Genomic DNA, 72,089 nt, shown 5'->3' on the forward strand with positions numbered 1-72,089 from the left:
TATCTGGTATAGCCCTATAATTCACCACTGGTAATGCTCTATAGAAATTGGGGTTATGTAGTACAGCAACCACGGGTGGTTGAGCATCCCTCAGGGCTTGAGGCGGAATTAACGCACCCACAAGACGGTTAAGGGTTGCCTGCAGCCCTTGCATAGTCAACTGACTCTCCCAGTAAAAAGCTTTCATTCTTTGTGAAAGATAATGAATCCCTGAATCACTGTCCACAATATTTTGGTCCATACCTTCGTTTTTTGCCATCGGCTTGAGGAGAGTTATCGCTCTGATACCAATTGACGCAGGGATGAACGTAATAATGTCGATCACTGTCTTCCTCAGGAGGGATAACTACTTCGAATCCACTAAGCTTCTCTGAACTCCTCACAAAGACTTCTAGAATCCACAAGGAAAAATAGAAACTAGAAATAATTATAGAAAATCGAAATAAATTTGTTGAATATTGATAGCTGAAATAAACGAGTCTACAACCCTTTAAATAGGGATATCAAGACTTGGAATAAGTTTAGGAATTAATCTATAACTAAAACTCCCTTAAATTTGTAACTTACTATAAATAGTAAATTTTCTATTTGTAGTAAGGGCCTATCTGTTAATGCTAAAATTTTCTACTTAACGCGGAATTTGAAAAATATTCCATGTTTAGTGGTGTTTGTTAATGCATAAGAAGGAAAGTGCTCCACGATTTTATGTTGAAAATTTTCCATGATGGAAGTCTAACTTAATGGGGAATGGATAATGCGCTCCGTGATTATTATTTTGTTAATCCAAAATTATCCTTTGCTAGAGAGATTTTCTCCTTTGCATTATACACATCCCGACTTTTAACATGGGGCACTTTTCTAAGCCCACCATGATGTATGTGTTTCATCCATTCCATTCATCCATTTTTAAAGATCATTTTAAGGCTTGATACCAAAAATGAGAGGAACATAAATCTCAAGTGGACCACACCACAAGAAAACAATAGTGATTGGATATCCACCGTTAAAATTCTCCCAAGGCCCAATGTACCATTTATTTGACATCTAATTTGTTGATTAGGTCATATAGACCAAGATGAATGGAAAAAACAAAGATCAGCTTAATCCAAAACTTTTATGGCCCCCAAAAAGTTTTTAACGGTCCACGTTCATTCGACACGGTTTTCCTGTAATGTGGTCCACTTGAGATTGAGATATACCTCATTTTTGGTCTCATACCATAAAATGATCTAGAAACATAAATGAACGGCATGGATGAAATACATACATCATGGTGGGGCCCACATAGCACCGATGGTTGGTGGCAGGGGAGTAGCCAATCTGTTTCCGCGTCTGGTTGAGTAGTGAGACTCACTACTAAAGTGACGTCACCAAGTTATGTGGGCCCCATCATGATGTATGTTTTGTATCCACGTCGTCCACCCATTTGGAAATATAAGTTTGGGTAAAGATCTAAAGAATGAGTCAAATTCGAAGCTCGGGTGGACCTCACCCAAGAAAACAGTGGGGAGAGTGACACCCACCATTAAAAACTTAAATAGGCCCAAAAGTTTTTGATCAAGCTATATTTGTTTTTTCCCTTCTTTCATGTCTGTGTTAACTTGTGAACAGGCTATATTTCAAATAAAAATCATGGTGAGCCTTAGGAAGGTTTCAACGGTAGGCATCAATCTCCCTACTATTTGTTGTGATGAGGTCAACTACATATTTGGATTTGCCTCATTATTTAACTCATGCCCTAAAATTAAATCTCCAAATAGATGAACGGTGTAGATAAAGCACGTACATCATAGTGGGCCAACAAAACTTGGTGATGTGACTTCGGTAGCAAATCTCGCTATTCAAACTGTCAGTAGCTAATCCACATCCAAGTAGAATGACGATGGGCTGGTGTACCTCACATTAGCTATATAGCTATTGTATTGACGTCAACAAGTTGTGTGGGTTACATCACGAGGTATGTGTTATATCTAAACCGTCCATCCATTTGGTGAGCTCGTATTAAGGCTTGAGATGAAAAATAAGACATATCGAACTATCAACTGGACCACAGTGCAAAACACAGCGGGGGATTGAGTGTCTACCATTGAAACCCTTAAGTGAGCACCGTTGAAGCATTTTTATAGCCATAAAAGTTTTGTATCCAGTTATATTTTAGGTATTTTCACTTCATCAATTGGGAATGACCTTATAAACGATTTGGATAGCATATAAACATCAAGGTGAGCCTTATTTGAAGGTTTTGTTACTACTAGTACTCAACCCTACACAACACACGGTGACAATCTTCTCGCTAAGAGGAATTGAGGGCCTTATGAATAATGATATTTTAGTTTATTTGAATTAAATATAATGATTTTATTTTCATTTAATAAAAAATAATTTCTTTATAATGTAAAACATTTCCAAATAGGAGACGGGGGGCAAATGTGTCAAATTAACATATTTTAGACATTTAAGATGTTTGTTAACAAATAGATTGTTTCAAATTCAGTACTTAATTTTCAGACTTCAGCCATAATTATCAAACAAGTTTTTTGACTTCAAATTTCAGATTCAGGCTTTAAATTTCAGATTCAAGCTTCAGACTTCAGATTCAGTCTTTAGACTTTAGTTTTAACAAACGGGGCCTAAGTGTCCTATGTGGCTTAACCATGTTATTCTCCTAATTTTTCTAAACACTTTTCATGTTGGACAACTCCTAAAGCCAAACGGATGAAGAGTTATAATCAAATTAAAACTTACTATTTATAGTAAAAATGGAATTAAGCATGGAATTTGATCGTCGATATGATGGATTCTCGCAAATTCGGCATGGGTAACCCGGAATAGCTAGATTGGTTGGCTAAAGTAGCTCATCCTACCCCAAAATCATATATGATACTTAGAGTAACTCATTCCGGTTTACGAGATATGCCGGTTTTAAGGTTCTGACAGTCTCGATGACTTCTGCCTCCAACATGAAAGTGTTCGTGACCTGCTCTAAATCAGTTCCCCGCACTTCGAAAGAACTCGTCCTTGAGTTCTCGTGCTACTTCAGTTCTTGATACTCAATTTGGACCATAATAATAACCAGATCAAAAGTTATGATAAATTTAGGGTCTTCATTCTTTTAGCCTAACCATGTCAGGAATGTTTTCTACATCGGTATCATCTTTAGCTTTCATATAATGTTGCCATGTATGATGTATGTTAGTTTATTAGCCATCAGATCTGGCGTAGTCAGGTCATGTGTAAACACTAGCGTCAGATCCGTGGTCCCACTATGATGTTTACATGTAACCTTAATCTTTGTGGAGCCCATCTTTCTGTATGTGTTATATACTGTCTACACTTTTTTCATTTAGCAGCTTATTTTAGAAGCACGAGGGAGAGGTCCAGAACTCAAGTGGGCCATACCATTGTAAACAGTGAGGATGAAAATGGCCACTGTTGAAACCATCCTAGGCCCACCGTAGTGTTTATATACCATCCAGCCCGTTCATTAGGTGGTTGCCACCTGGATGATGGGAAAGTGATCTAAAACTTGCGTGGCACAGGAAGATTTCAATGGCGGGTGTTCAATCTTCACTGGTGTGGCCCAAGAGTTTGGATCGTGTCCTAAAATGAGCTGACGGAAAGGATGGAAGGAGGGGATATGATACAAACGTCACGGTGGGTCCCTCGGAGATCTCACCTAAATTTCGGTTATAGGCAAGTGCGTCCCTTTGGAGCGTTGCTTCCTTAAACAAAACCCTAGAAAGAGAAAGGCACGGCACCCAGCAGCAGAGCAGAGAAGAGGAGAAGAGTAGAGAAGAGAGGTAGCATAGTATCATACTCTTCTCTTCTGTTATTTTCTTTTCTTTTCTCTGATTTATGTACCATCTCATCTCACCTCATCTCACCTCACGTCACCTCACCTCCCTTGTTCCAGCTACTCTAGGTTCATCTGAAAATAAACAATTTATTTTCATTTTTTTCTGTTGAAAATAATATCGTTTCCCATCTGAAATGCTCACAACCTTGAGGCGTTCATTGATCCCTGCTGTCGGGCCTTTTCACAACATTCTCATCAATGGCTTCTGTAAACTCAATGAGTCTCCTGACCTCCCTGATTGGTTTAAAACCTTTCGGAGCTTAGGAGACTCAGATGACGACTTCGTGCTCCCGACCACGATGACTGTGATGACTGATGGTCCTGCCGTTGCTCCTTGTAATTTGAATTTGGACCCCACCGACGATGTTGACAAAGTGAGTAGGTTTCTAAAGAAGAGCAACTTCTCTTCGCCCGATGCAGTTGTCCAAGCTATGATTGGTTGCAGCAGCTGCAGCATCATCCTTGTTTCAAACATCTTAGTTGATAGAATTGTTAAGAGATTTAGCCACGATTGGGTCCCTGCCTTTGGTTTCTTCAAATGGGCCAGCATCCAAATCGGTTATGCCCATTCATCCGCCACGTATGATGCGATGGTCGATGTCCTAGGAAAATCGAAGCAGTTTGATGCCATGTGGGATTTGGTTGATGAAATGGATTGTAATGGGGGGTTGGTCACGTTAGCAACGATGACTAAGATCATGAGAAGGCTTGCGGGTGCAGGTCGATGGATGGATGCCATTGAGACATTTCATGATATTGAGAGCTTTGGTGTAAGCAAGGATACTTCAGCCATGAATGTCCTCCTGGATGCCCTGTGCAAGGAACGGAGTGTCGAGCACGCGAGAGATGTGTTTTTGGAGCTGAGGAGTCAGGTTTCTCCTAATGCTCATAGCTTCAATATTTTGATACATGGGTGGTGCAAAGCTAGGCAGCTGGACGAGGCTCATTCGACTATGGAGGAAATGAAAGATCATGGATTCCATCCTTGTGTGATTTCATATACTAGTTTGGTTGAAGCGTATTGTGCTGATAAGAATTTTCGCAAGGTCAGTGCTCTCCTTGATGAGATGCAGGACAGGGGCTGTCCTCCAAATGTTGTAACTTATACAATTGTGATGCATTCTTTGGGGAAGGCAAAGCTAACTCAAGAAGCTTTTCAGGTTCTTGAAAAGATGAAAAAGAATGGCTGCAGGCCTGATACATCATTCTTTAACTCTTTGATTTACATCCTCTGTAAAGCTGGCCGGCTGCAGGATGCTCGTGACATATTCGAGGGTATGTCTAAGAGTGGAATTTCTCCTGATGTAATGACGTACCATACCATGATTGCTTCTGCTTGCGAGCATTCAGATGAAGAAGATGCTCTTAAGTTACTCCAGAGTATGAAAGAGAGCTCCTGCAAGCCTGATCTTAAGACGTATGCCCCCTTGTTGAAAATCTGTTGTAAAAGGAAAAGGATGAAGATCCTTTGCTATTTGTTGAATGATATGTTTGAAAAGGATGTGAGCCTCGACCTTGGAACTTATTCTCTTCTAGTACATGGGTTATGTAGGAATGGGAAGTTAGAGCAATCGTGCTTGCTTTTCAAGGAAATGGTATTTAAAGGCCTGCGCCCAAAACGACACACCTACAACATGCTAATCGAGGAAATTGAAAGAAAGAATATGGAGAAAGCAAAGGAAAGAATTCAGCAATTGATGGTTCGGGCAGAAAGTATGAACTGATATTGCCATCATTCTAGAGCTTATGACGCGCTTCAAACTAAATAGGTCCGTTTGTTTGTTGTCAGTCAAGAAATTATGTTTCTTTGGTCTATTATGGCTGTATTCTGTTGCATGTTCTTTCCATGCTATTCTCATGCTAACAGTAAATATTGTGTATGTTAATGTCAAAATCACACTGGTGTATTTTCTTCTTTTAGTTATGCTAATGAATGCAGTATATGGCTTGGACGCCTGAAATGGGTGAAATCTGATCACTCCTCAACTTGGATGGATATGAGCGAAGCTTCAGCTCCTCTAAAGATCTTTTAGATCTTTCTGGAAACTAAACATATCTTAACTAACTAAAGACTGCTAACCTAAGTTAACTGACTAATCAAGTTAACTTTAGAAACCAACTCTAAATAAACAACTTTAGCAATTTCTAGAATTTTCAAAGACTAGAAATCCAAAGTTAGTTTCTTATGGACTGGCTGTGGGGCCCACTAAAGCAACACGATTGCCATATGTTTTAGATTCTCATTTTTATGTGATACCCTAACCATATTTTGGTAATAACGTGCTCGGTGTCAAAATGGCATAATCTTGCGCTTATTTGAAAGATAATTTACTTCCCATGAAATAATTTTTGTGGTGTTTTGAGTCGTGTAACCCTGGAGAAAGACCCATACTTTTGGATGTCAAATTTTTTTGCCATTAGAATAGAGAATGAAACTAATCAATTATGCTTCCATTTATGTGGCTGAGGCCCACCTTGAACTTTATCAATCCCTTTTAGTTAAAAGGAACTTGTCCATGAGTTCAAGCGTTCATGATCTTCTATTGCAACAAACCCACCTTTGTGCTACTTCAGCTTGGGCTTTGTTGGTATCTGATGGCATAATGATGCAGGCCCATGGCTCACCTAAGCCCACGGTCCACCATAGGACCTAGCATGTGCTATTTTTGGTTGTTTATTTATAGATTTGGGACCTAAATATCAAGATTTACTATTTACTATTTGTGAAAAATATAGGAGCTGATTAAAGATGTGGAGAGATGTGATGGAAGATATAGGGCCTAATTTGAAGATGTTATTGAATATTTGGATGATTATTTCTTAGATTTGCTTTTACTATTATTAGGATTTTACCATCTTAGGTAGATTAGATTGATTTGAACTCAATTATGGTTGATTTGAAATCAATGTCTTAGTTGGGGGAATTCTCATTAAATATTCGTTTAGGGTTAATAACAGGGGTGGTGGTGTAGGGGGTAGGCATTCCAAAATTTTGTAAGTTTGAGTTTTTCTTACATATTGTAAAAAGAGGTTTGATATTAATAAAATTATTTCTTCCTTTTTTAATCTTTTATTCTTGTGGGTGCACTCCTGTCCATTTCTTGCGATTTGGGTGTCGAAATCTCATTGACTTGATTACAAGGTTGCACCATTTTGGTATCAGAGCAAGTGATCAGTGGGGAACTGCTGACTCTCTTTATCATCTCCTAATGGAATGTGAAATCCCAGCATTTGGCATATGCCCATAAAAAATTCTTGTTTTAGATTGTGTCGAAAGCCTTAGATCTCGAGATTGATTTGTCTAGTTTCAAATTTGACTCCAGGTCTGGTGGACTTACTCTTAGGTCTGAAATTTTGATACACTCATGAGTCATGACACCATTTTGTGAACTCCTCTAGGTATGGTAATTTTGTTATCTCAGATTCATTTGAGTGTGAAAAGCTATCAGGTTTGAGGTGCTTTGTATTTTCAAGTGGTTGAATATTAGGGTTGTCCTGGAGCGATTTCAAGCTTTTGAGGGGCTGTTTGGTAGCAACAAAAGTTCATTTGCTACTAGTCAGAGACAAGCCGCTTATTAATGGTTCGTCTACGAGTTTTCTGCATAGGACCCCAAAGAACAAGGACTAGTCTAGTTTTTTGACTGTTGTAGGGCCTTTGTTGTTCCTAGAAAACTTGAGAAGCTGTCCTTATGATGCACGCTGGATGTTCTCTTGTGGTACATGTGCCAAGTGTGTCATTGTGCCACAAATGCCACCATCTATCTTTAAATGCTGCAAATATGCCATATTCAACCTTCAAGTTCCCTTCTTGTGTTCACACGTGCTACATATGGCACCATACATCATTACGCGCCCCACAGGTTCAACATATGCCACTACACATCTTATAGCTTTTTGCGTGAGCGGCATATGCCACTATACGTTTTCAAATGTTACACTTGCGCCACATATGCCAAGTTTTCAATGTACAAGCGTGTCACATGTGGGAAATAATTCTTATTCGAGGTGCTTAACAAGCAACGTGAGAATTATTATAGGAAAACATGACTTCGACAAACAAGACAAGATGAACCTGACCTGGGCAAGCTCTCTGGGACTAAACTTATTTTGCTAACAAATGATCTTTGATTCAAGTTTACATTAGAGATTGGTAGTTTCATGACTTGGAAGATCTCTTATATAATACTTGTATATTGAAGTTTCTGAGTGTGTATACATTTGTTTTTTTTTTTTTTTTTTAAAAGAATAATGTGGATACACTTTATAATATAAGTAGGGGTTGAGTCTCATCATCTTCATCACTCACTATGACTCGATGATGGGGAGGGGGCCGTGAAGATGCTTTCTCACCCTCATTGGAACGTGCCGAACTCCTCACCAAAGGATCAAATGAGTCTGTATCCGCCTTCTGTTGGATTACTACCTGATCGACGTCGATACCCAGAGACACTGCTCCCTCGGCTACTTGTGGAGCAGGGCCTCCCTCCGCATCATCTAAATCAGCTGATTTGACCCACTCATAAAGTGGGTCATCATCATCACCTATCTATGCCATGTTACCTATAGACAACAGGTCCAGCGGGTCCTGATTTTCCTTCATATCTCAGTCTACCCGCAACTGCCTCTCTCTTAACTTCATATTGTAGTGGCAGTAAACGAGCTTCTGAAACTTCTCATATGCCAGCCTGTTCCTCTTGCTGGTGTGTATGAGTGATCATGTGCTCCAATTCCTCTAACACAGTGAAGAGGATACAGTCTGTGCGAGAACACGGACTGCCAATAACTGCAGTATGGGCGTGTCGACTCCGTACATCGCCCACCACTCACCTACATATCCATGAGGAGCTTGTTTTAGTTTGAAGTTTAAATGAAAAATGCAATTACGTAATTATGTTACCATACTCATACGACATCATTGTTTTAGTCGTTGCTTTTGCTTGTGCGGATGAGAATGTACCCCTCGTATCCCTAACCGCAACAACTGTAAACACGGATTCACAGGTCATTTTTTTTAATCACCCATATTTCTAGAGGCTATAAGGAAGAAAATTTATTGCATTACTTGGTTACCGAAATCTGCTTGCGCTGTTGATTCTGGAAACAATCGTTCGAACACCTCGTGGACGGCCATCGTCAAATCACTATCCTCATGGAGCCGATGTTTATAATGATATTTGGGATTTAGGTAGTATGCTAAAACCCAAATATTAGTTACTCAGTTGTATTAACATGCAAACAGAAGTGATGCTTAAAGTACTCGGTTGTATTAACAAACTTACCAGCTTGGTGGAGTGGATGCTCGAGAGTCCTAGTCCATCAATGATCGATGATATTGATCACCCACTGATACGAACTGGGGATTGCAGTCATTATCCCCTCTCATAATTCTCATAAGCTCATACATTGACCCCATCGAAGGCCACATCTCATTATCTACGGCTCGTAGGACCTTGTACATCGAATGCAGGAAGGAAACGACGTTGTGAACTTTCTCCCAGAAGGAATCAGAAAGTACTATCTTTGAACAGGTCTTTACACCCTCAGTCTTCCTCTGATTCCACTTGATGTATTTCTCGGATCTGAACAAATTTCTGAGACCCACGCGGTGCCTGTATAAGCTGTCGAGTGCAATGAAGTTCGTGGCGAACCGTGTCGCGCCTTGTCTAACGATGTCCCCTCCACAACACTCACGCATTGCAGCCAACAACCATAAGTGATTGTATATAAAGTTTGTCACTCTCCTCGCATCCTGGATGGTCCTCTTGACAGAATACCTCTGGCCTATCTCCTCGAGCATTAAATCAATGCAGTGTGCCGCACACGGGGTCCAATAGAGGTTGTACTTCCTCATCAATTTCTTCCCCGCCTTAACGAACGCACTGCCATTGTCCGTCACAACTTGGACAACATTCTGGGACCCAACATCTCTAATCACTCCTTTTAGGAGATCATATATGTATTCGTGATCTTTTATTCTGGCCGATGCATCAATGGATTTGAGGAAAATGGGCTGCCCTCTACAGTACACCATGAAATTGATAATGGATAATTTCGTGGGTCCCGTCCACCCATCACACATGATTGTTACCTCGTACTGCTTCCAGTTGGACTTTAGTCCACGTACCCAAGCCTGCATCTCCTCGTGCTCCCGATCAAGGTAGACGCCAAGAATCTCCTGTGGCGTGGGAGGCTTCACGCCGGGCGGGCATGCTGCACCTCCTCAATCATATTTTTGAAGTGAGGACTGGCTGCTGCATTTGCTGGTACATGGCTCGAGATGAACCACCTAGATATAGCGCCACTCACTTTCTCCATAAGCCCCTTGCTCCATGTATTTTTTAATCCTTTTTGATTTACGCTTGCGATGGGTGCATCTGGGACACGAGCACTTTGCGTGCGTTGTAGGCCATACCTGCTGCCTCTCTCAAATCGTCTGCTGCTCCCACCTACCTCATGTCGGGACGTCCCAAACGACGGCCTACTCTCATCAAAACGTCTTCTTTGCTCCCCCTCCCACTCTGAAGCCCGAGACTCACGAATCACTTGTCTAAAATCACTCATTTCTCGAGCCGTAACACAGTCATTGGGGTACGTGATCCCCTCATCGTTGTCATCATCGTGCTTGTCGATAGCACCTAGGCTCGGTCCAGTGCCTCGTAGCTCCTCCCTCATATCCCTCTCCCAATCCTTTTGCTGCAGCTTGCGTGACTTCGCTTCAGTCAACACTCTTCTCTTCTCCTCTCTCACTAGCCTTGTTACACTTGGATAGCCTTTCACATTCTTGTATCCCCCTACCAAATGTTCCTTTAACCTAGACACTCCCCCACTTTGTATCACTTGGCCACAATAGTTGCATATGGCTCCATATTTATTCCCCTCCACTGGCCGTCCATGTTTCCACCCACTGTCCCTTGCTCCTTTTCCCGATCCAGACGACATTTTGCTCCCTAGTAGTATACAAATTTGTAATAATTGACAAAAAAAAAGTGCATCGGCTCGTATTCAGTGTAATAAGCCCAAATCATTTGAAGGGCTAAGATGTTAGATCAAATCAAAATTTGATATAAGTTACAATTGAGGAAAGAGTCTGCAGATTGCATACTGAGTAAACTTTATGGGGCCTATTGTGATTTATACATACAACATGATGGGTCCATGTAAATAAAGGGTGGACGTTATCTCCCAACTTGTTCATTCACTAGCCAGATTGCATTTGTTTTCTTAACCATCTATCTATAGGTAACAAATCAATAAATACTAAATAGGTATATTCAATCCATAGTTGGACTAATCAGACCAACGGTCTAAATCACTGGAACACCACCTCACTTGTATAACTAAAAAACACACATATACTTGGAATCTAGAGATGGAATCCGGAGATGGGTCATCTCAAAATCTGAATAGCTGGCTTTCTTGCCAACATGGCATTTGTTTACCAAATTAGTACCATTAAAACGTTAGCCACCACATTGAAGATCACCATACTTGGCAATCAGGTGGGCCAGTTCATCAGGCGTACCACACCTGTACGTTGGGTCAGACCATCAGTTGTCCATTGATTTCAACACAGACTGCCTGATTTTTGCGCCAGATCACCTTCTTGGTGGGACCTATCATTTTCAGGGTACTGATCTCCTGGCCAAGTGGCTTGGTGGCAGGTAGAGCACGTGTCTGACTGTGTTAAAGATTAAAAAAAATAAAATAAAAAATCATGAGTCCATCTTAAATCCATTTTCTTTTTTGGCTCTCACCACCCTACTATGATGTCTGCATTTTATCTCGCTGTCCATCCATCTTTTCCCTCCCATTTTAAGGCGCAAGTCCAAAATTAAAGTATATCCAAAGATCTAATGGACCACATCACACAAAGCAGTGGGAATTTTCCAGCTCATTTTAAGGCATAAGCCCAAAATTAAAATATATCTAAAGCTCTAACTAGCTAACAATATATATGTGTGTGTGTGTGTGTGTGTGTGTGTGTGTGTAAAGCTTGAGTGGACCACACAGACAAACAGAAAATAGTGGGAATTGAATGCCTACCTATTGTTGAAAACCTGGCAAAGATTATAAAAGTTTTGGATGAAGATGATATTTGCGTTTTTCCCTTCATCCATTTACATGTGACAACTACAACGGACACGGTTTGGCTAGTGACGCAGCAATCGTCCATGTAAATAAACTTTATGGGCCCCACCATGATGTATGTTTCATCCATTCCGTTCATCCATTTTTACAGATCATTTTAGGGCTTTATACCAAAAATGATAGGAGTATAAATCTCGGGTGGACCACACCAAAGGAAAATAATAGTGATTGGATATTCACCATTAAAATCCTCCTAAGGACCGCTGTACTGTTTATTTGACATCCAATCTGTTGATTAGGTCATACAGACCCAGATGAAGGGAAAAAACAAAGATAAGCTTGATCCAAAACTTTTATGGCCCTCAAAAAGTTTTTAATGGTTGAAGTTCATTCAACACTGTTTCTGATAATGTGGTCCACTTGAGACTGTTATATACCTCAGTTTTGGTCTCATTCTATAAAATGATCTAGAAAAATAGATGAACGACATGGATGAAACACATTCATCATGGTGGGGCCCACAGAGCACTGACCACTAGCCATTGGCTGGTGGCAGGGGGCGTAGCCAATCTGTTTCCTTTGGCTACGGATCTTGTCAGTATCCAATCCGCACCCGATTCAATAGTAGGGTGTTCAATCCTGATCCGCGGGACTCGGATTTTCTTCCTGCGTTGCAAGCTCAGGTGGGGCCCACTGTGATGTTTGTGAAAAATCCTCCCTGTCCGTCCGTTTTGTGAGTTCATTTTAGGACATGATGCCAAAAATGAACCATATCTAAAGCTCAAGTGAGCCTAAAACGTGATAATTAAACATCCACAGTTGAAATATTCTTGGGGCCACAGAAGTTTTGATTCATGCCAATATTTTTGTTTTCAGTTCATCCCAATAGTAAGGACGTTATTAACGGTATGGATGGCATCTAACCATCACTGTTGAACCCAGGAAGGTTTCAACGGTAGGAATTTTCCTAACCACATTTTCCTTTAGTACGGCTCACTTGAGCCTTGGATACGGTTCATTTTTGACAAAATGTCCTAAAATGAAATCGCAAAACGGATGGACGGGGAGGATTTCCCACAATCATCACAGTGGGCCCCACCTGAGCTTGTAGCGCAGGAGCACAGGGAAAGGGAGGTATATCCCAATCTCAATTGGACCACATTACAAGAAACACTGTTTAATGAACTTTGACCATTAAAAACTTTTGGGGGGCCATAAAGGTTTTGGAACAACCTCATCTTTGTTTTTTCCCTTCATTTGGGTCTGTATGAGCTAATTAACAGATTGGATGTCAAATAAACAGTACAATGGGCCTTAAGAGGATTAAAATGGTGGATATCCAATCACTACTGTTTTCACGGGGCCATAAAGGTGTGGTCCACCTGAGTTTTAGATCTACATTATTTTTTGGATCGAGCTCTAAAATAATATTTAAAAATTAATGGACAACATGGATACAATAGATGCATCATGGTGGGGCCCACAGAGCACTGACCTGCGCTGTCAAAGCCCCACCCGATGGAAGCCGATTGCGTACTGAGTAACTCAGTACGCTAAGTGTACTGGGTAAACTCTGGGGGGTCCACTGTGATTTATGTATTTTATCCACTCCGTCCATCCATTTTAACAAATAATTTTAGGTCTTGAGCCTAAAAACGAAGTATATCCAAACCTTAAGTGGACCACACCATAGGAAACAATATGAATTGAACATTTACCGTTGAAAATTTCTTGGGGGCCACAGAAGTTTTGGATCAAACTTCTATTTGTTTTTTCCCTTCATGTCTGTGTAATCTTATGAACAGGTTGGATGAGAAATAAACATCACTGTGGGCCCTAGAAAAGTTTTAACAGTGGAAGTCATTATTCCAACTATTTCCAATGGTGTGGTCCACTTGATCTTTTGGTACGTTTAAATTTTAGTCTCAACCCCTAAAATAAGATGGAAAAACGGATGGACCGCATGGATAGACCAGATACATTCTCGGTGGGCCCAACAGAGTGTACTCAGTACGATAAGAGCGTACTGAGTAACTAAGTACGCAATCCCATTTCACGCCCGGCCCGATCCCCAATTTGCGTTAAAACCCCGAAAATCCCTCTCCCCATCCAAAATTTTCAAAATTTCATCTCCTTCCCACGAATTTCTCCAAATTTTCAACCCGAAAATCCCTCTCCCTCATCCCAAATAAAAAAAAACCTCTATTTTCCAACAAGATCTCGGCCTGCAAGCAGATTCGAGAAGTTGCAGAGGATTTTTCGACGGAAAAAAAGAAAATTTTGGGGTTGAATCTTACCAGAACTTGCCGATCTGCACTCAACAGCCGTGAATTCGCATCTTCCTCCAGATCCGGGCAAAAAAACAGGTATTTTTGGTGTTTTTTTGTGATTTTATCATCAACAACTACCCCCTTTTATCGATAAACGTGGGTTGTTGGCTACAGTTCCCACCTGTGGTTGGTGGGAATAGCGAAATATCGGCGAGATTTTGAAAATACCAACAATCCGGTGAGATTATCGGTGAAACCTGGAACCAACACGAATAAATGGGGTTTTGGTGTCGCCAGTGCAGCGACACCGATATTATCGGCGATATTTCGATAATATTGCCGACAATTTAAACACTGATTTGAAGTCAACTATGATTGACTCGACATCAATCTTTAACTGGGGGATTCTCATTAGAGATTCACTTGAGAGTCTATAAAAAGGGGAGGGTGGTGTAGGAAGTAATTCCAAAATTTTCCAAGTTTGAGTTCTTTTCTTAAGCATGATGAGAAAAAGTTTGATATTAATAAAGTCATTTCTCCCTCTATACTCAAATATTTTTTTGAGTGTAATTCTTGTCTATTTCTTTGCAACTCGGTGTCGATATCTCATTGATATGATAACCGGTTGCATCATTAAACCATTCTGATTTTGGGACTGTGACTTAGTGACAATGGGTTCTACAATTTAGTGGGTTTAATTTGAGTTGATGTATGCCATGTGTAAAATTTTTGAGTGCCTGTTTACCAGGTGTCATAGATTGCAGAGTATCGAATGACTCCCCATTTGATAACGCATTGCTGAAGATCCCGTTTGGTAGTCACATACAAAATCTTAAGAACTTTTTAATGGATGGAGTGGGTTTTGACTTTTATGATTCATATGATTATTTTTTGGACTCGGCGTTTAGTCACTAAGAGATCATTCCTATTTGCTACTATTGCAAAGGAAAAAAAGAAGTCACATTTTGATACTAAAGATCAATTGCAGGTTTTGCTTTCCATTCAAGTATATTTCTCTTCAATTCCAACTCGCATATAAATGTTTAAGGGTTTTATTGCTTACAATATCCTATGTCTTGATTGTCGAAATAACCTCTCTCGTTCTCATTGGGTTCTAATGTCAAATTGTTTTTATATAATTCTATAGTATGTTTCTATTTGTGCAAAAAAAGAAATCACATTTTGACACTAAAGATCAATTGCATGTTTTGCTTTCCATTCATGTATATTTCTCTTCAATTCCAATTTGCATATAAATGCTGAAGGGTTTTATTGCTTACAATATCCCATGTGTCTTGATTGTCAAAATAACCTATCTCGTTCTCTTTGTTCTAATGCCAAATTATTTTTTATATAATTCTACAGTATGTATTAATTTGTGCATGATTTGAGCAAGACATTATGTTATGGCCATTATTGCCCTACAAGGGATTTATTTTCTTGATTGACTTGTTCGTTATTTATTTACTTTAGGGCTATTTTTACCATGAAGAGGGGAGAGCCATGGGGTCAATTGGATCCTTCATCATCTGATGACTCAGACAAAGAATCAGATTCAGGAGATGATGATGGGTTAGGAAGTACAAAGCCAAGTGATAGAAGTGCAGCTCGGTTAATGAAAGTTGTTACGTCGAAAGGTATTAATGGGTGCCCAAGGGTCTCCCCTTAACTTCGGAAATCTCTCCCCCTCTCCCCCTCGTTTTTAAAATAATTTTATGGGTCATGGTGTTGATGTTTTTCCCTTCTAGGGGTTAATCTTTCTCTACTGCTAGTGATGTAGGAGAAAATTCCCTACAACTAGGGTTTCATGTAGAAGCACCAAAAAGGTAAATTTCACTCAGATAACTACCTCTCCAATACATAATCACAAAGAATGTATTTAGTATTGTAGAAATCATGGAATAAGTAGTTTTAGTATTGGTATCAACGTATGTATCGAACTCGTGGGATGCAAAAACATATCGGGTATCAATGTTTTTAGTATCTTGCGATATCATTGATATATCCTACGATATATTTGTTATCCTAGCTAGGCGATATGAAACCTAGCTTGAGTATCTATTTTTCATGGTATTGTGCAATATATGGCACAATATCGCGATATTGCATGATATATCCACACTCCCGCTTTATAAATTCTTAATGTATCGTGCGATATATCATTATCGAGTGCAATATTGAAAGGGATAAAAGGAAACCAACGATATTTGTCTAGAAAATCTTAAAAAAATCACAAAAATCTTTTTTTTTTTTTTTGCAAAAAAAAAAGAAAAAGAAAAAAGAAACTTATTCCTGGTACATTGTAAGGTGATTTCGATCAGTCCACTCTAGTTTGTTGGAAGAAAATCTTTGAAATTTCTTCGAAATCAACAATTGGAAGCTTCTTGAGGCCGATTTTAAAACGTATATTTTCGAGTTTTGATTCTATTTTTTTTATATGTTATAAATAGTGCCAAATGGTGAGAAATCCATGATTTTTAATGTTTTGCATGAAAAATTATGAATTTGGAGCTTTTGATTTTGAGATTTGGGGGAGATGGGCCAATTTGAGCAAAATTGGGGAAGAATCTACATCTCTCTAATTTTTTCCAAATCAGTTGCAATCTTAGTGTCCAAAGATGAAATGAATCATTTTTTTTAGAGTTAACAACAAATTATTAAGAAGGCGGGCTAAGTGCACAAAAGAATACAACCAAAGTACAAAGCTGATGCAGGACATGAAATTCAAATATGATGTGCAAGATTTTTAGGCTATAGATCACACTAGTTCAGAGACAATCACACAAAATTCCACATCCCACATAACGTCCAGCACTCAACAAGGGGAATCTACACGGGTCCAGGCCTACACAGGCTAGGGCTGGATCAGTAAAAATTATGGACCAAACGATACTCAAAGGAGAGTAAATTCATCCACACATGCACAAAATATTTCCCCAATCCAAAGGATTCACAGGTTCAATTCGGGGAACCCCATGGTTAAAGAAAAGGGATAGAAATTGGGGATTTAGGACAATCTAGGGTTAAGGTTAGGGAAATCAGGTGAGAGAGGAGTGAAAGAGAGGGGAGAGAGAACTTGTAACCAACCCGTGTATGTGGACAACAGGTTGGGCCTGACGCACGTGCGCTGATGGCTGGCCGCACGTGTGTGGGGCCCACGAACCGAAAAAAGGCCCTCTTGGGTCTGGTCGGGCAAGGCTGAGCTTCAAAACCTCCAAGTTTTAAGTCAATCCGATGTACGGTCTGGGTATGGTGCTCCGCCGAAGTTTCAGCCCTCCTGCAGGGCCAGATTCTGGAATTCTGCTGAAGATAGGAAAGTTGTTGCAATAAAGGACATATTTGTAGCGCAGATAATTGTGGGAGATGAGAAGGGTGGATGGTAGAAGATGGGAGCGAATCGGGATAGATGTGGCTTCGCACCACGGTAGTTAGCCCTTCAAAGAAGGGAGGGCTTCGCACCCAATTAAGAAAAAAGCCTACAAGGGGTGCTTATTTATAAGAAAGCCCTATACCCCTAAAACTCGCGCCATGTGCACAACCTATTACCTGGCGATGAAGTAAACACAAATAATAACTAATTAAAGTAATCTAAACCGTCTATGATAATCTAAATAACATTAATAAACAAAACCTAAAATATAAGACTAATCAGACTAGTGAGCCACGATCATGAGAACCCATGATGGGCTTTATTTGACTATCGGGCCCACTCCAACGAACCAAAACTCAGTCTTCTAACTAGGGGGCCATCCCTGGACGTCGTCATCGATCCACACCGACATAAGCTCCACGACTGAACTTGGCATGACCCAAGCAACTTGAACGTGCATGTACGCGAGATGTCCCCATCAAAAGCAAGGAAAGATAAATAAAACTTCCTTCATACAAGAGGCCTAACCCATCAAAATCTTCATAATCTCCTTAATACCCTCCTGAACCGAAGAGCTTTTGTTATGAAAAACCCTCCTATTTTGATTTCCCCAAGTTACCCAAAAACCCCCTAATAGGAGCAGCCTCCAAAGGATCTTGCCAACCTTCCCCACACCCCCTTAGTGCCACACCGACATAAGCTCCACGACTGAACTTGGCATGACCCAAGCAACTTGAACGTGCATGTACGCGAGATGTCCCCATCAAAAGCAAGGAAAGATAAATAAAACTTCCTTCATACAAGAGGCCCAACCCATCAAAATCTTCATAATCTCCTTAATACCCTCCTGAACCGAAGAGCTTTTGTTATGAAAAACCCTCCTATTTTGATTTCCCCAAGTTACCCAAAAACCCCCTAAAAGGAGCAGCCTCCAAAGGATCTTGCCAACCTTCCCCACACCCCCTTAGTGCCACACCGACATAAGCTCCACGACTGAACTTGGCATGACCCAAGCAACTTGAAATAGATCAAGGAATACTCCCAAACCTTATAGACATAGGAACAATGAATGAAGAGGTGGTCAACCGATTCTACCGCTTTCATACACATGAGGCAAATGTTGGGGTAAGAGATCTTCTTTGTAAATTGTTGATAGTAAGGACTAAGGATTCACTTTTTACCAATTAGCCACCCAAACACCGCCACCTAAGGAGGAGCACCATAGAACCAACATTGGTATGGAAAAGAGAGATTACGAATTGGGTTGTGCATTAAATGGTAAAAAGATATGACTGAGAAATGACCAAAGCTGTGGCCAACCCCAATCAAAGAGTCGTCTTCCTCAACCACAAGAGTTCTGTCCTTCGACATACCAAGGAGCCCTCCCCAACTCTGCAATCTTATTATCTGACAAATTCCTCCTACAAGGTGGGGACCAAACAACAGCACTACTGCAAATGGAGTAGCAATCCTTCCCCATGACATCTTTTATCTGGAGCAACATGAACTAAAGTGCAGAAGGAGTGGGAAAGAAATACCTTCGTGAAACCAATGTACCACCGAAGACACTGCCTTCTACAACCCAGAGAGTCGGTATAAGGAAGAGCGTTTCACTCTCCAACCATCACTACAAAGCCTACACTTGGTGTTATCTCCCTCCAAAGTTTTCCCTCTTCAGGTCCAAGTCTCCAAAACCATTTCCCTAAAAGATCAGTATTCATTGATTCTAATTCCTTACTGCCCACTCCACCTTTTGCAATCGGTTTGCAAACCTTTTTTTTTTTTTCCAATTTACGAGGTGAAACTTCTTTTTGGCTTTCGAACCTTGCCATAAGAAATCCCGTCTTAACTTCTCCAATCTATTTAGAACCGACTTTGGGCATTTAAACAAAGACATGAAATATACCATGTTGGAGAAAGTGGCCTTGATGAGTATTAATCTAGCTCCCAAAGATAAATATTGTCTTTTTCTGCTGGATAACTTCCTTTCAATTCTCTCAATCACCTTGTCCCAAAGGTGTCGGGCTAGTCTCCCAATGCACAAAGGCAAACCAAGGTAAGACAAAGGGAACAATCCTGTTTTGCATCCAAACACCTTTGCCAATTTCGAGAGCTCCTCCTTGCCCACTTGAATACCAAGCATTTCACTTTTAGGGCCTATTTGATAGACGCCTAAGAATGAGTTCTTCTCATTTTAGTTAATCATAATTATGAATTAGAGATCATGATCGTCGACTATCAAGATTATGTTAAGCCTTAGCAGAAAGAAATATGATCTCTACTACATAATTACGATTAACTAAAATGGAATAGCTTAGGCATCGACGAAACATGCCCTTAGCGATATTAATACTCGAAGCCGCTTCAAAACATACAATAACTTTGTGAAGATTATCCCTTTATTCCATGCTCGTGTTGCATAACAAGATGGTGTCATCCGCATATTGGAGATGGCTTATTTGAATTCCCACAACTATAACTTCGAAGCCTTTGACTAAGTCAACAACCTCCCCTTTGTGGAGCAATCTACTAAGAGCCTCCCCAACCACCACAAACAAATAGGGGGAAAGAGGGTTGCCTTGGCGAATGCCCTTAGAAGCTTTGAAATACCCATTTGGAAAACCATTGATAAGAATAGAGAAGGAAGCCGATTGAACACAGGCCCACATCCAACCTCTCCATTTGTGCCCGAAACATAACTTGCCAGTCAAGGAAATCCCAGTCAACGTGGTCATAGGCTTTTTTAATATCCAACTAGCAAACTACCCTGCTTTTCATGGATCTATTTCTCAAGTCAATGCACTCATGTGCTATCAAGGCGCTATCTAATATCTGTCTTTCCATGATAAAAGCTCCTTGATTCTCAGAAATGACCTCTCTTAACACTTTTCGAAAGTGAATCACCAACACTTTGGCTAGAATTTTATATGGGCGTCCAATCGAACTTATGCGTCTGAAATCTTCGATTGGCTTCACACCTTCTAATTTGGGAATAAGGGCAATGAAAGTTGCCCCTAGCTCACTAGATAGCCGACTTTGCTCATAGAACTCGGAAACAAAGTCCATAACATTCAATTTCACAATATCCCAATAAGACTTGAAAAACACCATTGGGAAACCATATGGGTTTGGTGCCTTATCCCCACTCATCAAGTCTAAAGCTGCTTTAACTTCTTCATCCAAGATAGGAGATTTAAGAGATCTAACCACCTCGTCCGACATTTTTGGAAACTCTGAAGCTATCCAATTGTGGTCAAATGACACTACCGCATCACAAATGACCTCCTTGCCCGAGGAAGAAGAGCCATTAACCACTGGATTAGTAATGCGGTTTCCTCGAGCTCTACACTTGCTAAACTATGAAAATACCGAGTTTTTGTCCCCCTCTTTTGAGCCACAGCGCTCTCGATCGCTGTCTCCACCAAATGCCTTCTTCGTCATTGTGGCTAACATACTTACTAGAGGATACGATAACAAATCTCCTCTCGCAATCATCAATAGAAAGCTTTCTTAGATTCCTCTTTATTGTCAATATCGTTAATCTCGTTCAACATTGCATCAAACTCCGCCTCCTTAATGCCCAACACCTCTTTCTTCCAAATCTTAATCCTCTTTTAATAGCTTAAGCTTCTTTGACAACCAAAAACCCGCATAACCAGCGATCAAACAAGATCCCCAACACTCCTCAATTAATTGGCAGAAACTTTTAACCTCCATCCAAGCACGTTTGAATATGAAAGGCTTAGGGCCCCAATCATTAGGAGACACCTTAAGAACAATGGGGTGGTAATCAGAGGTAGGTCTAGGCAAGCCCTGTTGAACCACAAGTGGGAACTTTTCTTGCCAAGCTGAGGAGGCTAAGTACCTATCCAACCTGGAGAGAGTTGGGATTTCTTGACCATTTGACCACATGAACTTCACACCCCCCAGCGGGAGGTCCATCAGCTCATTTTTTATTCACCTAGGCAGAAAAATTCTTCACACTGCTCGTAATTCGGACCTCGTTGGATTTTTTTTTTTTTTTTGTAGTAGAAGTGAACCACATTAAAGTCTCCTCCAATGCACCGAGGGAGAGACCAACGCTGCATAACACTGTCAAGCTCTGTCCGTAGATGATCGCGATGTCTAGCGACACAAGGGCCATACACATATGAAAACAACCACCGCCAGCTAGAGCTGATCTCACAAAGCACCACTGACATAGAAATCCTGCCCGGCACACTGTCCACCTTCCAGTAGAGCCCACTGCATCAACTGTAAGCCACTCCTTGTTTGTTTTACTCCCCACATTGTGTCCACTGCAACTTTGTCCTTAATCTATATCTTAGATTCTTGAAGCGTAACAATATCAACTTTCACCTTCTTGCATAACTTCCTAACTTGAACCCTCTTGAGCTTGCACTCCAAACCCCAAATGTTCCAAGAAACAATGATTATCGATAACTAGAGTAACCCATTCGAACCCATTTGCCTCCATTAGACTTGGCTGCTGCATTGTAATTGATGGATCATTCCAAGCTTAGAAGCTTGTGCCAGCCTTTTGGAGACTTTTTGGATCTTAGAGCTTGGATATCGAAAAGTCTTTGCTCCGATCTACATTGCACGAACTGGAAAAAAGCATGCGAATCTTCATCTCAAGCCTCGAAAGACTTCCCTGGGACCCCAACAGAATACCCATCTCTCCAAGTTATCTTTGGACTAGTGTAACTATTCCTTCGAAACATTATGATGCTCTTGTACAATTACCCAAGCATCTGGAATCGACTCTTACTCCAAAAGGCAAACTGTTCCTTCATCAGTTTTGCGAGATGACCAAAGAGGGGTGACTGTCAAAGCTTCGTTCATCAAGGCGTCAAGCAAAGGCTGATGCTATAGGTCCAAGTGATTCCCATTCGCTACCGACGAATCCTCTTGGAAAACTGGTATCATCACTTTGCTCAGATCTTAGGTATAAGGATTTCCAATACCTAGAGTGGCAGACCTTTCGAGTTCTTACACCCTTGGAGTTCCAGAAATGGCGGCCGGAAGAATCTATGGGAATAAATTGATGTTGGAAATCCGCTCCGCCCCGTCTCCGTGCGTTTACAACTCTTTGAAATGAAAATCAACAAGCTTCTTGGGCTATGAATGATATAGGCGACAGGGGCATCACATGTATGAGTTCGGAAATGGCGGCCAGAAGAATCTATGGGAAGAAATTGATGTTAGAAATCCGCTTTGCCCTATCTCTGTGCGTCTCCAACTTTTCAAAATGAAAAACGATGAACTTCTATTGGGCTTTGATAGATATAAGCAAGAGGGGCATCACATATATGAGGTTGAAGCACACGTAGCGGTAGAGGTGCTTGATTTGCATGAGTGGGAGACTCCACCGGTGACAAAGAAACAAGGGCCTCACTCTCCCTATGTGTCATTTGCTGCAAGATTTGTGTGTCCCTGTCTTGTCACAAATATCCTTATTCCTGCCAGCATCGAGAGGATCAAGAGAAAGCGAGACAACTCCCTTCTTCATCTCTGCTTGACATGTAGCCAGAAGCGAACTCATAACCTCCAAGCCAACGCTAGATGTCGATTCATTGATGTACTCGGACATGGGTTCGACATTCGAGCCTACGATTCGAAATGGGTTCGACTCAAGATCAACGGTGACTTATGCACCTGCTCCACATGGGAAGAGACGAGGCGACTCGTCATTCACTCTTCTATCACCTACCGCTTTAGAGCCTATGGATTGTTACCACGTTGTGTTAATATGAGAGAGAATTCCTTTGGAGCACTTGGTTCACGGTCCGTCTTCTACGTTGTGCTTGCTAGCAACTACTTTGGCTTGGGCGATGACGGAGTGCCAACACCATACCTCCCCCCATCTCTCTAGAGACCCCATTGCTTTCTCCCTCTCCACTTTCAACTCCAGTTTCTCACCCTCTACAAAGACTATGATTGAAGGACGATCTATCATGACCCTCTTATTCCTAACACAAACCCTAGCCACCCCAACTTCCTCGTCCTTCTCTGTGGCTTTGTCAATGGCTAAAACTTCCCTTAAGCATCCCCCGATTTTTGCGAAGACCTCTCGAAACCACAGTTTGAGTGGGATTCCCCAAATGAGAAACTACACATCCTCTGTCCCAAAATAGGAATACTTCGACCACTTCTTGATATTGCAAATCAAACCGTCTCTATGAATAACTCATGTGATCACGATTCGATTGAGATTCTTCCTCGGGGCTATCAAAATTCATACCTCGTTCTTCTCTATTGGCCTAATAATGAAATCATTATTGTCCAAATTACAACAATCGACAACCCAATCCCTGACTTGCTGTAAAGTGGTGTACTCAGACGTTTTGGACACCATAGACCATAGAAATGATTCCTAGCCTTGCGCAAGGGCCTCATGATTGACATGGACAACACACTTGCCTCCAATCATCTCCCTCTGAATCCACCTCTTCACCTTTAGAGACTTTTCCTCTTAGCTTTGATGCTTGAGATCCTTATCTTTTTTGCCTTGCTCCTTTTGGTGAGAAACCTCCCCCACTACTATATCTCTGGAGGATGTAGCCCCAACCTCCTTACTCCTCACCACATCTCCTGTCTCTAAGGATAGGGGTCCCTGCATTTCCCCTTTCGTTTTCTCTCTATAGGTTGCCCTTCTCATAGCTTCATTGTTTTTAATCTTGGGCCCGAATCTAGCCTTCTGTACTTTTAGTTTCTTACCATCGAAGCTTTCCACATGGAGCATCTTGATTGCCCTGATTACTTCGTTTTCCGAACTCATGCGGACAAACGTGAAACCTCGAGGTGCTAAGGAATCCCTTTCTCGGGGATGCTGACCTCCATTATTGCACCTGCTTTGCTGAACACTCTTGAGAAGTTCATCGGGAAGCCATCCTTCTGAGAAACAGACGACGAATAAGGTTGGGAGTTCCATCAATTTTCTATTCATGTGGTTTCTTTCTTCTTTTCACTTCTCTCCATTCACCTTCCCTCACCTTCTCTTCATGTTCATCAATTACTTCCAGATTCCCTCTTGCCCCCCCTCCCCTCATCGTTTGACACTTTCTACGGATGCAACAACTTTGCCCTTCGAGCTCCTAGTTCTTGAGCTTGATTTGCTCCAATTGCTCTTTGCTCTCTATAGTCGTTTGCCTTTCGTCATGCTCTCCATAGTCATTTTCTTTTTTGGATTAATAATAAATTGCATGGTTATTAAGGTATTAGTTAACTCAATTATATGAGGGCTTTAGAGCTAGCATGTTGAATTAGGCATCGAGAAGAAGAGAAGAAGACATGCATAGATTTGTCCACGAAATCAAAGATGTATATACTTGATCTACACATTCTTGGAAATTTAGGAATTTTTTAGAAAAAAATAATTTTTTAATTAAAAAATGTTAAAAAAATATATTTTTTCAAAATCCACATGTATGTTTCTAGTTTTCTACTTCTTTTGCTATTGAATGTAATGCTTATGTTTTCATACACGTCTTCTTACCAATGTTTAAATATTGACAATATCGACTGATATATCCCACGATAGATCTTATATCCCACTTGTGCAATACGAAACACAGGTTGTGCTGATATATCTTGCATGTTCAATTCGGTGAACATTTTCAATTTCCGATCTCCTTAATTTTTTTTTCCCCCCTTCAACCAAGCTGTTAATTGAGACTAATTTCGTAGTATTTACGAGTATTCGATGAAATGATTATCACATACACTCTAATTTCGAAATTTGAGTGTATGTGGTCCAATTTGGGAAATTTTGGGGAAAATTCAAAATTTTCCCAATTTCTCCCAAATTGCTTACAATGTTGCATTCCAAACATGAAATCAAGCATGCATGAGGGCTGATCTACTGATTTGTTAGGTCCTTGTCAATTTTTGAAAAATAAAAATCATTTTTCAATTAAAAAATAATAAATCTTTTTTATTAAAATATTAATTTTTTTTTAATTTCCCTTCAACCAGCTGTAAATTAAGACTAATTTTGAATATTTAAGAGTGTTTGATGAAATGATCATTACATACACTCTAAATGTCATGCATTCAATTAGAATATAGTTGCATTAGTTCAGTCAGACAATGCATAACTTAGAACCCTATACAAAGAAAACCTATTATATGCACTTCTTTTTTGAGATATTATGATTTAAAAGTGTGTATAAAGGTCTCTTTCAACAATCCCTGAAGTTTCATTGAAAAATTCAACCATTTTCCCAATGTTTCCCCATGTTTCCCAAAAAGTGCGATAAATTATCAGATACAAACGATATATCCCGTGCGATAACCGATACATATCTGTATCCCAAGGATGCGATACATAAGTACATAACACAATATTGATATTTCAAAGATTGCTTCTTACATTTATAAATTTTATGAATTGACTTTGAATATAGTTGCATTAGTTCAGTCAGACATCGCATAAGTTAGGACCCTATATAAAGGAAACCTATTATGTGCACCTGTTTTTTGTGTTTTTGATTTTTAATTTCTTAGTGTAGTGGTGTCTTTTTTAACAATCCCTGAATTTCATTGAAAAATTTGTCCAATTTCCCAATTTTTTTTATAGACATAGCTGCAATTTATTAAGACGCCCTTAAAAATAGGAAAAAACTACAATACAACCTAATAGATCATGGGGAGCCCATCCCTTAAGAGGCCAATTAACCCTATTAAATACTTTGTCCGCTTAACAACTTCTATTACGAAAACATCGATCATTGCTCTCCTTCCAAATAGCCCAAAAGATAACCATGATTAGGAGCCTCCAAATTGCTTTACTAGCTTTACCAACTCCCACCGCATTCCACATCCAAAGGAGATCATTAATTGTCTCCGGCATAACCCACGCCAAATGCATCGTGGTAAAGTAGTCCCACACTCTTCCGACAAAATGACACTGAATGAATAGGTTATCAATAGACTCCACATCACTCATGCACATCAAACAAACATTAGGAAGGATGGGGGATCTCCGTTGAAGATTATCAATTGTTAATGCTCTCTTTCTTCCCACTAACCAAATGAAGACTGCCACTCTAATGGAAGCTCCGTAAAACTAGTGATGGAAAGGATGGGAGGGCCCGGGAGCTCTTTCTAAGCAATGCAGGCAGGAGAAAAGAGATCGGAGAGAATTTCTCAGTGGGATGGCCTTTCCATATGAGGGAGTCTTGTTCAAAGGAGGGGATGACATGCTTCAAACAGTCTATGAGGCCTATAAAATTGCAACGCTCATTGTTGGTCATATTCCTACGACATGGAGGATTCCAAACCATGGCTTTGCTAACAATAGAGAAGCACCTAGCAACTGTGATAAATGATATTATGATCTAGAGCAAGGAGGGCTAATCTTGAGAAGACCTCCTAAAGAGCCAAATCACCACACCAAATATCCGTCCAAAAATGGATGCGAGAATTGCTTCCAAGAGCGTAAGCATTCCCGCTCCGAACTAAATGCTCCATCGACGCGATGCCTTTCCAAAATACTCGAGGCGTGACAAAGAGATGACCTTTTCATAAACCAGTCTCCCTCTACTACTCCATACTTGGCAACCACGCGCCCCCCTCCACAGTCTTTCGTGCTTTGTTCTGAATCTCCAATGCCACTTATCGAGAAGTGCAAGATTCATAATACCCAAATTCTTAATCCCCTCAACAACCAGCCAATAGACCTTCCCCATCATAGAAGATGAAAATTCTCACCCTCGTTTGCCCATTTCTGAAAGAAGTTCCATCTCATTTTTTCAAGCCTATCAACCATTGAACTTGGACATTTGAAAAGTGACATGAATTATACAGGCATATTCGAGAAGGCTGCTTTAATGAGAGTCAATCTCGCCCCCCGAAAGAAAGGTAGCGGCATTTCCAACTAGTAAGCTTCCTCTCGATTCTTTCAATGACCTTATCCTAGAGATGCTTGGCTTGCTTCTCTATATAAAGAGGCAGGCCGAGATACGTAGAGGGAAAAGCTCCTTTCTTACAACTGAAGACTCTTGCAAGAGTGAGAAGCTCATCATGGGAGACATGGACTCCCAACTTCTCGCTTTTGTTAATGTTAATCTTTAGCCTCGACATCGCTTTGAAACAAACTGTGATTTTACAGAGGTTGTCCATCGAAGTCATGTCTGCATTGCAAAAATAAAAGGGTGTCTTCAGCTGATTTGAACCCCATTTCCGGAAACTACGAAACCTTCACCAGGCCACTAACCACCGCTCTACTGATCATTTTGCTAAACGCCTCACCAATGACCACAAAAAAAGAAAAAAACCAGGGGAGAGGAGGTCACAATATCTGAGGCCCCGAGAAGCCTTGAAAAACCCTTGTGGCGAGCCATTAACCATTACAAAATACGAAGCTAATTGAACGCATAACTGAATCTGGCCCCTCCACCTGTCCCTGCCTCCCAGCCGAGATAGCATATGGTCCAAGAACCCCCAATCGATGTGGTCGTAGGCTTTCTTCATATCCAGTTTACACACTAGACTGCTCTTTCGCTCTCTGTATCTCGAATCAATACACATGAGCAACCATGGCACTATCAAGGATCTATCTAACTAACATAAAAGGCCCTTGATTTTTCGCAATGGCCGAAGAAAGAACTCCCCACATCCGCAAGGCAAGGATTTTAGCTAGAATCTAATATGCACTCCCTATAAGACTGATAGGACGATAGTCTCTAAGTTGGTAAGCTCCTTCGATCTTATGGATGGGGGCAATAAAAGACGCTCCCATCTCCATAGACAACCTACTCCGCTCATAAAATTTTACTACAAAGTCCATCAAGTTGGAGAATATGTTAGAACATCTAAAAAAAGGCTAATGGAAAGCCATCTGGACCTGGAGCTTTTTCCTCACACATAGAATCTATTGCAACTTTGACATTGTCTATAGAGAATTGAACTTTGAGGGATGCTGCCTCTGCTTGAGAAAGTTTATCAAAGACTAAATTATTCAACTGCGGCCTGTTCTAAAAATCAACAAAAAGTAGTCTACTGTTGAAGTAACAATGGAGTTGCAAATTTTCTTTATGTCTAAAGTCCTTTCTCCATCTACCACCAAGCTAACTATACGGGTATGTTTTGCTTGGGCACTTGCTATACTATGGAAATAACATGTGTTTTTATCCCCCTCTTTGAGCCATGTCTGTCTTGACCGTTGCCGCCACTTGATTTCCTTTTCTTTTGAACGATTAGCATAGGACGAATAGAGGGCAACCCTTTTATCCCTCTGTCCGCTTCTCACAAAATTCCTGCCTCTTCTAATAAATCATGATCGTGAATTTGTTTTGCCACATTATCGAAATTTGCCTTGCGGCTCTTGAGAACTTCTTTCTAGGCCTTGAGTTTTTATTTTAGCAACCTTAGCTTCTTACCCACATTATCGAAATTTGCCTTGCGGCTCTTGAGAACTTCTTTCTAGGCCTTGAGTTTTTATTTTAGCAACCTTAGCTTCTTACATAACCGAAAGCTGACAAAGCCTTCAACCTTAAAAGAACTCCACCAATTTGCTACCAGCTTCTTAAAGCTCTCCATCTCAGCTAAGGTGTACCGTATCGGTATCGGTTGGCGTAACGATGCCCTCCGAAACCGATACGGATATGGGGGTGTAACAGCGATACGGGGGCATAACGGCCCGTAACGGTGCAAATTTTTTTTTTTTGCCAAAAAATATAGATTAAATCCGGAATATTCTAAGCATTCCAAATATGCATTCATTTATAAATTGGAACATGTTTATGGTGGTGTAACGGTCCACTCTTTGGTGAGAAGTTGTATCGGACTGTCTGATTAATTTTTGAACCAGGTAACCTAAATTTGACTACAAAATTCATATATTTAATTTTCTAAATATCTAATTTATATACTTAACAATTTGATATCATTTCTCCAATAGTTCTTTAAAAAAATGAAATTAAATTCAGGTAGATGGCGTTGCCAATTTGGGGCTGACTTGGAGGACCAATCTATGCCCCAAATTAGCCTCAAATTCATGCAATTTATTGCCATTATCCCACTTATGAATTGGTGGACATTTATTGGATAGTGAATCATGAAAAAAATCAAAAGGCCTTATTTTAAAAAATAAAAGTCCACAAATTAACAGTTAAAACTATTCAAACAATTTGATTTTGGCATTGTGAGTTAACAATTGCAGTCCATAATTTAATTGGTAAATTTTAAGTTAATATATGTCTCATGTACAATTTTTTAAGGGCCCGAATTAGGCGGGACTCGGATTGTGAAGTGTAGCACATGTGTTAAAGTTTTTTGGGCCCCACCCGTGATGAATGTGTTATATCCACACCTCTATCCATTTTGCCAAATAATTTTAGGGCATGAGCCCAAAATGAGGCACATCCAAAGCTCAGGTGGACTGCACTATAAGAAACAACAATAATTAAAAGTTCACCATTAAAAATTTATTGGGGGCTACAAAAGTTTTAGATCAAGCTGACATGTGTTATATCTAAACCGTCCATTCATTTGACGAGCTCATCTTAAGGCTCGAACAGATTGGATGGAAAATAAACGTTACGGTGGGCCGTACGAATTGTTTAACGGTGAAAATCATTATCTCCGCTGCTATTTTTGATGTGGTCCAGACGATCATTGGATATAATTCATTTTTTTGGTGGTGCTCTAAAATGATCTCTGAAAATAGATGAATGGTTTAGATATAATAAATACATCAGTGTGGAGCCCACGTAACTTTGATCTCCTTTGAACCATTCGTACAACTCAGAGCTCGAGGACTGTCAGCGCTCGTCTTAGCATGACACGTACCTCCAGCTGGTGCGCGGTACACCTCCGAAGAAGAAGAAGCAGCAGGCCACCGCGGCCGCAGCCGCAGCCGCAAGCCCAAGCTGCAGCCACAGCAGGGCCGCAGCTTCCCGAGAAGAAGAAGAAGAGGAGGAAGAAGAAGAAGAAGAAGAAATGAAAGAAAAAAAGGGTTAGTATTATTATTATTTTTTCTTATTTTTTTAGGCTCGTAACAGCCCTTACGGGTCAGTAACGGCCGTTTCGCCCGTAACGGCCGTTACGGTAACAAAATCGGGGCATCGCCCGTTACGCCCCTGTATCGCATAACGGACCCCACCATTACCGTTACGTATTGGCCGATATGTAACCGATATGGGACACCCTGATCTCAGCCCGCGCCAACTCAAACTTGAAGGGTTTTGGCCCCCAGTTTTATGCCATCATCTCCAACACCATGGGGTAATGATCTGAGACAGTTTTGGGTAAACCACATTGACAAACAAAAGGATATTTATCAATTCAATATGGGGAATGAGAAATTTGTCTAACCGCGACAAAATAGCATTTTGCTGCCTGCTAGACCACGTGAAGTTAGCCCCTTGCAGAAGCAAGTCCATCAAATCGTTCCTTGCCACCCAGTCAACAAAGTTCCTCATGCTGCTGCCAATGCGACCACCACTAGATTTCTCATGGACAAACCGGATGACGTTATAATCACCACCCATGCATTAAGAAGCATCCCATTTTTGCCTAACGGTGTCTAACTCATCGCAGAATTAATTTCTGACTGAACTAAAACAAGGACCATACACAGTTGTAAAATTTCACTGCCACCCAGATGAAACTTCTTGTAACAAAACAGATAGGGAAAAGCTCCTTGGAAAAGCATCGACTTTTGTCGAAAGATAAGTGTTCCAGGCTACAAGCATTCCCCTCATAGAGCCTATCTCATCCACCATCGGAACCCACCCCTTATTCTTCACCCCCCATATAGAGTCCGACATACCTTTCTCGATGGTTTGGTGCTTTGTTTCCTGTAAAGTAATGATCCCTACCTAGGCTTTTTTTGCAAACTTTCCTCACCTGTGCTCGTTTGAACTTGCATCCCAGGCCTCTGACATTCCATGAGAGAATAATCATTTGAAACTAGCTTTTCCCAATCTTCCCCATTTTCCTGCACTTGCTTTTCATGCGGATTCATACTGCATCCGCCGAAACCCATCCCTTATTCTTCACCCCTTTCTCGATAGCTTGGAGCTTTGTTTCCTATAAAGCAATGATCCCTGCCTTGGCTTTTTTGCAACTTGCATACCAGGCCTCTAACATTCCATGAGAGAATAATCATTTGAAGGTAGCTTTGCCCAATCTTCTCCATTTTCTTGCACTTGCTATTCCCTCGATTTCATACTGCATCCACCTAAACCCATCCCTTATTCTTCACCCCCCATATAGTGTCCAACATACCTTTGTCGATAGCTTGGAACTTTGTTTCTTGTAAAGTAATGATCCTTGCCACCTACACCCACTTGAACTAGCATCTTAGGCCTTTGACATTCCATGAGAGTAATCATTCGAAACTAGCTTTGCCCGATCGTTCTTGTTTTCTTACACTTTTCTTGTGGATTCATAATTGATAGAGCATTCAATACTGAGTTCTTTCCACCCTTGGGAGATTGTTTGCCCTTCGCCATCTGGATTTCCTGAGGTTGCTGGATTGCTTTGCCTTTGACGAATTGGAAGAAATCAATAACATCCTCGTCAAGAGCTCCAAATGACAGTCTGATTAGACCCCCGACCCTTTTCGACACATCCTTGGATCATCGATATTGCTGTTTAGTAACCGATCCTGCATCCTGAGAAATTTGGGGGTTCCTCTCAACCAACCAAGGAGTTCCATATATGTTATGATACAACCATAAAGGTTAATACATATAGGTACATATAAGTAACGACTGAGACCATTACGTGATACGGTGGTGAAATATGACAGTTTTTTGGGACAATATTGGTTGTTACGGGCATATTGACTGCTATCCCCATAATGGTTGAAAAACCGCTACTTTTTTCTATTCAAAACTATTTTATCCTCACTTCTCCACTTTTCTTATTCCAAAAATTTTCCTAAATTATTCTACAACAAATTTCGACCCTTATTATAGTTTTTAGGATTAAAATCGTAGATTGAAGCAATTTGGCAAATAGAAGCTCTGAGGGCCATTTATTAAAAAATAAAAAATTGGTGATATTTATGCCTTTTTTCTGATTTTTAGTTCTTATACTTGATTGTGATGTGTAAATATTAGAGACATAACTATGTTCATAAATTCACCAAACAATCAGATACAACAATTTCACCAAAGAGAAGATCAATACGCTATCATAAACATAATCAAAACAAAAAATGAAAACATATTTGGAATATTTACATTATTCTGGATTTTCTAAATATTTTCTTCAGAATTTTTCGGGCAAATTTTTTTTTTTTTTTCCAATCGTTACGGGATTTGTAACGGTCGTTACACCCTTGTATCGGCCGTTACAGCTGAGACTTGTATCGGTAATGGTGGTGACCGTTACAGCCTCCGTTACTGATACAGAATACCTTGTTACTAGCATTGGCCCTACTTGAGAATCCGACACTCCAAGAACTCATATTGAGGCGGCTCATAGTGGCGTTATCATTACAACATCTTCTAGTAAGGCTCTTGGCTCCAAATCTTCCACCATATTCTTGTCATGCATCAACTTCATTTCCTGATCTTTGGCTGGGAAATCTGAGACAACCAATTGGACTTTCGATGCCGGACTTCCAAGGCATGTTGGCCTGTCCACTAAAGCTGGATCATTCGCTGAGAGATTCTGAAGGCAGGGGGCTTCGAGAAGAACGACACTTGCCTCTTCGCGCTCTCCCAGACCTACTTTTAGGTTGGAATGCTTAAAAGAAAAGGAGGGGCAAACTTCTCGAAAAGATGAGGGGAAAGGTCCCCATGTGTGACGACTTCATATTTTGTTTTTTCAAAGATAACGAGATTCTATTAAAAAGGCAAGAGAACAAGGGAGGCAGCTGGTGAGATAGCAGCGAAGCCAAAAAAAAAAAAAACTAATGGCCTAGAAACAAAAGATCCACATCCTTAAGCCCATGAACATTAACTACCCATTTGATAATCTTCTTTTTAGCTTTATAAATCACCACTTGGACCGAGGACTTGATATCATTGAAGCATCTATCATTTCTTTCCTCCCAAACGGACCACCAAATGGCAGAAGAGCCATTTTCCAGACGCGATTCTTGACTTTACCCAACTTGAATCCGTGCCAGTGAGCTAACATAGAAGAGGAGCTTGGAATACACCCGCTGATATTAAATCTGAGGAAAAATTCTGACCATATGGCAGCGATGAACGGGCAATGCAGCAGGAGGTGATCTACCGATTCTTCATTATTCATACAGCATGAGCATATATTCACTAGCTGCATACCACGTTTGTGAAGATTATCAATTGTGAGGATGTGGTTTTTCCCTACCAACCAACCGAAACAGATGAATTTGAGGGGGGGGAGGGGGGCTGAAAATTTCCAAATGGAAGGGAAGGCAGGTGACGCTGGAATGGAAGGGGGGAGCAGGAAGGAGTAGAGTGATTTAACCGAAAATAAGCTTGATTTCTCCCTGGTTCGGATGAACCTATTCGTAGTCGACACATCAGGTGCCACCTTAGAAACGCAATCAAGAAGAGCCGCAAATTCCGAGACCTCCCAATCGTGAAGATTTCTAATACACTTCACCTCCCAGGTTACAAAGGAGCCGACAACAGCTAAGCAATTAGAAATAGAGATCATCTTATTTGGAGCCAGTCGATAAATATTCGGGAATGAGATTTTGAGAGGCGCGTGACCAACCCACTGGTCTTCCTAGAATCTAATCGAGGAGCCATTTCCAATCTCAAAATTGATGTTGTCGAGCACGGCTTGCTTGGAACGTAAGATGCCTCTCCAGACGAAGGATGCCTTGTATGCTGTGGAATATTTGGTCCACCAACCCCCTGATGACCTCCCGTACTTTCCTTTAACAATATCATTCCAAAGAGTACCATCTTCTATGCCCAGCCTCCAAGTCCACTTACCTAGAAGAGCTTGATTTATTACTTTCAGATTTTTAATACTAGCACCCCCCCTCTTTAATATTCTTACAGACTTCTTTCCATTCAAGGAGATGTAACTTCTTTTGATTCTCCTTTCCAGTCCAGAGGAAATCGCGTCTGAGGTTGTTAATGCGCACCAGGACTGAAGGCGGGCATCTGAATAAAGACATATGGTAAATAGGAAGGTTGGACAGGGCAGCCTTGATGAGGGTCATTCTACCTCCCATAGACAGGAGACGACTTATGATTTGTGCCAGATAGTCGAGAAGAACGCATGGGATTCGAGAAAGTTAGCAGGTATTGGCTCTCTAAGTCACTCCTCTCGTGTCGGGAATCTCACAATTGCCTTTGATGACTCTCCCACCAGATCACCACATGCTGAATGAAATGCCTCTCCCTCGCCAAAATCATTAGAGCCTTTCCACGTGTCGAACGTCGCCACGTTCTTCCTACCCTCATAAAAGCACTTGCTTGAAGAAAAGCTCTCCTCCGGACACGTAACGTGTTTGACGGTTTTGCGTTCAACGATCGAACTTGACCTGAAGCTGCCACCTGTTGGGAGGGATACATTTGAAATAGGTTCGGATCTTGAGCCGATGGTAAGAGCTAGGTTTGGGGATGAGCATAGAGTCATAACAACACCCACAAGATACAAATCATTTAAAATTGTGCTATCATTCGCTTGTACCCCACCTACCCACCCTCGCCATTCAGATGCTGACACGTCACGTCCCCAGAGGTCAGTACCCCGCCATAGCACCCGCGCACCTGTCGTGTACACCTTCTCTTTGCTTTTGACAAGAATGGTGCCCAGACGTGTCATCAGTCGCCCAACTTCTCCAAATCATTCCCCCCTCCCCCACCCTACATCTTGTCTGAGGCTCTCCCCTCTCTTCCTTCTGGACTTTCACCTCAAGCACATCATCCCCTACAACAATTTTGACGACTGAGGGATGTGCTACAAACTTCTTTTCCCTCATGTAGACACGAGCTACACCCATTTCTTCAACCTCTTTCATTTCTTCGTTGATGAGGACGACTTCACCAATACACGAGCCAACCAAAACGAAAACCTCTCTAAACTAGAGTTCCAAACAAATACCCATACCGAAAAAAGAGTGGTCAAACCATCTTCTCAAACTCTCCACGAGACCACTTCTGAGCTCTTACAAAGAGAACCTAGTCTATGTTCACCCCTAGATGGATGGAGATCCAAACCTCCTCTTCTATCGGTTTGATGGAATAGTCCGTTTCCTTCAAGCTACAGGACTGGGATAACCGCTTTCTGACTTGCAGGATAGAGGCCCCTTCTTTTGTGACAGCTACGATGGACCTTTGAAGAGTGCTCCAAGCCCTTTCTATAATCTTTGGCCTTACTCGAACCAACTGCTCGTCTCCATCCCCTTCCGTCCAAATCCAGCTCCCCTCCCCTGCTCAAGCTTCCTCTGCATTTTTTGTCCCCTCATCCTTGTCCCCATTTTCTCTCCCTCCATAATTAACCCTTGCCACGACGTCTCTGAAAGAGATGCATCCAACCCCCTTCCTCAAATGCCCTGGAGATCGAGCTTCCCCCACCTTCTGCAGCAATGATCCCCCTGTGCTCTACTTCCTGACGGATTGCTGCCCTTGTCCCTTCTCAGTTCTTAACCTCCGGTCCAAAGCGAGCCCATTGCACCCTCATCTTCTTTTCCCCAAAGCTCTCGTCGTTGAGTAATTCACCACTCTATCTATCCTTGAGATTCGCTCATTTGCACGAAAGCGAACCCTCGATAATCTCCCGAATAGTGGTCGCGAGGAATAACAACCTCCATTATGATCCCCGCCGATTGAAAACCCTAGCAAAATTAATAGGTAGCCAACCTTTAGGGAATCTAGTAACGAACATGGTAGAATATTCAACCAGCTTCTTCTGCTTCACGACGTTGTTTCCCCTCCCTGCTGCTTTTTCTTCACCTTTGTCCATCCTCCCGCGTCTTCATCGGCAAGATTGGTTGCTTCTCCCGAGCTCTCTCTGGATTCGTCGACTTCAGGAAGACCTTCCCCGCCCCATCTTCCACGACACAATGCGACTTCCGATACCATCACTCCTTTTCTCCGCCATTCCATTGCAATCGCCATTCCAATCTCCAATTTTGGCAGTAGTCTGTCCCACGCTAGTGACCAGGAGGGCGAAAGTTGAGATGGTGTCTTGAGCTTCGTTCTCAAACCCTTCTTAACCCCATGTTTCCCAACAACAACGATAAATTTCATGATACAACCAATATATCCCGTATTCCCGTGTGATAACCGATATGTATCCGTATCCTAAGGGTGCGATACATTACATGATAATAATACAGAAAACATTGTCAGGTATAATATATTGTTGTTTTTGGGAAACATTGGGAAATTGGTTGAAAATTTCAATGAAACTTCAGGAGATGTTAAAAAATATAATTATGCACTTAGAGCTCAAAAAAAAAAAAAAAAAAAAAAACGAGTACATAGAATGAGTTTCTTTTATGTAGGGTCATAAATTATGCGCTGCCAGGCAAAAGTGATAAAACTGTATTAAAAATCAGTTCATATAATTTGTTTAGTATGGAATACGTATGAAAACACAACCAATGTGCTTTAAAACAAAAAAGAAGTGGAAATATAGCAGTGATGTGTCCTCAATACACCTGTTAATGGCTCTGCCTCAGACCTACATAGAGTTACGCGGTAGCTCAAAGCCATCATCTCCGTCTCCATGGGTTTGGCCATATTATTGCTCCACAAAGCGACAATACTGTGCTTGTGTTATGGTAGGATGATCCTAATGAAGATACTCTCTAACATATCATCAATACTCATCCTCCTCGAATTGGATCAGTACGCCCATCCATGGGTACTATGTAATCATCACCGTTTGTGGCTAATATAGATTTAGAGCTAGATACAAGGTAGCTATATATGAAATTCCTTAATACATTTGCCCATAGTGATACCTTGTATATCCCTTCCTATATGCGAAAGTGTACTCTTGCCTGCAGTCAGATAACCGTTTGCTATAACTGTTAGAGTCGCTCGCCGCATATCCAAGGTCCATAACTATATGATTCATATCCATATTCTGGCATAAAACCAGAGTTGTCCTACCCGCCACTAACATCTATGAACCGCATGCTCTGTGCTAAAGATTTCTCCTCAGTGCCATTCAATTGTTGCTTCCTACGATGCTTGTAAGTCTTACAATTTCGTCCTAGGTGCAATGCTCAAAATTTATCTCCCTTGTGAATGGGTTAAAGAGGCCTTTGACCTTGACTCTTGCCATAGACATCATCGCCGACACTACCCCTATCGCTGTTGCTACCACTATCGCCTTTGACACCATCATGACCATCACCATCAGTCCTACCGCCTAGGGCTAAAAGTCGGGCGGGTTGGGTCGGGTTGGTGCTCAACCCTAGCCCAACCCAAGGTTCCTATACCTTAACCCTAACCTAACCCAACCCAACCCAACCTAGGGTTGGGAATTCTCAACCCAAGCCCAACCCAAGCGGGTTCGGTCGGGTTGGTTGGGTTGATTAGGTGGATACGTGCGAATATTTTCATGATTGCATTAGTTTATTATATTTCAATACACGTCTTACTTTTTATATCTATGATTTTATTAATTATATATGTAGTTATTTATTGTAAAGAACTTTGTTTTTTCTAAACAAACAAGCTAAAATATAGGACAACTACTCATTTAAAAGTCGTGTTGTGTAGCACCCAATCTATTTGGGAGAGAAATCTAGCATATCTTGTTAGCTCGAGTCATCGGAAATGATGTGGACTAATGGGACCCGACAACACCGGAATTTCCTATGTCTTCAACACAGACGATCCACACTTAATGATAATTTATAAGTGACTTATATATTGATTGGGTTCGGGCAACCCAAGACCCCAACCTGAGCCCGACCCAAGTTTTATCGGGTTGGTGTCTGTATAGCCCAAGCCTTAGACTGGACTCGATACATCTTGCCCAAGCCCAACCTAATGTCGAGTTGGTCACGGGTCGGTCGGGTTGAACCCGCCCAACTTTCAGCCCTACTACCACCTCTGTCGCTCTTCACATCATTGTCGGTGTCGGATGGAGTGTGGTCACTGCCTGCTCCATGGCTTGTTGCCTCTCACATTCCTCGTTGATGGATCGAAAGCTTCAGAGGGAGATCTAGCTTCCTCTACAACCGCATCAAAGTCAATCATTGTGATATTTCATAAAATATTGCAATGTATCGTTGAAATATCAATACATTTTGATATTTTCAAAATATCGCAGTTATAAACTCCCATGTATCAACGATACAAATCGATATATTCCATCATTAAGGGGTCTAAAATCCGACAATGCATAGAGGAGGAAGTAGAAGCTACTAAAGAAATTTGTTGAGTTGAGGGGATGTGAGAAAGATGGTAGAGAAGTTTGTAGCCAAGTTTTTCATTTACGACCGCGTGCCAACTAATGTAGCAGTAAGCCCACACTTTAAGGATATTATGATTGAAGTGTAGCGTGGGGGCAAGTGTATGGTGCCACCAAGAGCTGGGCACAAATCGGGCCAACTTGAAAGTTTGGCCCGGCTCGTATCGAAAAAGCCCGATTTGGCCTGATTCGAAGTGGAGTTTAAGCCAGTGATGAGCCACCCTAACGCGGCCTGTTTAATAAATGAGCCAAACCTAAACTCTTGTAGCGCCGGCTCGGCTTGAAGCTTGGCTCAACCTAGTTTGGACCAGCTCGGCCCGTAGAATACTAGTTATAATCAGTGTTCAAATTATCGGTGAGAAATCGATAATATCGTTGATAATATCGGTGTTGCTGTCTTAACGACATCGAAACCCACTAATTTTGAATCTCTACTGGATATCGGCGAGATTTTTTCGATTTTTTTGGATTTTCCGATAAAATGGCGAAATTGTCGACATTTTCGGTAATTATCAACAACATAAATACTGAAAAATCCAAAAAAATAGAAAATACCTTTTCCCCCTTTCTTTCCTACAGTTGGATAGTAGATCGACAGCTTGGTCTTCAACGACTTCGATTAGAGTAATGAATTTGAAGGATTTTGATGAGATTTTCTTAATCTCACTGGGATTTCCGTCGAAAATTCCTCCGTGGCTTTGTCAGAAAGAATCGCGTTGAGCTGCTTTCTCTAAAAGAATTGCATTGAAGATGGCGTAGAATGGGATTTTAGGGTTAAATGAGGAAAGGGGTTTTTGTTTCCTTTCGTTTGCAGAGGGTTTGTACAAAAAAAAGGGGGTTTATCTTTTTGCGGATTGTGTACCGAGTACTCTGTGGGCTTACGCTAAGCGTACTGAATAAATTGTGGGGCCCACTGTGATTTATGTATTTTATCCACTTCGTCCATTCATTTTACTAGATAATTTTAGGTCTTGATACCAAAAATGGAACATATTCAAAGCTCAAGTGGACCACACCACATGAAAGTGTGAAATGAATGTCTACCATTGAAAAATTCTTACGGGCCACAAAAGTTTTGGATCAAGCTGATTTTTGGTTTTCCCTTCATCCATGTCTATGTTATCTTATGAACAGGTTGGATGACAAATAAACATCACTATGGGCCTTGAGAGGGTTTCAACGGTGGTATCATTATTCCCATTGTTTCTTGTGGTGTGGTCCACTTGAGCTTTGGATATGCTTCAATTTTGAGTTCAACCCCTAAAATAAGCTTGAAATATCGATGGATAGCGTAGATAAACCACGTACATTCATGGTAGGCCCAACAAAGTTTAGTTGTTATGATAAAAGCATCCTTAATACGCAATCCAATTTCTATCTTTCCTCCTTTTTTAACACGTAAGCAGCTTATAGTTGCGAGATGTGGCAACTCTGTGGGGGCCCGCCTCAATATATGCACTGTATATCTACGCCATTCATTCGTTTTTCCATGTTATTTTAGGGCATAGGCTTAAAAACAAAGCATATTTAGATCTCAGGTGGACCACACCAAAAGAAATAGTTCTCATTAAACACCCACCACTTCCTAGGGCTCATTGTAATGTTTATTTCCCATCCAAGTTGTTCGTTAGGTCACACTGACTAGGATTGAGCAAAAACCCAAATATCAGCTCGATACAAAACTTTTATGGCCCACAAAAAAATGTTAACGGTCAATGACCACTGTTTCTTGTTGTATGGTAATTGGTCCATCAAAAAGTTAGATTTACTTTATTTTTCGGCCCATGTCCTAAAATGATATGAAAAAACAGATAAATGGTATAGATATACAACATATACATTGACATGGGCCCCATGGCCAGGTGCTAACCAACCAGCAGTTGTTGCCGCGGGACAGAAGCCCAAAGGCTTTCACTGGAACTTCCTACGAGGGGAAGCTTGGTGGGGCCTACCATGATGTTCGTAAAAAATCCACCCCATCCATCTATTTTGCTGGATTATGTTGGGACCTGGGCCCAAAAATAAAGCAGATCCAAAAGTGGACCGTAGGATAGGAAAAAAGTGGGTAGGGAAATGCCCACAGTTGAAATCTTCTTGGGCTCCACCGTGATGTATATTAGCTATAAATTCCATAGGGCTCACCTTGATGTATGCATTGTATATCCACACGATCCATTTGTTTTTCTAACTTATTTTAAGGCATGGTCTAAAAAATGAAGTAGATACAAATTTCAGGTGGACCACACTAGAAATAGTGACTATTGACCATTAAAAACCTTTTGTGAGAAGCTCAATCCGATATATATATTTTCCTTTCATCTAGGTCCACGTCCTTATCAATAGGTTCGACGGTCAATGAACATTATAGTGGAACCTATGCCTATTTTAATGGTGGGCATTCAATGACCACTGTTTCAGCGTAATCCACGTAAAATTTGTATACGCTTCATTTGTGGGATCATGCCCTAAAATAAGTTGGCAAAACAGATGAATGATGTGGATATACAAGGCATACATTGCGCGGGCCCTAAGGTTAGTGTCCCACGTACATTGCTAGTCTTGGGGTTGTAGGGAAGTCATGCTCCAATGCAACAACTAATTCACACTTGGATCTAAAGATGTCGGTGGAACCCTGACTGTGGGGGCCCACCTCAATGTACGCGTTATATGTCTATGTTATTTATCTCTATCCATTTTGTTAGATCATTTTATGGCATGTACTACAAAATGAAACGGATCCAAATCTCATGGAGAGAACATTATCTTATGGCAACACATGTTTTTAGGCCCCAATCAAATGCAAATTATTATATGTACATCCTTTTTGTAAATTTTTTCTTTTTAATTTTAAATGTCTAAATATGTGTATTTATGCATCTCCTAAAGTTTCATTAAAAAATTCCACTATTTTCCCATGTGTCTCCCTATTTTCTCTACATTTCCAGTTATTGGCGATATTATTGGCGATAATGATTTTGTTTCTTTCTCTAGCTACCGACAACTCGAACACTGGTTATAATAATAATAAAAATCCTAAACTCTTACCACTGCACCGAGTCCCTAAATCTCTCTCATCTCTCTCCAGCCGCACCTCAATCCCCAAATCTCTCTCCCTCTTTCCCAAACTCTCCCTCTCATCTCTCTATTTCCTAATCTCTCTCTCTCTCTCTCTCTCTCTCTCTCTCTCTCTCTCTCTCTCTCTCTCCCCCCATGTGGTACATATAAGACACTATCAAGGCTAAATCCCCGAATTCGTATCAATGGGTGCATGTAATAATCGATGAGCGATGGGAAAGTACTCTCGAGCATGGTAGTAAGAGGGGGGTTGGGGCCTAAGTAGTATGTGTGGTAGTAGTAGTATGCGGATGCTGGATGTATCTTCAAATCTAACAATGTATAGAGAGGAGGGAGGAAGTAGAACGATTGAGGAAATTTGTGGTGTGGAGGGGATGTGAGAAAGACGGTAGAGAGGTTTGTGTCCAAGTTTTTCATTTATGACCACGTGCCAAGCAATGCAGTAGTGAGCCCACACTTCAAGAATATTATCACTGAAGTGTAGTGTGGTGGCACTTACTCCACGTGAGACGATGGAGCACTACCTAGATGATGAGGCTGTTGAGATGCGTCACTATATCGACGAGTGGAGGCCATTGTGGAGACATGGGGTGACACTAATGTGTGATAGATGGATGGGACCAAGGAAGATGTACATCATAAATTTTATGGTGTATTGCATGGGAGGACCATATTCCTAAAGTCGATTGATGCGTTGAAGGAGATTAAGAACTCATGTTCAAATCTATGAGCTGCTGAATGGCGTAATGGAGGTTGGGAGGAAGCATGTGATGTGGTTTGTCATGAACAATGAGAGCACATTTTTGAAGACAGGGAAGGAGTTGATGAAGTATGACTTGTACCATACTCCTTCTGCAACCCATTGCATTGATGTGATGCTTGAGGCAATAAAGAATATGCTTGTAGTCAAGAGTGATTTTTGATGCTTGGGCAATTATAAATTCATCTACAATCACACCTGTCTACTTGCCGTGATGTGTAAGAGGTGTGATGGTGATATAGTGTGGCCTAGTGCGACTCAGTTCCCCATAAATTTCATCACCTTAGAAAGCCTCCTAAAGCACAAGAAGGGGTTGATTGAGCTTTTTAGTTCCAGAGAATATTCGAATTGGTCTATGAGTCGCAGAAAATAACATCGTCGATTGAGGAGATTGTATGTAGCATCTCTTTCTTAGGCTGGATGCATAGTATGGTAGTTATTCTGAAGCCCATATATAGAATTTTAAGGATGGTGGATGAGGAGGCATATCCGTTGATGGTTCCATGTACGAGTCCATGCGGTACATATAAGACACCATCAAGGCTAAATCCTTGAATTCGTATCAATGGGTGCATGTAGTAATTGATGACCGATGGGAAAGTACTCTCGAGCATGGTAGTAAGAGGGGGGTTGGGGCCTAAGTAGTATGCTCTGTAGTAGTAGTATGTGGATGCTGCATCTATCTTCAAATCTAACAATGTATAGAGAGGAGGGAGGAAGTAGATGCGATTGAGGAAATTTGTGGAGTGAGGGGATGTGAGAAAGATGGTAGAGAAGTTTGTGTCCAAGTTTTTCATTTATGACCACGTGCCAAGCAATGTAGCAGTGAGCCCACACTTCAAGAATATTATCATTGAAGTGTAGCATGGTGGCACTTACACCACGTGAGACGATGGAGCACTACCTAGATGATGAGGCTGTTGAGATGTGTCGCTATATCGATGAGTGGAGGCCATTGTGGAGACATATGGGGTCACACTAATGTGTGACGGATGGATGGGACCGACGAAGATGTACATCATTAATTTTATGGTCTATTGCATAGGAGGACCGTATTCCTAAAGTCAATTGATTTGTTGAAGGAGATTAAGAATTCATGTTCAAATCTATGAGCTAATGAAGGATGTAATGAAGGAGGTTTGGAGGAAGTATTTTATGCGGTCTGTCATGAACAATGAGAGCACATTTGTGAAGGCGGGGAAGGAGTTGATGAAGAAGTATGACTTGTACTAGACTCCTTCTGCAGCCCATTGCATTGATGTGATGCTTGAGGCAACAGAGAATAGGCTTGTAGTCAAGAGTGTGATTTTTGCTGCTCTGGCAGTTATAAATTCATCTACAATCACACCTGGCTACTTGCTAAGATGTGTAAGAGGTTTGATGGTGATATAGTGTGGCGTAGGGCGACTCGGTTCCCCATAAATTTCATCACCTTAGAAAGCCTCCTAAAACACAAGGAGGGGTTGAGAGAGCTTTTTAGTTATAGTGAATATTTGAAATGGTCTAAGAGCTGCAGAAAATAACATCGACGATTGAGGAGATTGTATTTAGCATCTCTTTCTTGGACTGTATGCATAATATGGTAGTTATTCTGAAGCCCATATATAGAATGTTAAGGATAGTGGACGAGGAGGCATATCTGTTGATGGTTCCATGTACGAGTCCGTGCTTTAAATGTAAGACACCATCAAGGCTAAATCCCTGAATTCGTATCAATGGGTGCATGTAATAATTGATGGCTGATGGGGAAGTACTCTCGAGCACCCACTTCCCAAGCTGGTTAGTAATTAGATTTATTTTTGTATATGTTTCAACACCTTTCTAGTTGCTTGCACATTATGGACTTGTATGGTTCTTTTCTTGACACCAATATGTGAATATCATGTGTGGTTTCAATATACTTCCTGAACCCCAAGTACCACTGCAATCGTAGACTCAGTGAGGATAACGACTTAAAGAGGGTGTTGCATGAAGTGTACAAGAAGTTATTCCCCAATTCTTCAAGGAAAGCTCATTTTGGGAATTAGGTAAATATGCTTTGCATTTAATTCTTGTGTACTTTCCTGCCATGCTTTATATTGACAATTACTATTAAATACCAATAAACAAGTTGTCACCTTTCGAGGTGCAACATGCATGTTTGGGTGCAACACCGTGAGAAAGTCGAGGAAGATGATGCTTCCGTGTGAATTGTTGCATGCAAGCTTGTAGTTAATAGTTAGTTTCATGTTTTAAAATTACGCGTAGAGCTAACCAACAAAAATGATCAATTTTTCAGGCGAACGGGAGCCATGTACGGAGCGATTGCGAGACCTTGTAGCAGTTAGCTATTTGCATCCTCGCACAAACGGTGTCTTCATCACCGTGTGAGTGAAATTGGAGCACACTCTTTCACATTCACAAGTATAGGTAGAACAAGTTGGGTTATAAGAGGCTCCATAAGCTAGTATTCTGCTCTACAACATCAAGTTTCGAGAAAGGTTGCTACGAGCAGAAGGTGCAAGAAAAGTAAAAGGCAACCTATTGGATTTAATGATGATTGGTCATAATGCATTCTATGAAGGAGATACAAATGACTCACTTTATGAATGGGTTTAGTCAGATGACCTGAATCGAGCAGATAGCTGGTTAGAACCGAATATGGCAGAGTATGTAGCATCACTGGTTATCGATGTTGATGTGGTTGTAGAGGAGGCTATATGTTCTCCTGAATCTTTTGACCCATTGATGAGAAGTGCGAGAGGCAGCGAGCCATCACTATCTCATGGGACATGTGGTGGCAACACTCTAGTTGGCACTGACAACAATATGAAGAGCGATGGAGGTGGCATGCCTAGTGGTGATGGTGACAATGGCGAGATGATGTCCATGGTGTGAGTCAGAGTGGAGGCCTCTTAGCCCGTTCAGTGGGGACAGATTTTACGAATGATACCAAGGAGAAGATCATGATTCTCATTCTCGTATTGTCCAAAGCAAGGCTTACAATCCTTGTAACAAGTAGCTGAGTGGTGTCAAGGATTCCTTAGCATGGAGATTTGGGTCCATGGATGTTAATGATGGGCAGGGCAGTTCTAGTTCTATGCCACAATATAAGTATTGATTATATGGTTATGGATCTCATGGATGTGCGATGAATGACTCCAGTAGCTACTATACATAGTCATTTGTATAAGAGCATGAGTGCACTTCACATACGACAGGGATATCTAGGGTATTTCTATAAGCAGATGTATTCAGAAGTTCCTATATATATATATATAGCTCCAAATCTATATTATTCACAAACAGTGACAATTACGCAGTACCCATGGATGAGCATATTGATCTGGTTCAATGAGGAAGAGTATTAGCGATATGTTAGAGAGTATTTTCATTGGTATCGTTTTACTATGACCTAGGCACAATATTGACGCTCTATAGAGGAGTAATACCATGGCTAGCCCCATGCAGACGGAGATAATGACTCTATGCCATTGTGTAACTCTATGTGGGTATGAGGCAAACCACATGTATATTGACGGCACATCACATGCATTTTTTTCACTTTTTTGGCTTCAAAATATATTGGTTGTCTTTTCATATGTATCTTCTATGATGTATGAATTATATAAACTGATTTTTAATACAATTGCATTACTTTTGTTCAACAACACATAGTTTAGGACCGTATACAAAGGAAACTTATTATGTGTACTTTTTTTAAAATATATTTTTTGAGTTTTAAATGTGTAATGATGTATTTTTTAACATCCCCTATTTCATTGAAAAATTTGACTAAATTTCCTATGTTTCCCAAAAACAACGATACATTATGTGATACATGCGATATTTCTCATGCAAAACACGATATGTTTTCGTATCCCAAGGGTGTGGTCAGTGTTAGAGTTGTCGGTATTGCTATAGGTTTAGCTAGCCAGAGATGGAAACAATATCATTATAGTTGATAACTGGAAATGTGGGGAAACATGGGAAAGCAAGGGAAAGCAAGAGAAAACTATGGAATTTTTTAGTGAAACTTCAGGAGGTGCCTAAATACACATATTTGCATATTTAGGAATTAAAAAATTGCAAAGAGAATGCACACATAATAAGTTTCCATTTAATAGGGGCTTAAAAGCATATGCTATTGTAAGAAATTAGTCTAATATTAACTAAAATGATTTTTTTTTTATATAACACACATGCAATTACCATACAATAATTAGGACATATAAAATTAAATGAACCATCCAATCCCTCCTATCCCCATTCAATCCATCCATCCATCGATCCACCCATCCATCCACCCAACCATCAATCCAATCATCACATCCATCCATCCATCTATCCAACCATCACATCCAACCATCCAATCCATCCAACCATCCGTCCATCCATCCATCCATCCAATCGTCACATTCATCCATTCATCCAATCCATCCATCGAACAATCCAACCGTCCCATCCATCCATTCGGCCAACCATATAATCCATCTATCCAATCCATCCAACCATCACATCCATCCATCCATCCATCCATTGACCCGTCCAATCCATCCATCCATCCATCAACCATATAACCATCCATCCAACCATCCATCTCCATCCAACCATCAACCCAATCATCCAATCCAACTATCCAATCCATCCATCCGATCATCACATCCATCCATCCGACCATCGCATCCATCCATCAATCCAATCATCCAACCATCCATCCATTCCATCCATCTGTTCATCCAACCATCCAAACAACCATCCATCCTTCCAACCATACATACACGATACATGAAGCATTATACATTTTAAATATTGTTTATATTCAATATTTTTTCTTTTAGTTTTAAAAAATTATTTTAATTTTTTTGAAAATTTAAAAAAACATTGTTTAATCTTTTTTTTCTTCCCCTTTAAATGGGCCCCAATTAGGTCAGCCCATCTTGATCAGTCATCATCATTTAAAAATGGAGCCCCAATGGACCCCATTTAAAAGAAAAAAAAGTGGACATTGTTTTCTTAACATTTAACAGATTTATTTATTATTTTCAATAATAATAACTAAATAAATTAAAAAATCAAGAGATTTTGGGCAATGGATAGATCGGCCCATCATCATGATCATATAAAAAAAATGGGGCCTCAATTTGTTGTTTTTGGGTAAAAAAATGGGGAAATATCGAATTTTCCCCATTTACCCCAAATTGGACCAAATATATCCTTAAATCTTTTGATTCTCATGCATAAATATGGATTTCAAGTAAACTCCATGCTTAAATTTGAGAGAAAAGGGCTCGTTTGGGGATTTTTCATTTCCTCGAGATTCCGGCCCACAAGTGCTTCGAGTGGCGATTTCTCCATCAATTCTTTGTTTTGATCCTTAAAACTAGGTTGGTGCCAACGTCCACTCCCCTTCGTAGATATATTAAAAGACAAATCTGGATTCCCCTTGCTTTTTCTAATTTTTTAAGATACGTTTTTTTTTTTTGTTTTTTGTTTTTTTTTTCCTCCATTTTTTCACTCATTTTCGCACCTATTATCTCTCTTTGTATAGCTGCGTGTGATATTTCAGCGACTAATCCCTGTTTTATCGAGAAATCGCAGATTCTGTGGGAATAATGGTATGTTGGGTATGTGGCTGATCGACATCTCGTTGCTATTTTAGGTTATCAACAAATCACAAAAATTTCGCTGACACCACGAAACGATTCAAAATGCTATGGTTTCGGTATTGCAAATGCGTCGACAATGACAATATGATGATAACAATATCACGTAGGAAATACAACACTAATGGCTTTTCACTCCTCACCAATATGACTCACCCTGAGTTGGTGCTTTAAGACGAGTTGGACTGAATTAGGGCCGACTCAGGGTTTTTAATTTTATTTTATTTTACCATGGGTGTGACCTGGATTGGTTCTGATCGACACTGATATGACTAACTGAAATCAGTTGTATCGGATGATATTTTAAACCATATGGGCTGCACATAGTTTAACAAGGAGATCATGATCTCTTATCTTACCATTGACAAGCAAATTGTCGCGTTTACGAAGTGCTATAAGTGATCTGGGCATGATTAATATCTATGTGTTTGCTTGAGAGGAAACTCTTACTATGTATGTCTGAATGCTACAATATTTGGAACATTGTCTTGTGTGATGCTAAGAACTATTGTTTTATTGTATTACGGGGTACATTTTACATAAGCTTTGAGGCTGTCTTTAAGACCAACGGATCGAATTTCAAACTACCTTCCCTCTCGCTCCATGACAAAATGAAGTGAAACATGTTTCCCTCTACTTTGGGTGGGACCTCTCTCTCTCTCTGTGTGTGTGTGTGTGATTTTTGAAATTGCGGTAATGACCGCTTTAGTTGAAGTTGGAATATGTCAATATATCCTAGAGGGGGGTGAATAGGACTTTTTAAAAATTTTATAACAATTTAAAAACCTATCACTCTAATCCTAACAACAAGCATACATTAAGATTACTCAAGAGTAACTCTACTGGCTTCTAAGCCCGGTAGAGGATCCAATCACAAACTATTTGAGAGATGAACAATATGCAAATTAGTTTATGATGGATATGACTGTGCGTGTGTGTGAGGTGTGATCTCAGATAATCAAATATGAAAGTATTTAAGGAAATCACATAAGTAAATGGAAGACAATAGCAATCTCAAACACAACCATTTTTATAGTGGTTCGACTACTTGTCTACTCCACTCCTGGCAACCGCACTCAACCTTTGAGTGCACCAGATTTCACTAAGGAGGTTTCCAACGGTTTACCCCAAACCCAAGGTTTTAAATCAGGTTCACCTTTAACCTTTACTTACACCTAGGCTGACAGTTTATGCTCCCACGAGCAAGGGTCAACACATAGCACCCGATTTTAGGCACACTGGCCAAGGATCCACACAAGGAACCTCTCACGTTTATGCTCTCACGAGCAAGGGTCAACACATGACACCTACTTTTAGGAACACTGGCCAAGGATCTTCTATAAGACCCTAACTGTTTTCGCTCTCCACAGAGCAAGGGTCAACATAACGCCCCCACCACGTACACTCTTGCCGGAGGCCTCCTAGAGGACTTGCAAGGGGTGAGAAACACTTTAGACCCAATCCTATAAAGGAATGATCACAAGGGTCCTCTGGACTCTAATAACTTACAGATAAGCAGATGAGTCCCTTTCAGCGCATTGTTGAAGATTTCCTCCTTTGATGAAGAACTTCAGCTTCCTTGATCCGCAACTCAGAAGATGTATGTACCAATACATGGCGATGGGGTGGGTCAAGGTTATGACGGAATATTACTCTCAAATGTTTTCTTATTAAGGAGATAGAGAGATTCCAATCATCTATGCATTCAAGGCATCCCAGCTAAATGATTTGCCTTTAAGGTGGTAGCTGAAGGATCCTTGAATGCGGAAGTTCATTCCCTAATCCACTCTATTGAATATCAATGATGAGGGTGGATTGAAGGATGAACTTCCTTGAGAGAAAGGGCTTTGGGTATATGATCTAAGGTTAAACACTCAAAAGCACTCTTTTCTTTCTCTACTAGCAACTAAGACAAGGTTCTCTTTAAATAGGCAAAAGGTTCCAACGGATATAAAACGGTCACATTTATGACAGAGTTCGATATCATCGAGCGGGGTCGATATCATCGAGCGTATACTCTCGATTGCATCGACTGGCCGCTCGATGACACAAACTCAATGTCATAGGCTTTTGAAACCTTTTGCCAGCTGGTCGAGGAAATCGAGACAGGTGTCGATATCATCGGATTTCGAACTCCGATAGTATTGATTCGAGGTTCGATTTCTCGACATTTGAAAATGAGATAGACTTGCTTTGAAATATTTCAGGTCAACAGATATGATCGAGGTACACTCGATATCATCGAAATTTGAATACCGATGATATCGAAGACATTGTCGATGCATCGATAAATCCAAATGATTTTCCAGTAAGCTTGCTGAACAGGTTATGTCCATTCTTGATGCCATCGATATAGCCTTGATATCATCGATATTTAAATATCGATTCTATCGAGTGACCCTCGATACAAGATAGAAACTACCTGAAAATATCTGCTGGAAAACTGTGTCCAAGACCGATATCATCGAAGGCCTTTCGATATCGTCGATATTTGAATTCCGAGGATATCGAGGGGTACTTCGATATATCGAAGGTCTTCATGATTTTCCTATAAAAAACAGGGACACAAACTCTGCTGACGATTTTATCGAGTCGACTTTGATAGACTCGAGATTCAAATATCGATGATATCGATACAGCTATCGATATATCGATAATTCCGTCCATAAGTATATGTGGTTGCTGGACACTTTATGTCCTCATTCAATTTTATCGACTGAGCTTTCGAGGACATCAATAACATTTATCGATAATATCGATCAGTCTATCGATGAATCGACAGAGGTAGAAAACTTAGAGATTTTCTGAATTTGCAAAAAAGTTTTCTAACCCAAAAACCCTATGATATTCTAATCAGTTTTAAGGGTTTTATTTACTTGGTGTTTTGGGACATGGGATGTGAGGCTTAGATTTACCTGTGGCGAGTTCGGGCGTACATTCGGTTGAGGTATACGAGTGATTGATCTTCCTATGGAGCTTATCTGTCTAGCAGACTCAACACTCACGCTAATTGACAAACCAGGGCACTTTCAATCTCCCCCTTTGTCAATAACGTGACAAAATACCAAAACACCCTAGAACAACATCTAGACAAATACATCTTGAATTGTGTACATGTATTTTACACAATTTTACAATGTCTAGTGAAATTATACACACAATCAGTAGCTGCTCCCCCTAACAGCGTTCTCCCCTTTTCTTGGTGTAGCTGCTCCCCCTAACACCTGTATCACCATTCAAGTAGATATACAATTTTCCTTTCGGGGTGTTTGATTCGTTCTCCCCCTTTTTGTCAGTCATTGGCAAAGGGATAGCGTGATAGTAGATATTGACTGAAGCTGAAGCATTCTGGGAGAACCGCCATTCAAGAAGCATAAATATAGAAAAGATAGATGCATAATGATTAAAACAGTGAATTAGACATCTCATGTTTGGAACCCATGTATGCAGAGGAGACCAAGTAAGGTAGTGAGATAGGTAAGCTGGATAAACACAATATTAAATGCATCACTTACCATTTGCAAAGATCATCAGATAAAACAGGGTATTAGCATATATAATTATGGCAGTAAATATCTGTGATTAATAACCGGCCATATCCAAAATATCCAAAACAAAACGTATACTGCCCAACCTTGGCAGTAAAAACAGTTAATCCCCCCAAAAAAAAACAAGCCCATTTACGGGCACCCAGAAGTAACCATTTGTATCAAACCCACTCGGGGGCATATACAGCATATCAAAAAAAATTTCAAACTGTTAGGAAGCTATCACATTCACTCATGAGAGCGTAGAGCATCAAAAAAGATACTTATGCTCATACGCAAAGATAAGAGAGGATGAATGTGATAGCGTTCAGAGACCCCACACTATGGCGGAGGAGCAGAGGTAGATGGTGCCGTATCGTCTCGACGGCGGGTAATTAGATCAACCAACTGTTGCACGCTCTGCTGTACCCCTTTGACAAGGCGTTCCAAGACAGTAAACTTTTCATTGAGCTGGGCGACATCACGTTGGATTGCTCCAATCCTGTCCTAATGGAGCTTGAACCGTTTCGCATGCCCGGGCGTTGATGTCGACGGTGCTTGATGGGGTCCAGGAGGTTCATCTCCAGCCATCTCAGTCCCTTCAGTGGGAGCATCACCTGCACCTCCTCCTCCTGCTTGAATGCCTTCCTCTGGTGGATCCTCGGGATACTTATGGAACTTTAGGTCCATCCTTCGAATGTTGCTCTTGTTGAAGACTTGGAGGGGAAGTTCCGGATCGCTCGTAGTCGGAAAACCGATGGCGTTGCACACTGTGTGTATAATCCAGGGGTAGGGCAAGTGAACATCCCTGGCCGTATGAAAGGCATAGACTAACTGATGCACGATAAGAGTAGGCAGACAGACTTTGACTCCAGAGGCTACTGAATAAATTATCATAGTCATGAAACTCGTAAGATCGGCCCGGTTGGAACCTCTAGAATAGATGTTCGAGGCAAAGATGCCATGCAGAATCTGAAATCAAGGTTCTATGAATTTGGCTTTTAGAGCATTGCCTTGGTGCCACCGGACGTCACGACCATGACAGAGGAACTTTGTGACCATGGACCGAGTCTCAATATTTTCCAGATCCATATCCGGAAGTCCCATAGGCGATAAGGTAAGATTAAAAATTCCTGCAATAGACTCAGGAGTGATCTCCACATCCTCACCATCAATGGACACAGTGATAGATGGTGGATCAGATATCGGAGAATGACAGGCGGCGAAGAAATTATATGTTCGTTCAAGATGACAAGGCCCACCAAAATCAAGAATGAGCAACCAATCTATGGCAGCAAACAGAGGTTCCAGGTTATATGGAATTAGACAACTCCTATCAACTTTTCTCTCATGAATAACCTCTCCCAGTGAACTTCGCCAAGACCGGATTTACTTTGACCGGTGGAGGTGTTAGTGCCTCGGATTGGGACTCTCCATGCGATCCCTGTCTAGTGCGTTGCCTTGTAGGGGTCCCACGTTTCGGGCCCCTTGCTCTTTCTTTTGGGGCAAGCACTTTTTGTCGAAAGGTTCTAGAAGACTCTCCCGCACCGGACACTTTTCCTTTGTCTTTTCCCATGTGAACAAAAAGAGGACTTGAAGGATTTGGCAAAATCGGACAGTACCCAACAAGAAAAGGGAATACCCAGAAACGACAAGATGGAATCTTGATGATGCACTATGGAAGGGTATTACCAGGTTTGACGGACGTTTGGGGCTTTTCGATGAGACTTCGAGCTGTCCGGTTGAGAGGAGCGAGCAGGGAAGAGGAAAAGAAAACCTGGAAAGTAAAATGCCCTTTTTCCCGCTCCACTGCCTTATATCGGGTGGCAATCTTCGATATCATCGATCCTTGTTTCGATGATATCGAGAGACCCTGTTCGATATTATCGAAACTGTCTTCGATATCATTCTCGATCATACAACTTTTCCTATTCCAAAGAGGCGTCGATGGTATCGACCCTCGATCGATTAATCGAGAATGACTTATCAGGAGACATATCGAAGATGAATATTTTTCATTTTTCCGCAGTTTGACAGACATCCATGTATAGGAGAGTATATCCTTGAATCAACAGTATACAGCAAAATTTTGTACAAGTTTTGTACAACCCAAAATTATAAACATCACAATGTTTATGTACACAAAGATTGAGGTGAGGTACCTCAGATATAACATTTTGGAGCTCAGCAAAATTGCAACATTTCAGCAAATATCCGGATCTTGATGCATGATCTGGACTAGTTTTTCCCTTTTACTACCCATTTCATGACAAAGTTTTTAACTGTGATGGATTTAGTTTTCTTGTTTAATTTATCCACTTGATTAAATAACTCCTTCATTATATTAGTCATTTTGGGTGGCAATGGATGTGCATTACAACTATCCATATTCCTAGGTGTACTCCTGATATGCTGGATTTCTCTGGTTGGTTTGAAATTACCAATATGATTCTGACCAGAGGTATGTTGAGTCCTCCTAGGTGTCATGCATTCGAACTTATAATGACCAGAATCACCACACAAATGACATACTGGAGTAGTTCTTGTGTTACTTCCTAAAGCAGCAGATTTTTCAGTTATTGGTGCTGCATTTCCAGATTTTGATTTAAATTTATCATATCCTAAGCCGCTCTTGTCTTTTCTAGGTCTTCCCATACCTAAAAGTTTTTCTAACTTTTCACCACTCTGGGAAAACTTATAGTTTAGCTTAGCGATTTTTCTGGATTCGTCTAAATCAAACAGGAGTGTATGATTTTCATTTTGAAGAAGTATATTCTTGTCTTTTAATAGTTCTACCTGTTTGTTTAATTATACGGATTCAGATTTAAGGAAAGTATTAATTCCTTCTAGTCTATCATTATCTGAATGATATTGCTGTAGATCATTTACTAGTTGTGTGTTGATTTCCTATGTTTTATCTAAATCTTTTTGTAGCAACTTACATTTGTTTTCTGTTATTCCGAGTCTTTTAAGGATATTTATGCTATGAATGTAGAGTTGATTATAAGCATCTTGCAGTTGATCCTTTTCCTCTTCGTCCTTTTCCGTTTCCTCATTGTCTGATGGAAATGATTCAGTGTCTTGCGGTTCTGTCCCGTCCTCAGTTGTAATGGGAATGATTGGAGCAGTGGAGACCATAAGAATTTTCAGGGATTTTTGGTCTCCATCGCTTTCTGAGTCGCTACATTCTGAGTTTGACACCTCTATATCATCCCAGGTGGCAGCCATTGCCTTACCCTTCGTTTTTCTATTCGGGCATTCAGTAGACAAGTGTCCATACTTCTGACAGGTATAACATTGTGGTTCTTTGGTCTTTTTACCAAATTTACCTGCAGAAGGTTTGTTGTCCATCCTTCTTCCTTTAAATGGACGGCCACGGTTTTTCTAGAAGAATTTTCTAAACCGTTGAGCCAACAAAGCCACTTCCTCATCTTCATCTTCTCTTTCACTTTCACTGACCTCATTTGTTGTTTTCTTTGAAGTTTTGGGGACAGTAGTTTTGGATTTTTGGTTTTGTTTGAAGTGTAGTTCAAAAGTTTGTAGGGAACCTACCAGTTCTTCTACTTTCATTTCATCAATATTCTTATACTCTTCAATGGTTGTTGCTTTCGGGTTGAACCGTTCCGGCAGTGATCTTAGTATTTTTCTACAAATTTTTGGGACCGGAACTTTCTCACCTAATCTACCCATGGAGTTGCAAATGATATTCAATTTAGCGAAGAACTCCATGAAGGTCTCATGTTCTTCCATTCTGAGACTATGATTGTAACTATGATTTGGGCCTTACCGAATCTTGATGCTTCATTGCTTCTTCTAATTATGAATTGCATCATCCTTGACTTATGGCATGTATTCTATCCATTGGTTTTCAGTTTGTACAAGTGCGGCCTATGGTTCAATGGCCAGATAGTCAATCTGATGGGCCCCATTGTGGATAGACCAAGCACCCCAAATCTCCTTGGCTGGAAGAGCCTAGATATCTGTCTTTTTGGCCTTTGTCATTCTTAACACTACTTTGAGGTATGCAATTGAGGGGTTTGGATTACATGATAAAGGAGATTTTTCAGAACATGTCTGCCACTTTGGGCTGGTAGATCAACAATTTTCTATGCACCGGACCATGACCCTACTTGTACAAACCAGGGAACTTAAAAATAGTATGCATCTCGTAGGGTTGAGGATTGTATAATTCCTCTTTCAAAATAGCTGCAATGTGTTTGCTCATACTTGAGATTCAACCTGAAACAAGTCTATTCAGGAGTAAAACTTGTTGATAGTAATTGTTGTTTTGGAGTAAGTGGGAATAAGATGGATTTGCTTGATCTGACGTTTTTTAAAAAGCTCCCCTTCCAATTGACAGTCAGCGTTAAGAAGAAAAGGAGCAGCAGCACTATAGACTATGAAGCTTTAAGCCGGCATGGCTACAGTGGGGGGTTGTCGGTCTTGGATATGCCTCCTCCAATGGGGGCCAAGGAGGACAAAGAGCAAGATTGGTCTTGGTCGACTGGCAGCAAAGATGGCAAGGGAATAGAAGAATCTCACGAAGAGCGTGAGTGTACCAGAGCTGCAATAGCTGAAGGTGAGAAGCTGGTAAACGTGCAGACAAGGAAGGAGCAGAAGAACCTTTCTTTCTCACAGAAGGAGAAGAGGAAGAGGGAACTGGGTCAGGCTAGCAGGGGGAAGAACTATGTCGAGGAGGAAAAGAGGCTATTGAGGGATAGTGGCATCTACTCCGGCTTTGATTCTTGAAACACCCCACCCCACCTTGAAGAGAGGTACGTATCCACTGGTCCTTACCAATATCAAAATTCCTAGACAGTTTTTTTTTTTTTTTTGTTTGTTTGTCATGCTCAATCACATCTTCACGTTCAAGATTCCTTTTTACCTATTTATTTTTATAGAAGTCCTTACGGTTCTTTTACTCATAAACCAGCTTCTCGTGTCCCTGCCCCACCGGCTAGCAAAGCGCATGACGACATGGCGAATTCCTACCTAGTTCTATCTGCCTTGGAAGTGCTTCCGTTACACACTATTGTGTCCCCAAAAGTGTATCTATAAGTGGGGTGTGCCAACTGCCCATAACAATATCCATTTCAAATTTCGTAATCACTTTACCCTGCATGATAATAGCCTATTAATGCGCATGCAAAGTTTTCAATCTGGACCCATGGGGCATCATATAGGGTCGTTTGGATAGTGGTAAGTTGGATTGTTTGCTAGTGACAGGTGGTGTTCGGAGGGGAAATTTCACCTGTAACCGACTGACAATCCGCATGTGACTCACAGGCAAAACTTCTAAAGCAAGTTCCATCAGGTGGGGGTGGGATTTCACTTATCTGTAAGCCACAGGCTGACAGTGCAAAAATTATCCCCACAGCAGCAGCAGTCTCCCCCCTCCCTCTCTCATCTAAACGGGCAGCATGCTAGTGACTTGTACCTACAAATGACTTAAAACTTACAGCATCTAAACGACCCCAAAAAGTCATGTGATTGGTGATGGTGATGAACATGCTTAGGTGGGCCCCACCTTGTAGAGAGCTACTGGGCCACAAACATTAGCCCTTTCTGATAGTGACGAAAGGGTATTATTCTCATTTACTGAGTCTGCTCCTTGAATTGACGGATGTTGGAAAAATCTAAAGCAATCTCATGATAAGAGAAAAATAGGCGGTTTAAAAAGAATGGCCAACCAATTGTCTATATATTCAAAGTGTAAGTGTGCTCAACCCTTTATATTAAGGCAATATAATTATTTGGAGCGGTGAATGCTCAGGATCTCCCACACCATAATGTCATGTTGGCAACTGTAGTGTGGGGGACCTCTTCAATTTGTTCTCTATAGTGAGACAATCGAGTCCAAGATTTTCAATTTTTAATGAAGGAAACCCTCTCTACAACATTACGAATTGGATTTGGGAATAAGTGAGCCATGTATGTGATAAGTGTATAACAATTAGCAAGGTGGTATATTAGCCTTGACAAATTTCCAAGGTCCTCAAACGTCCTCAACAATGGGTTTTTTTTTTTTTTTTGGTTACTTTTTTCTTTTTGCAAGAAAAAAAGAAAAACTTTTAGTAATCAGAAGAAAACACACACACACACACACACACACACACATATATATATATATATAGGGCATTTCCATTTCCATCCATGGTGGTATACAACCAACGAACAATCTGGATTATTGAAGCATGATGGCCCACCTGTGAGAACTGAAAACTAAGTTCATTGCATTTGGTAGAGTATCCTATCGGTCCTCTTGAAACTAAATACAGCTTATGGAAAAGGGATTCTTTGAAGAAGCAATCCATGGTGTTACTCGTTTTTTTCGGCAGTTTGGTCACATGGTAAATGCGGACGTGCTTGAATTGAATTTGTGCTCTATTCAAACCGAGCAACTATGACCCCAAGCCCCGAGATAGGTAGATACACCGTATATGACCGAGATCGGCCGCCTATTCAGCCACTCACTCATTGTGTACAATAGGATCAAAGAATATTCAGAGGGTAGGGTTCGTCCTCTGACTATGGGTTAAACTTTTGCCTTCTTTACGAAAGGTCTTTTTAATAAAGATAAAAGAGAAATGAGAAAAAGATTCTTACAGTCGGTCGAAGCACCTTTTTGGATGAAGAACTAAATCTAGTGTATGAGCGTAGATCAAAGTTACAACTAAGATTAGTAGCTACATGATTAACGATAGTAATTACACTATGGAATGTAAACAACATGTGAAAAGTAAAAGATTACACTAAGAAATGAAATTTACTTGGCAGAAAAGTAGAATGATTACACTAAGAAATGAAATTTACTTGGCAGAAAAGTAGAATGATTAGATTAAGAAATGTAATTTACTGGTGATTGAAAGGATAATTGAGAGATAATGTTTGGGTTTGATTGGGTTGGTGTGAGATCACTCTTTTGCTGAATTCTTCTACTATTTATAGCTTTATGTTAGCCATCTATATCTTTCGCATGTTTTAATTATTGCTATAATTGTTCAACACTACGTGGCCTTGTTTACTCTTGCTCTTGCCATTTGTCCTGTAACTGCTTATACACAATTGATCTTCCATCAGCCGCTTAAGCAATGTCGTGGCATCGTTTGATGCGCTCTAGCTGTACTATTGTAAGATCCTCTTCGTATATCTCTACAGATCTTCAAATACATCACGCGGATATGTCTAGATCATACATAACTTACTCCAATTGGTTCCTGCAGGAAATGGTGACAATGGGGATGAACATTGCCTCCCACGTTGCTTCACCTCTGGAAAAAGTATGACCCCTCATTAATGCAGCAGTACCTTTATACACGCGGCGACATCACTATAACTATCTCTTGCCAATACATCCTCACACGTTTATTGTAACCACCCTTTTTCAAAACAAGAGCCAAATCCCACTATGACACGTGTATTTGCATCGTACCAAGCAAAGTTATAATGATGCCCTAATAAATGCTTCATTGCCTCGTACGACATAAGTACCGTTTCGATTATTCTTTCATCCCACGCTTCCTTTCTCTTCAGAACATTTCAATTTCCTTTTCATCCTCATACCCCAGCAATGGTTACCTCATTGTCTTCTTCTCCATCATTTCACCTACTGGAGACTATTATTGTATGGGACTGGCCTTCTCTCCTACAATTGATAGTGATGAAGTTAATATGATGGATCCTTTATTCCCCATCTGTCCGCGTGAGACTCTACTTATTCAGTCCAAATCCATTCACGAACCCGCTAATATCTTGAAGAATCCTCGATCCTGACCGAGACCATTGCCAGAATGGGATATTTGGTTCGCTCGCGTCTCATATAAATATGGGACAACATGAAGGAATTTGGGCATTTACGACTGCATCAAACTATCCATCCACAATTACCCATCAGATCATGCCCTTCTCATGGCAGCTTAGACATTTTGGAGCTCATCCACCACCATGTTTTTCTTCGGGTGCAGCCCAATGAGTCCAACAATTTTGGACATTACAGCCTTGACTAAACTTCTTCCTTTTGGCGAGGCCGTCTTCCTCAGTTTCGTTCATAAAGAAACCAGACGATTCATGAATAAAGTTGGTAAGGCTTACTCTCACTTCATGTAGATGTACCACAAACATAGAGGATCGGTCAATTATAAAGAACATACGGCCTTCCTATTACTCTGGATCTGCTGACATTTACTCTGCGTGAATGCTCTGCAGGTCACGAATGAGTACGTTCAACTAGCTGAGGTGCTCGCATAGGGTCGACAACTTCCCATGGCACCTTTCGTACTCGGCCACCTGTACAGAGGTATCTTCGAGATCATTATCACCAAAGGTCTGTATCTTGCAGGACCATTGTGGCTTCTTTAGATGTGGATTTATGAATACTTCCGTCATTTCCTTGTACATCATTCTCTTCATTACAATGCCATTTATTCTTTATATGGTGAACGCGTCATCAATTCTCCCCAAGAAACCCAAACATTATATATATATATATATATATATATATATATATATATATATATATATATATATATATATATATATATATATATATATATATATATTATGAATACTTTATTTCTTTCCTTGGATAATGTTCACCCTCTTTCATTATAGAGAATTCGACCCAACTTGGTTCATCGGCTGATATGAGAGCAAGGACAATCATGTGGCATCTCAGATGCACCTTGCTTGGGAGAGATCTCATCTGCAGAGCTCTTCCTTATAGTAGCACGATCGACACTGGCAAGAATGCCAAAGAAGGCATCGAGCAATACTGTATGAATCTGCTCGCTCGTTAGTTCGGTCTCGTCTAGTGCATCCCCTGTCCGTTCACTGAGACGACCTACAATCAACCTCCCTTCACTTGACTGATCATTGATCAAATCGATCTCTATCATTCTCTCAACTCTACTTTCCAATTGGCCTGTTGAAGTCTCATCCTACCCACTATCCCAATCAGCCCCAAGTAACGGACACTTTCGCCGCTTGGTGGGATGACCATTATCAAAAGTTGATCAATAATTCTCCTCAAGCCATCATTGCCCAACTTTCTTCTTCCATAGAGCTCTGAGGAAAGAAAAGGGCAGCTCCCCCATTGGCCATAACTCCCAGTCGAAAAATAAATGAGCCGAAGACCACATCGGCCACCATCTCCTCCCCACAAGTTTCACCAATCAAGACGGTTCCTTAATTGAATTGCCAAAATGATACTGTGAAGGTACTTGTCGTTCCCACATTTTCACCAGCTCGACCGGCTCCATCTGCTCCGAAGAGGATCCTTGATTTAGCAGCTTCTTTCGGCCCACTTCCTCAGCATCCTACTCTAGTCTTCAAGCGCTCTAACCTGCCTTCTCAGCCAATATAGCAATTCGACCACTACCGACCTCATTTAAAGGACAACAACAATAAAAAACTTCCTCGTTTGAGGCTGTTTTTATATGAAAAATACTTCAAAACCAAATATTAGTCAGGGCTTTCTGCTGAAGACTACTCTCAAGAAATTGAGGAAGGTTTGAAATGTCACAAGAAGCTCATTATAATAAATGTTGGAATAAAAGGTGGCAGGATAGGGAAAGATTAAACAATCCTGATCTTCTATTCGATGAAAAATACATTACTCCCTATCACGTCAATCCGCCAATATTCCCCACTTTTACATGAGCAATGGCGATAATCATAAAAAATCTTCAAACTATGGACATATGATTCGTCACTTACGCCATTTATCCTAATTTAGGTGGATGTTACTTTCACTTGTATACCTGATCTAAGCCTTTTACCTTATACATTGGCTAAATATGTCTTTCTTTTGTCGTTATTTGGGAGCTATTGACCGCAGAGAAGCAAGTCATTGTGACGTAGCAACTACAGCAACACCAGCCAACGACCGATGCTCTTGAAATCATTGACATGCAGACTGTTGATTCTGAGGACACAATCAACATTGAGGCTCTTCCTTTTCATGCTTCTCCTGAGGCTACAACTTTTGTTACATAGTTTGAATACATGGTCGACCTTCCCTAGACGTTGCCTACCGCTGTTGATCGAGAATAAGAAGAAGACAAGCGTCCCTTAAGTGTCACTCCTCGAGGCTTAAATGGAGGATGATCTCCTCGACCTACTCTTCCATCTGATAAGCGACTTCCTCCAACTGTAGAAGAACCTCTTCAATTAGATGCAACACCTGAGGTGATCGTCCATGATCAGATAGTAGAAGAGACTCTCGCGGCTGATGTCTCTCTGCCTAGCCCAGTCCCGTTCTATGCACCAACGCCAATGGTCGCGGACGATGCCTCGGCCTCTTTTGCAAGCACTAAAGACACTTCCAGTTGAAAACATCCTCTTCTCCCTCGAACAAGCTCTTGCCGACGATCTTAGTGTGGCCCAGTCTCCTTCTCTCTTGACTGAATTACAAAGCTTCAATGAAGAACTCCAAATCCTTGTACAAGCATGATGGTCCAGGACTATGTCGATCGAGATAATTGATAGGCTTGCCAAGTTAATCGATCCATACAAGTCTTTCTCTTGTTTGAACATGAGTCTCACAACCAAATTACTTGTCCTCAAGGACTTCTTGGGATTTGTTAAAGAGAAATAGGAGCTCTGCACTATCATTAGTTACTTCAAGACTGAACACACAACAATGGAATCCCAGATGACTTCCACCAAGGATATCGCAAGTAAACTATCGGCCAGCTACACGGAATTGAAAAAATCTAGGGCCAAGTTAAAAGAAATGAGCATAAGGATCATTGCTCTAGAGGCAGAGTTGATGACTCTGAAGAGAAGTTACGAGGAGAAGTGTTGACTGTGATCGAAAGAAGAAGACGATCGATGATTTAACAACATATGCTAAGACCCAAACATCAAATATTAGCCGAATTCATTGAGCAGTTGCCAAAAATGAAGTTTCTTTGCGCACGGGGAAGGGTCGATTGGAAGAGGTCGAAGCATCGATTCAACGATTTTCTTCCTTTGACTTGTAACTCTTGTAAACGTGACCATTCATTAATACAATCGGCCGTCAAGCATTCTTTTTACCATTAGTTGCATTATTATTATTATTATTATTATTAATTTTGTTTTTGTTTTCTACTCTCCATAACTAACTACTGACTTGGTATCTGGAATTCGACAAGTCGTGCATGATCCCTTGAAATAAAGGCCAAGACGGTTGCACATTCCTAATTTCTTGGGACACGAAGCACCTTTCCTGCCATAACTGCCCCAAACGTGGGCTCTTGAATTGTCTATTTAAACTATCTTGGATCCCATCCTAAACTTGCACTGAAATCGTTGCAAACATTCTAGTTTCCTGCCCTTGTAACCATGGCTTGTAACTCCTCTTTGTTCATCGATGGTGCAAATAGCTATTTGCAAGAAATTTTTGACCGAGGTCTCGCCGACATCAGTTAATCCTCTCTGATCTTTGATGTGAGTCACTTCATCAGGGAGGCCTCAGAAGCGGCAGAACGAGATGCTATGTTGGAAGACCTCTTACAATTGTTGAAGTGTTTGTATTTAATCAGGGATTGCTTCTTCTAGCTTGTCTTTGAATTTGAGCAGCTTGCTAGATATCTGCAACAGTAGGATGCGGCTAGGGAGGATTCCTTGGTGGTCATTGAAGCTTATGAGCTGGCTTGGAATGCACGATTGCAATGGACATAAACCCATCAATTCAACTGTACCATGCTCCGTGTGTTGCTAGCACAACGCACTAGGTTGTTGGAGGACATTAAGGAGAAGAATGCTCCTTTCCCAAGGATCCGACTGTTCTTGAGGATCTCTCCTTGATATGAAAATCGCTACTTACTAGGCTCGGTTGAAGATGAGCATGGCTGGGAAAAGGGAGGCTGAGAACCGAGTCTCCACACATGATATTTGTGTTGACCAGCTCCTACACCTTCCCATCCTCATCGAGAAGGGAGCTGACTAGAAATTGAAATAGGAGCAAGTCGAGGCCGAGAAGCAACAACTCCTTGAAGAGTTCAAGGGGATAAAGGCTAAAAATGCCCGAACACCTGAATGTTTTGGCTGTTTTGTTTCCCTTCTTTTCTTTCATTTCTATAATGTGGTTGATGGCCATCCCGCTTTTGATTAAACTTCTTTTTCATAAGTTTTCATGTTATTCGCGTACTTATCGAGATTCTTTTTTGTGCTATATCGTAGAAAGACACTCTTCTTTATCGGATTGTCAGTCTAAGATATCAAACCTCTTCCTTGCCACTACGATCGGTCATAGCTCAAGACATTTAGAGCAATTGACTGACCTGAACTACTCATTACTATAACACAGGGCTCGTCGAACGACCGCCCTTAGCTAATTGGAGCTATGACGTTACCTGTCTTGTTGATATCCCTTACGATCGGACTTTTTGTTCACAACTCAGCCACCCAATACTTAGTTTTTTTTGTCTTATACATAGTTGTTTGTTGACTGTACTATAATGAATACATGTCGCTTTCCAGGGAAACCTTAGTTATTTCTATTATGTATCCCAACCTTTTAGGAATCAAAACAACACCCTAGCCGCTTAACTCAGGTATCCCAACTGTCGCATCATATCCAATGCCATCATTTAGTACTCCTAGCAATGCTTATAAAAGCATCACTCATCCAAATTTACGTTGTATCTCTGGCTTCCACTTCGACAGCAAGCCTTGACTTCCATGGCCTCTACCCTGTTTTTCTCACAATCATTGATAATTTTGAATGAGATCTTCGAGGAGGGGATTGAATTCTTTTCTCACTCTCATCTCCTTCACACATTTACCCCTTTACTAGGGATGTCGCTCAGGCAGAACTAATGAACCTCTGTGGGAAATCTCAGAGGTTTTTTCCAACTTGCAGTGCCTTGGGTTCATCTATTCCAAGGCCGATTTGGAGTTATGGCAGTGTGCCACCTTTCTAGAGGAACAATCGGCCGTCCGTGCTGAGCCGAAGGCCTTCTCAGCCTGCTATGACGCCGTATGGAAGGACCGACTACACTAGGCTCATCGACATCGCTTTGATAAGACAATGTTGCAATCTCTGGAGGCTCGACACAATGACCTCTTTGCCGATCTCTCGTAGGCTGCGCGCCTCTATCCAGGGCGGGATCGACTAAACTCTCAGGAGCTCCTGACCTTTAGTGAGTCCCAGATAAAGCTCTATCAGACTTGTGAAGAATCTAGCAAGTCCGAGAAGCTGAAGGCCGAGCAAGAGGTTGTAGTAATCAACTGATGGCTTAATGTGGTGATAGACCTTCTTCACCAGACCATGGCCAAGCGCCCATCGTGTAGATGCAAGCATGCGCAGGCTAAGGAGGCAAAAGATTCGGCCACTAAGGAATTTGAAGTGCTCAAGGCAGCCTACCTGTGAAATGGCCGATTGACCGATTATTCATTCCCCTTTTTTGTTTTCTTCCCTTTTTTTTTTTTTTTTTTTTGTTTTGTAATTAAGCAGCCTCTAATTTAAGACTCCCTTTTTTGTAACACAAATTTGTTTGTATTTATTATTTTGCCTATGGTAGGACACTGTAATTCCTATTTTTCATATTTATCTGGCATGTTCTTGCACTACTTGCCATAGTGAGGGATAATACGTTTTCAAGAATCGACTGTTAATCAAAGCCTTTGCAACTTTTCCGTTTATATATTTTAAGATATAGACTCCATCCCGAAGGACTTGAATGACAATATATGGTCCATCTCACATGGGAGACCATTTCTTGCCCAAAGCGTGATTTGTGTGCTCGATCGGCAACACGACTTTCCAAATCATATCCCTTCCCCGAATGACTTTCCTTTTACTCTCTTGTTGTACGCTCGAGCAACAGTCAACTTGTTAGCAAGGATGGAATCAAGGGCTTTCATTCGGGTTTCGTCCAACCTTTCGAACTCGACCAACATCGCCTCTATAAACTCAGGAGGGGTTAACTAGGCCTGATGAGCGATCCTTAAATATGGCACAATGACTTCTAGGGTTACCATCACACCATGCCCATATGTTAATGCGAATTGACTCATCCCATTACTGGTGCGAAGCGAGTTTCGTATGCCTAGAGTTCCTCGGACAGTTTCATATGCCATTCCCAAGAATTTTCCTCAATCATCCTTCTCAAAATGTTCTTGATTACCTTATTGCTACCCTCGGCCTGACCATTGGCACGTGCATAATACAACGTCGAGTGCAAAATTTTTATCCCATACTTGTTCGCCATGTCCCTCACCTCCTTTACTGAAAATGCTACACCTTGGTCCATGGTGATCGAATCTAGAATCTCGAACTGGTGGATGATGCTATTGTTAATAAATTCTATTATTTATTTGTAGCCGACCCTTTTCATGGGCTTTGCCTCTTCCCATTTGGTGAAATAATTGATAGCCACGATGATAAATGAATCCATACATGTCGAAGGTGGGTGGATATGACCTAATAGATAGATCGCCCATCCTCAGAAAGGCTAAGGTTTAATGAATGAATGCATTTCAGTTGCAGGGACGTGTTGAATTGGCCCGTTCTTTTGGCAAGCTTCATAACCTCTGGCATATCGGATATAGTCGACTATCATTATTGGCCAAAATAACCCATAACACCTAAGTGTAAGCTTCATTTTTCTTCTTTCTTGGTGGGCCCCACACATTCCTTCATGGACTTCACCCATTGCCAGTAAGGCTTCTTTTTTGGATAAACATCGGAGCAACACTCTATCGGCCCCTTTTCGGTATAGTTTACTATCAATCATGATATAATTAGTGGCCGATCTCCTCACATCCCTACCGACCTTAGTGCGTAGGCTCTGTAAGTAATCCATGAGAGGAGCTCTCTAATACTCTTCTTTGAACTCTACCTGGCATATCTCCATGTCAAACTTCCATTTCGAAAAATGATGGTAGAGACCTCCTCCAGACAGTAATTGTCCTTTTGGCTGATTCCCTTAAGACATTGAGCCCTGTTGCTAACTGCACCATTTCGTTAGCGTTCATGTTATGATCTCTAGTAATATGCATCAGCTCCACTTTTTCAAAACTATCTATCATCTGAAGTACCAAGGCATAGTATGGTGAAAGGGTTGCACTAGTACATTTAAAAAGCCCTGCCAATTGATCAATGACTAACTATGAATCACCCATAATTATCACGCTTTTTGCACCCAATATTATCAATAATTCCAGGCGTTTATCACGGCTTCATACTCGACTTGATTATTAGTGCACTTGAACTCGAATTGGAATGCAAATTCCTTTCAATTTTTATTTGGTGCAATTAAGATAATTCCAGCTCCTGATGCTTTATAAGTCTTTGATCCATCGAAGATCAACTTCTATGGGGTCAGTTGTATGCAATATGGATCTAAAATACCTGGAGAAATTTGATCTTACAAATCAAATGGATGGTCAGCCAAGAAATTAGATGTGGCCTGACCTTTTACCGCCTTTTGAGGAACATAACAAATATCAAATTTGGATAAAGCCTACATCCATTTGCCAATTTAGCCATTCGAAATCGTCCGATTCAACATGTATTTTACTAAATCAGTTACTACTATTACATTTACTCTTTCGCCAGGAAATAATGTCTTAATTTGATAGCCATGAAGTATAATGATAAGCACAACTTTTCTACGGTGGAATAGCGCCTCTCAGTGTCGAGGAGCGTTCGGCTCTGATAATAAACCGCACGCTCTTTCCAGTCATCGTTGTCTTGTGCTAAGAGGGATGCAACCGATTATGCCAATGCTGCAACATACAGTTTGAGCAGTCGACCTTCAACTGGCGGCTTCATCAGATACACCGTAATCTTCTCAAAAACTTGTCATTGCTCTGCCTCCCATTTAAATTCAAGCCCTTGCTTCAACTTTATCAATGGAGAAAATATATTAGTTTTCCCTGCACAGTTGGATATAAACCTTCGCATAAAGTTAACCTGCCTTATGAACCGTTGCTTCTCTGGTTTGTTAATCGGCGAGTGAGCGTTTATAATCTTGAGCTTTGTTTTGATCGACCTCGATCCCTCACTGATGCACTAAGAATCCCAGGAAATTACTAGTCGAGACTCCAAAAGCACACTTAAGGGGGTTCATTTTTAACTTATGGAGTCTCATTCATTTGAATGACTTGCGCAATTGAGCAACATGGCTCTCTACGTCAGCTGACTTTACTTTTAGTCATCAATGTAAACCTCCATAAACCGGCCAATCATATCATGGAAAATGGCATTCAACACCCTTTAGTATGTGGCCCCTACATTTTTAAGCGCAGGGGACATTACCATCCAACAGTACGTCCCTAGAGGGCCTGGGCATCTAAATATCATTTTCGGTACATCATCTGGCATAATGTAAATTTGATTGTACCCAGAATGACCATCGAGGACAACTTGATGCCTAATAGCCCTATCGATTAGTTGATCGGCCACTAGCATTGGATATTCGTCCTTCGGTTTTGCTAAGTTTAAATTTTAGAAATCGATGAAAACTCGCAATTTGCCATTCTTTTTTATGATTGGAACTATGTTTGAGATCTAATCGACATACTTAATGGGCCTGATGAAACCAACCTTCAATACCTGTTCGATATATTCCTTTAGTTTCTGTGTCACTTCCACTATCATCCACCTAGGTGGCTGTTTATACGGCCGATACCCTTCTTTTATGGGTAATCTATGTTTGACCAAACCCCGGTCGAGTCATAGCATCTCATGGTAATCTCATGAGAAACAATCAATAAATTCTTTGAGCAGATTAGTCAGTCGCATTTTATCTTGGGGCTTAAGCAAATCGCTGATAAACATAGGCTTTGGGTCTTGCTCAGTCCCTAGGTTCACCTCCACTAGGGGATCTTGAACTTGGGCCTAAGAATCTTCCAGCTTATCTGGAGCCTTCCTAAGCTCCGTGTCTTCCTTTTTATTGAAACATCTGCATCGACTATGTTCATAAAACAACCGTTGTAGACATCTGTAAGTGCTAGGATGCTGAGCATACATAGGTTGTCAAATTTCGTAAGACAAAACCACTTTAAAGTAGATCTTCAAAGATCGGTCTATGTTCAAGAAAAGATCAAGCTTAAGATCAATTTATATTCAAGAGAAGATTAAGCTCAAGATCGGTCTATGTTCAAGAAAAGATCAAGCTCAAGATCGAGCTCAAATTCAAGATGAAGTCAAGCCCAAATTCAAGATGAAGTTCAAGACAAAGTTCAAGCCAAATTAAATTAGATATTTGATATATCTTAGGTGGTATAAACCCTATAAAGACCCTAGGATTAGGTGCTTTAAAAAATGTTTAATCATGGGTTTTTATATTTGTTTTTACCTAGAATTCGGCCAACGTAAATTCTGGTTTGACTAGCCTAAGCTTCCTTGGCCAGTCAATTTCAAGCCCGAAGCAAATAATAACTTTTATTGCAAATTTGGCTAGTCCGAGTTTTAGTTCGGCTAGCTCGAGCTTGAAATTCGGCCGGCCCGAGAAAGTTTGGGTCAAATTCCAGCAACATCAACTTTTGAAAATCGCAAAAATTGGGCAGCCAAAGGGCAAATTCGGCTAGCCGAATTGTATTGTTCGGCCAGCCGAACTTGACCTCGGGCCAGCCAAATTTTAGATAATTCTTATCCCATGCAATCCGAAATTTGTTGAATAGAATCCGCTGAACTTACGCTAGTTGAAGTCTATCTCGAGCTAGCCAAAGTTCTAACTTCTTTACCAATAAATTGAGTTCTTTTCTCATTCCGAATTACACAAGTTAATTATCAGAATTCTTCTGCAAGAGAGAAAAATGCTTAAGTTATTAGCAAGCTATTGGTTGATATTTATAATTTATTTAAATAGTTTTTTCAATTCCCTTTAGTCTCAGATCTTTTAAGTTTAATTTAAGAGAGTAAACTATACTTTTCTTTGAGATCTAAGAGAATTGAATTAAGTAGATTTTGGGTTTAACAAAATTAAAATATATAGAACCCTAGACCCTTTCTATTTGACTGGACACAACACCATCTACATCCAAGAAAGAGGTCCTTCTGCTACATCTTCTACGATTGAAGATAAGTATACTTCTAAAACTCTGTTTAGGTTTTTCCGAGATCTCCTGTGAAAATCTCATTTAAGGTTTTGTCTGAGATAGCCTGTGAAAATCTCTGTTTGGGTTTTTATTGTGATAGCCCGTGAAAATCACAAGGAACTGTATCAGGTTATTAAGATGACCCTGTGAAAACCTTTTTATAGTGAAAGCCATAATTACGAGGGAAGTAATTTTGGGAGTGGAGTAGGTGTGGCTGTTTTTAAAGCACCAAACCACTATAATTCTTTATGCCATGTGGTGAATGCCTTATTTTTATTTTTGGTGGATTGGATGTATTTAATTATTTCAGTTGTGTGGTGAATGTTGTAATTCTTTAAATTACTCTTGCTAGTTTGAAGTTTTGATTTTAAAGATATTCATAAAATAAGGTTGTCCTACCTAAAAGTTTAGGTGAAGGTTGTTCTACAAATTATTTGGAATCAATGTTTCAATACTTAAGTAATTGAGATCTTTGTATTATTTACATATTCGACACTTGTTTCAATTATTTGGCAGTCCTATTCACCCCCCTCTAAGACATCGCAAGCTCTTCTTTTCAAGTGGTATCAGAGAAGGTTGCTCTTTTTATTTTTTGTATTTGCCTCATTGAGCTAGATCCAGAGCTTTAATATGTCAAATTTCGAAAGCTTATCCATTACTAGACCATCTCCCTTTGATGGTTCTAATTATTCATACTAGAAAGACAGGATAAGGATTTTCCTTAAATCCATAGATGAAAGTGTGTGGCAAGCCACTGTATCTAAATGGATCCTTCCTATGATGGAAGTAGTAGCCGATGATGGAATCATATTAATGAAAGAAATCGCATTTATTTTTTAGACTACGGTTTAAAAAAGTGAAAGCAGTGCAAATGCAAAAGCCTTAAATGCAATGACTTGCGCTCTATCGCCAGATGAATTCAGAAGAATCATTTCTTGTGATACAACTAAACAAGAATGGGACATTCTCGAAATTACACATGAATGAACTACTATAGTAAAAAAAATTTAAAATTTAAATTCTCACAACCAAATTTGAGGAGATTCATATGGAAGAAAATGAGTCTTTTATTGACTTCTATACGAAATTAAATGACATAGTAAATTCCATGTGGGGTCTTGGAGATAGAATCCCTGAAAGCAAGGTTTGCGCAAAAATACTGCGATCACTTCCTGATAGGTTTAATTCAAAGGTTACTGCTATACAGGAATTAAGGGATACATATGTTATGAAAGTTGAGAAGTTAGTTGGTTCTCTTCAAACTTACGAGCTAAATTTCAAAGATCTTAAAGTCAAGTCCACTGCTCTTAAATCTTATAAATCTAATTCAAAGGAAACTCATACAAATTCTGATTTTGAAGAAAACGAAGATAATATGGCAATGTTAGCAAAGAAATTTTATAGAATTTTTATAAAAAAGAAAAGAACAGATTTTCAAAAACCATCTGATAAAAGAAAAGGAAAATAAAAATTTTGGAAATCTAAAACAAAAGACAGTCAATGTTTCAACTGTTATGTATATAGGTATTTAGCTTCTAAATCTCCTAAAAATGATAAATCTAAAAGAAAAGGCATGATAGCTACTTAGGGTGAATCATCAAATTCTGAAATTAATTCTGAATTTGATGAATCAGACTAGGAAAATACAAACGATTTGAAAGCCTTTATGACGATAGCCAAAGTCGCTTCTTCAAATAGCTGTAATATGTCTGACTATGAAATTCTAAGAAGTGACCCTGAAAATGAAGATGATCTTCAAGATGCTTATAATGCCCTATATAGATAAAGTTGTAAAATTGTTGTCAAATTAAAAATTCAAAAAGAAAATTATGCTAAACTAAAATTAGAACTTGAAAAAGTTGTTTTAGAAAAATCTCATTTTTTCGATTGTTTTGAAAAAACAAAATTAGATTTGAGTTTTAAGTCTTCTAAATTGCAAAAACTTAAAACTGAAAATGAGAAACTAAACTTGTAGTTTCTTTCCTTCAGAGTTCAAAGGACACTTGGAAATATGCCCTTGGTGACCAGAAACTTGAAAAATTGTTAACCTCATCAAGGCAATGTGGTAACAAGTCTGATCTGGGTTATATTAAAAATAACTCTTTGAAATCTAAGGATTCTGC

The 72,089-nt window shown here is 40.5% G+C and overlaps 2 protein-coding genes across 4 annotated transcripts; both read left to right on the plus strand.

Annotated features, from left to right (window-relative positions):
• The first annotated feature begins 3,694 nt into the window (after window positions 1–3,694).
• LOC131248798 (uncharacterized) lies at window positions 3,695–57,054 on the plus strand. The gene is made up of 4 exons (XM_058249254.1): window positions 3,695–3,800; window positions 15,688–15,851; window positions 56,294–56,708; window positions 56,867–57,054. The coding sequence occupies exons 2-3, from the start codon at window positions 15,701–15,703 to the stop codon at window positions 56,680–56,682; spliced, it is 540 nt and encodes a 179-aa protein (XP_058105237.1). The 5' UTR covers window positions 3,695–3,800; window positions 15,688–15,700; the 3' UTR covers window positions 56,683–56,708; window positions 56,867–57,054.
• LOC131248797 (pentatricopeptide repeat-containing protein At3g22670, mitochondrial) lies at window positions 3,807–56,431 on the plus strand. Of its 3 annotated transcripts, XR_009172463.1 has the most exons (3): window positions 3,807–5,625; window positions 55,806–55,953; window positions 56,294–56,427. XR_009172463.1 is itself a non-coding variant. In XM_058249253.1 (2 exons), the coding sequence occupies exon 1, from the start codon at window positions 3,991–3,993 to the stop codon at window positions 5,578–5,580; it is 1,590 nt and encodes a 529-aa protein (XP_058105236.1). In that variant the 5' UTR covers window positions 3,807–3,990; the 3' UTR covers window positions 5,581–5,625; window positions 56,294–56,431. The 3 variants fall into 3 exon arrangements, 2 of the variants coding, with proteins under 2 accessions (XP_058105236.1, XP_058105235.1); XM_058249253.1 differs by lacking the exon at window positions 55,806–55,953 and having other exon boundaries at window positions 56,294–56,431; XM_058249252.1 differs by lacking the exons at window positions 55,806–55,953; window positions 56,294–56,427 and adding an exon at window positions 15,688–15,852.
• Window positions 57,055–72,089: the final 15,035 nt, after the last annotated feature.

The sequence above is a fragment of the Magnolia sinica genome, chromosome 6 (assembly GCF_029962835.1).
Source record: "Magnolia sinica isolate HGM2019 chromosome 6, MsV1, whole genome shotgun sequence".
Lineage (NCBI taxonomy): Eukaryota > Viridiplantae > Streptophyta > Magnoliopsida > Magnoliales > Magnoliaceae > Magnolia > Magnolia sinica.

Bases quoted from the DNA above. Each gene is read 5' to 3' on its own strand.
- LOC131248797 (XM_058249253.1), top strand. From the start codon at position 3,991: ATGCTCACAACCTTGAGGCGTTCATTGATCCCTGCTGTCGGGCCTTTT.
- LOC131248798 (XM_058249254.1), top strand. From the start codon at position 15,701: ATGAAGAGGGGAGAGCCATGGGGTCAATTGGATCCTTCATCATCTGAT. The intron at 15,852-56,293 runs GTATTAATGGGT...TCCAATTGACAG, and splicing joins GAAAGTTGTTACGTCGAAAG to TCAGCGTTAAGAAGAAAAGG.